This window comes from Etheostoma spectabile, chromosome 12 (assembly GCF_008692095.1).
Source record: "Etheostoma spectabile isolate EspeVRDwgs_2016 chromosome 12, UIUC_Espe_1.0, whole genome shotgun sequence".
NCBI lineage: Eukaryota > Metazoa > Chordata > Actinopteri > Perciformes > Percidae > Etheostoma > Etheostoma spectabile.
The window spans coordinates 27,517,856-27,589,293 of NC_045744.1; the positions used below are offsets into that span (position 1 = coordinate 27,517,856).

Consider the following 71,438-nt stretch of genomic DNA (forward strand, 5'->3'; position numbering starts at 1 on the left):
TGTTGACATTTTCAGCGCTTATTTTGAAGACCCATTTTTTGTGATAAAAAAAACTGAAAACAAGTCAAATTTGGTTGGGACACAGAAGACACTAATACAGATATACAGAATTTTGATTCATAATCATAATGGCAGTTGGTATGATGAAGAGTGGCAATGATAATAAAGATAATGGGGCTATGACTAGAAATAATAGCAGTGCAGGGCGTCGAGCGGGACCAGCAGCTGCAAACATGATTCAGGTGCCCCCCCAATCCAAGGAAATCTGATGTCTGTAAATCCGATATAATTTGATTATATACATTATATGTATAAGTGTGTTTTTGCACAATTGCTTATCAGCAGCAGCCCTGCCGAGCCAGTCCACTCATTGTCCATTTAGTGGACAGTGGAAGAGCTGACAGTCCCAGCGTGTGTCCTGAGCGTGGTGCTCACACAGCAGGCCACAAGCAGAGCGTGACCAGAGGTCACAGGTGCCCCTCATTCACACTGCAAAGACAACGCAGCTCCAACCGCATGTTGCCCCAAATCTGGCAACTCATCAATAGATCTGGCAGCCCATCACTAGAAGACATGGCCGCCCTCTGACAGCATCAAACAGTAATACCTACAGAGGCAAACGCACTCACACAATCCATGACTTTAGCTTGTTCTTGGTTTAACATTTGTGGAATTTAAGGGATTGTAACCCATTGTACCTCAGTCAATCTTGTTTCTCAAAGTACTGAGAAACAGCTGGACAATATTCTGCACCCATGAGTGAATAATGTTTGTATGTGGGAACCTATTAAGTAGCAAATACTAAAGATTGTTTTTAATTCTGCATTTCAACACAGGAATCCATGTGAATGTGAGTCAAATCAACTCTCGGTCACTCTAAAAGTTGTTAAAACTCCTCTCTTTGTGCAAATGATACAGTCAATTAAGTTTACATCTCTGTTTTGGCACAGCCGAGAGAAGACTGGCAGTAAGGAGGACTAAAAGACAAAAATAAGAGCTCCCCCTCCTATCAGAGTATCCTTTGAGAAGACCCCGAACACAAAAACATAGACGGGCCCCTCAGTGGCTCAATGGCTCCTCTCTTTGTGACCCTCTCCATCTTCATAAAGGGTCTTCCCCTTGTTTATCCAGGAAGAGCTTTAATGGCTGGGAGGGGGTAGAGGACCATGCTGTCACTTTCACCGTCCTAAGAAGGCTTATTGTTTCCCACTCCCAAAGGTCCTGCTCTTAAAGGCTTTTTGAGAACTCCTCAGGCCAGGCTGTTCAGATAAGAAGGGCAAGTGCTGACAGGTTGCTCCCACACCTACAGGGGATGGAGAACCTGGAGTGGTTTTGATGGAGGAGCGTCAGTAGATTCCACTCTTGTGGAAGTGTGCAGTGTTTACCGGTGTTGGTCTCCTCTTTCCATCTGTTGTCTAATAGTTTTTTATTCCTCCCCCCGTCCCTCCAGTATCAAAACCCCAGTTTGATGCAGTATTTTCTCAACCATAAAGCAGAGCATAGTAAACATGAAGCAGGGTAGGGCCTGCCCCTCCGCTGTGCTCCATGATTCATGGCCTCCCCTCACAAACACAGTGACAGGTTCCCCGCTTGTAGAGAACGTCACCCCCCCCCCGACACTCACCGGAAACCTTCACCGCCTCCGCCTCTGAGTGAATTGGCGTAGTATTATTCTTAGGGTTGTTATGGTGCTTGATGGGGGTTGAAGTAGTCAGCGGTGGTTCACATCAATGCTAATGAATGGATTATGCACTTGATATCTATGGTGATAGAACAACACTCTTTGTCTCTTCGGTCTGATTCATCCTTTTTTGATTTAGCTGGTTGTTTTTGAAAAACTCAACAACATGGGGGGGGGGGGGGGGGGATTTAGTATCAGCTTGACACATTAACACCAGAAGTGAAAAATTTATTACTTTGAAGCCACACAAAGTGATGATTGTGTGACTATTAAAACCGAGTAACTCTGGTTCTACATCACAAGTCAGCACATCTTCAGAGGAGACGTTGAACGTCGGGGGGGGGGGGGGGGGGGGGGGGGGGATGGTGGTGGAGGTCCTTTTTTAACTTTTACTTTTTTGGCTTGGCTATCTGACAAACCATGTGTGAGGCATGACTGAGCCAACATGACAGGGTTTAAAAGATTTAGAGCATGCTGAAAGGATAATTCTAGTTTATTACAACTTGGGTCTCACTTTTATGGGTGTGACATAAATGTGTTTTACCCACGTGCTTCAAGAAGTCCACAATCCTTCCTGTGCCCAAGATAACAAGACCAGCCTGTCAAGGATAACATCTGCTCCTCACTACCCAGCACAGTGGACCCATTACAGTCTGCCAACCGTTCCAACCAATTAACAGAACACACCACAGCACACATCCTCCAAACCACGCTATCTCACCCAGAAGAAAAAGGAAGCTATATATGTGAGATTGCTGTTCGCTGACTACAGTTCAGCATTTAACACCATAGTTCCTCCCAAGCTCGTCACAAAGCTCAAGGACCTGGGATTAACCCTTTACTGGGCATGTGGATCCTTGACTTCTTGACAGGTAGACCACTAGTGGTGAGGGTGGGCAGACACAGCTCTTCCAACCTGATCCTTAACCCTGGAGCAACCCAGGGCTGTGTTCTGAGTCCCCTGCTGTACTCCCTATACACACAGACACACACACACACACACATAAACACACAAACCCACACAACAAGACCCTCAACCATAGCTCAATTTATGTTAATTTGTAGGCTATAATTAGGTCAATAATATGAAATGTGTTCATGCAATTGGATGTATTTTGCTATATGTGTTAAATATTGTTACATTAAATTCTCTTCCCTTGTGTGACATAGGTGCTCACTAGTGTAAAGGGAGAAGAAGGATGTGGTGAGACCTCTCCTGGACCCCCTCCAGTCGCCTACCAGTAAGGTGAGGGTCATGTTTTTTGACTTCTCCAGTGCTTTCAACACTATCCGGTCGGCCCTGCTGGGTGAGAAGCTGACAGCGATGCAGGTGGATCCCCCCCTCGTGTCCTGGATTGTTGACACTCGACTCTGTTGCCCCTTCTAAAAAAGAAGATAATAAAACAAAGACGGTTAGCTCCATGGTTTAACACTGAAACTCACAAATTAAAACAAATATCACGGAAACTTGAGAAGATTTGGCGTTCCACCAAATTGGAAAATTCTCGTTTAATCTGGCAAGATAGTCTTAAAACGAATAGGAAGGCCCTCCGAAATGCCAGAGCAGCGTACTACTCGTCATTAATAGAGGAAAATAGGAACAACCCCAGGTTTCTTTTCAGCACTGTAGCCAGGCTGACGGAAGGTCACAGCTCTACTGAGCCAAGTATTCCCATAGCTCTTAGTAGTAACGACTTCATGAGATTCTTCAATGATAAAATTAGAACTATTAGAAGCAAAATTCACCAAGACCTGCCTTTAACTGGCACTGACTTATCTCTAAACTCAGGAACTTCAGAAACAGCTGTAAAACCAGATATACTGTATGTTTAGACTGCTTTGCTTCACTTGATCTTTATCAATTTAATTCAATTATATCTTCAGCTAAACCATCAACCTGCCTCTTAGACCCCATCCCGACTAGGCTACTTAAAGAAGTTTTACCATTGGTCAGCACTTCTCTACTAGATATAACCAATCTATCTTTATTAACAGGCTATGTACCACAGCACTTTAAGGTAGCTGTAATTAAACCTCTTCTAAAAAAGCCCAACCTTGATCCAGATGTTTTAGCCAACTATAGACCTATATCCAGCCTTCCATTTCTCTCTAAGATTCTTGAGAAAGCAGTCGCCAAACAGCTGTGTGACTTTCTGAATAGCAACAGCTTATTTGAGGACTTTCAGTTAGGATTTAGAGTTCATCATAGCACAGAGACAGCACTTGTGAAAATTACTAATGACCTCCTAATTGCATCAGACAAAGGACTTATCTCTGTACTTGTGTTATTAGATCTTAGCGCTGCATTTGATACCATTGACCATCATATCTTATTACAGAGATTGGAACATTTAATTGGCATTAAAGGGACTGCTCTAAGCTGGTTTAAGTCTTATTTATCAGATTGATCTCAGTTTGTTCATGTTAACGATGAATCCTCTGTGCACGCCAAAGTTAGTCATGGAGTCCCACAAGGATCCGTGCTCGGTCCAATCTTGTTCACTTTATATATGCTTCCTTTAGGCAATATTATCAGGATGCACTCCATAAACTTTCATTGTTATGCAGATGATACTCAATTATATCTATCAATCAAGCCGGAGGAAACTAATCAGTTAGCTAAACTTCAAATGTGCCTTCAGGATATTGAAACCTGGATGACCTGTAATTTTCTAATGTTAAACTCAGATAAAACTGAAGTTATTGCTCTGGGACCCAAGCACCTCCGTGACGCATTATCCAAAGAGATGGTTACTCTGGATGTCATTACCCTGGCCTCCAGCACCACTGTGAGGAATCTTGGAGTTATCTTTGATCATGACATGTCCTTTAATTCCCACATAAAGCAAATTTCAAGGATCACCTTTTTTCACCTATGTAATATTGCAAAAATCAGGAATACCTTGTCTAAAAATGATGCAGAAAAACTAGTCCATAGATTTGTTACTTCTAGGTTGGATTACTGCAATTCTTTGTTATCAGGCTGCTCGAAAAAATCCATAAAGACTCTTCAGCTGATCCAGAATGCTGCAGCACGTGTTCTGACAGGAACCAGGAAAAAAGATCACATCTCCTCTGTTTTAGCTTCTCTGCATTGGCTTCCTGTAAAATCTAGAATAGAATTTAAAATTCTTCTTCTCACCTACAAAGCTCTTCATGGTCAGGCACCATCTTATCTTAAAGAGCTCAAAGTACCTTACAACCCTACAAGAGCACTACGCTCCCAGAGTGCAGGGTTACTTGTGGTTCCTAGAGTCTCTAAAGTAGAACGGGAGCCAGAGCGTTCAGTTATCAGGCTCGTCTCCTGTGGAACCAGGTTCCAGTTTGGGTTCGGGAGGCAGACACCGTCTCCACATTTAAGAGTAGGCTTAAGACTTTCCTCTTTGATAAAGCTTATAGTTAGGGCCTAGAATTGAATATTGTTAGGGAGTGAGGAGTCGTAGCGTCCGCCTAACCCGGCCCACCTGCTTCTCGTCATAGTTGTCTGATTTATCTATCATATAATCAAGCATATAATAAAACTAAAGGGAGACTTGGCATACAGCCCGATCCGGTTGGGGAGAGTTCTAGCCCGACCAGGCTCCTCTCTTTACCCTGTCTCTCTTGGTTTTGCTGTAGTAATAGTTTTAGACAGCTGGGGACTTCCTTTGATACACCGAGCTCCTCTCTCCTCTATCTTCCTATCTTTTCATTTATGTGCATCCATGTCCCAGAAATGCGTGTTACTAACCTAGCTCTGGGGAGTCATTCCCCGGAGTCCTTATGTTCTTTTTTCCCCAGCATGTTCCCTCGGATCAGGGATGCTCCAAAATCATGGTAGCAGCTGTTGCCATGGTCCCGCTACACGTTCTACAATGCCATGTTCATCTGCTACACTCTGCGGTGCCCAGCTACATCTTGCTGTGTCTTGTAATGCTGCACAGTGCCCTGCTATGCCATGAACTACAAAGAACTGCTACAAACTACTATTTTTTCTATTTTTGTTATTTCCACTAACCCCAACCGGCCCGTCAGACACCGCCTACCAAGAACCTGGGTCTGTCCGAGGTTTCTGCCTAAAAGGAAGTTTATCCTCGCCACTGTCACACTGTTGCTTGCTCTGGAGGAAACTACTAGAACTGTTGGGTCCTTGTAAATTCTGGAGTGTGGTCTAGACCTACTCTATCTGTAAAGTGTCTTGAGATAACTCTTGTTATGAATTGATACTATAAATAAAATTGAATTGAATTGAATTGAATTGAATTGACTACCTGACTGGCAGACCACAGTATGTGCGCCTGCAACACTGTATCAGACAGCGTGGTCAGCAACACCGGGGCCCCGCAGGGGACTGTCCTCTCTCCCTTCCTCTTCACCATCTACACCACAGACTTCAACTACCACACAGAGTCCTGCCATCTTCAGAAGTTTTCTGATGACTCTGCTGTGGTTGGATGTATCAGCGAGGGGGACGAGGCTGAGTACAGAGCTGAGGTGGGGGACTTTGTCACATGGAGTGAGCAGAACCATCTACAGCTCAACGTGACAAAGACCAAGGAGCTGGTGGTGGATCTAAGGAGAGCCAAGGCAGCAGTAAGCCCTGTTTCCATCCAGGGGGTCAGTGTGGACAGTGTGGAGGACTACAAATACCTGGGGGTGCACTTGGACAATAAACTGGACTGGGCCAAGAACACTCAAGCCCTCTACAGGAAGGGCCAAAGCCGTCTCTACTTTCTGAGGAGGCTGAGGTCCTTCAACATCTGTAGGATGATGCTCAGGATGTTTTGAGTCTGTGGTGGCCAGTGCTATCCTGTTTGCAGTTGCATGCTGGGGCAGCAGGCTGAGGGTAGCGGACGCCAACAATCTCAACAAACTGATTTGCAAGGCCAGTGACGTCGTGGGGGTGGATCTGGACTCTCTGTCGGGTGTGTCAGAGAGGAGGACGCTGTCCAAACTACATGCCATCTTGGACAATGTCTCGCACCCACTCCATGGCTTGCTGCTCAATCACAGGAGCACTTTCAGTGATAGACTCATTCTCCCAAAATGCACCACAGAGTGCCACAGAAAGTCATTCTTGCCTGTGGCCATCAAACTTTTTAACTTCTCCCTCTGAGTATCTGACACACACACACACACTTAGATAGGTTCAGACTGGACAATATTATCTGTTTTTGTGCAATAACACTGGCTTGTAATGTGTGCAATACTCAACTGCTACTCAACACATGCTCATTCATCAATGTAGGTGTGCGTGGTTCTGAAATTATATAAAAATCAGAGTAAATACATGCTGTATATAACTAGATTAAAAATAACCCATCACATACTATATTAAATTAAAAGTATTCAATACATCTGTTTCAACAACTTGGCTAATTGTTGGCACATGAGCTAACAGTTATGAAAGACACAGTCCTATCCAGAGTGGTGACGAAGGCCAGCTCTATTCTGGGCTGCCCTTCTCGACCTGGTAGAGGTGGTGGGGGACAGGAGGAGGATGGCCAGCTATCACCCCGATGGAGACATGTCCAACCCCTGCAGGACACTCTGCCAGGACTGAGCAGCTCCTTCAGTGTGAAGGAGAGAGACACAGGTCCTTCCTCTGTCAGACTTTACATTCACTCCAGTGCTATATTAATATTTTCTTAAACTGTGCAATATCAATATTTCCTCTGTGCAATACTGCATGTTCAACCTTTTAGTCTGTTAACTACAAACTACGTGTATTATTTATTATCTTGTTGTTGTTTTTTTAACAGATGACTCTTATTGAACAACTCACCCCTTGCTGATATTACTAATTCTCTCACTGTGGGACTTATACAGGATTATTTTACTTTATAAAGGATCATTCAACTCCAGTGTACATTTAAATACATGCATGCTGCCATCTACTGGTGACAAGGTGAACCCTAAATATCAGTTTACGTTATGTAGTATGCACACACAATCATTACTTAGGTTAAACTACATTACGAACTGTTTTGTTCAAAGCAAACTTGGCTGCTGTGTACATGGATAAATGCACAATATTAAACCATAGGCCTATGTAGCCTTATCAACTACTGTTGCTGAAACATAATCTATCTATCTATCTATCTATCTATCTATCTATCTATCTATCTATCTATCTATTTATTTATTTATTTATTTATTTATTTATTTATTTATCTATCTATCTAGCTATCTATCTATCTATCTATCTAAAACTGGTGAATTCACAGAAAAACTTATAATTAATCACAGCTGCAAATGTGACTCGTATGCAGCTGGTGTTGGTAATTAGTTGTTCGGGGTGTTCGCTATTTTAAAAAAAGGTCGGATCACTTTTTCACAAAAACGGAAACGTGTGTTACATATTTTTTTGTACCAGGCTGCAGACTTGTTTCTGTATCTTTAGTCACACCAAGAACACTACGTATCCCGGTGTGGCCTGGTATATAAAACGTGCTCACCTTTTTGTCTTTTAAAATCAGTCCGCTCCCAACCAAGTATTTTCGCTTTTATTTATCTTTAAATTAGCTTTTAAATGTGATTGTTTTTCAAACTTCATGATAACTGTACGGAGGGTGCATTTTTATATAACTCACCCGACACAAGATAAGGTATTTTGGTATAAAAACATGCATTTTTTTTTTTTTTTTTTTTACTTGATCAAGTGCCCTGCATCATAAATACGTCTCTGGATGTCATTGACAAACCAACCCGTTTTAAAATCGCTTAAGAAATAATTATTTGAATTGTGGATAGACATTCTGCTTCGATCGACATACAGGACATAAGGAGAATAAACTAAAAATAGGTTTTACAGACTAGCAGGTACGGCTACTCCGTCTAAATATGGCGGCCGCGTACACGTATCGCTCCAACGAACAGCAGCGGCCAATGCGGTATCCACATCCGACCCCGCTCCCTCGGACTGCTCTGTGATACAAAACCAGCATCCCCGTCCAGTACTGCGCCATCGCCAGTGACGTTAGCCCGGTGGTTAGAAGCTAGCCCTCTGCTCAGGGCATTAGTACCCCTGAATCGCTTGTGCTCAAAAAAGGACGATCTAAAGTAACATATTTGACCGATTTTACCGAAAGCAAGACATTTTACTCGTAAAGGTCGCGGTGAGTATTTTGTTCCCAGACATTTTTCATTTTTCCTTCCTTTTTCTTTTCTTTTTTTTTGGGATATTTTTTTTTCGACGAGGCTTTTTCTATTTTGCGAGTGGACAGAACAAAATGTGCTAAGCTAGCTAGCTAACTCTCGGAGATGCTCATCTGCCCTCAGAAACACGAACCGTGCTGTTCGTGGCTTCTAGAAACACGACGCTTCGGATGCATCTTAGCTGCAGCTTTTTTTTGTTGTTGCAAGTTTGTGTATAGCTTTGTTTTTGTAGCGTTTTATTGTGAAGACTCTTCCTTGATGGGACTGATTTTGTTTTTTTTGGCATGCATCTCTGCCAGCCCCTCGGCTAAGTTAGCGCTAGCTAACCACGTCAGACGCTCCCTTGCTTTTATAGTTGCAGCTTCACCCTGAGCCATGGTCGATTACAGATTACCGACTTCAGATTTATCAGAATTTTCCAGGTTTTGTTTTTTGCAAGCAGAGGAACGGAGCTGATTGCTGTGTATTTTTTGTGCTTTTCGATTGGTGGTTGGCTAACGTTAGCCATGCTAGCCTTTGAGCCCCCCCCGAGGCTAGCGCAGGGCCTGTGGTTCACATTAAAACCTGGTGAGGGCGCTGTCCGTCCAGGCGGGTGTGTTGTGGATGGTTTTGGTCATTTTTGATAATCCCCAGATTTTTCTTCTCTGGCTCAGTTTGTTTTTTTGTCTAGTAGACTTTCCCCCGTTTTTGTTTTTGCCTCCCTTTTGATGAAGAAGTGTTTTTTTTTCTGATTTTTGAAGTTTTGGACCGCCCGTGGGCTTAGTTTAACGCTACAAGTACACATTTTATTAATTAAACGTTTATTGATCTGAATGTGTATTATGGCTGTTTGTGTATCAGAATCAACGCACGCCTTCACATTCACTCCTAGGCCACAGCGCAAGTACACCCATAAGCCTCATGTATATTCATTAGAGACAGGCCAATGAATAAAACATAGTTTGGTCTACATTAAAGGTCCCATGACATGGTGCTCTCTGGATGCAAGTTTTATATAGACCTTAGTGGTCCCTAATACTGTATCTGAAGTCTCTTTTATATAGACCTTAGTGGTCCTCTAATACCGTATCTGAAGTCTCTTTTATATAGATCTTAGTGGTCCCTAATACTGTATCTGAAGTCTCTTTCATATAAACCTTAGTGGTCCCTAATACTGTATTGAAGTGTCTTTTATATAGACCTTAGTGGTCCCCTAATACTATATCTGAAGTCTCTTTTATATAGACCTTAGTGGTCCCCTAATACTGTATCTGAAGTCTCTTTTATATAGACCTTAGTGGTCCCCTAATAGCATATCTGAAGTCTCTTTTATATAGACCTTAGTGGTCCCCTAATACTGTATCTGAAGTCTCTTTTATATAGACCTTAGTGGTCCCCTAATACTGTATCTGAAGTCTCTTTTATATAGACCTTAGTGGTCCCCTAATAGCATATCTGAAGTCTCTTTTATATAGACCTTAGTGGTCCCCTAATAGCATATCTGAAGTCTCTTTTATATAGACCTTAGTGGTCCCCTAATACCATATCTAAAGTCTCTTTTCCAAAATTCACCCTAGGTGCAGAATTACAGCCACAATGAGCTTTCCTTAGTATGTGCTGTTGCTGAGTCTGTAGCCTTTGAGGGGGGGGGGCTTGACCAACTGCCACTTTGCTTGTTTGAAAGCCATGATGTCTCTCTTTTTCTCATGGGTGGGTCAAAATTCTCTGGGCGGGCAAAGTAGACCTCATAGGGGGCGAGATTTCAGATCGGCCCATCTGAGCTTTCATTTTCTCTAAGGCAGAGCAGGATACCCAGGGCTCGGTTTACACCTATCACCATTTCTAGCCACTGTAGGAACACAGGCAGGCTGGGGGAACGCATATTAATGTTTAAAAAAAAAAAAAAAAACTCAAATTGAAATTTTCATGCCATGGGACCTTTTTAAGTGGAAAATACTAATTCAAAAAACATGGTGGTCCTTTAGGATCTTGCATAAAGTTATTCTACAACCCATCATCTATCACATTACTCTCTGCTAATGCTGAAATCTCTATCATCCCTGAAAGTCTGTCTAAATATATTCTACTTTGTTGACTCAAGTATTTTTTATTGTGATAATAGTAACTTATGCTACTTCGTGCATTAGAAGTTTATTATAATTAAACTGATATTACTTTTCATTTGAGTGACATAAATGGGGAAGACTGATGTTTAGACTATAAATTGTCAAAACTACCATATATATAAATGTTATTAGGTTGTTAGTCTTCAAATCTGTCAAGCCAGCAGTTAATTATTGTCATTTGCCATGAGTTTCGGTTTAAAATTTAATAGACAACATTAAGGTTTTTAAGGTATATTTATGGCTAGTTGATCTTCTTCTGACATCACTCTGTAAAATGGCTTCACCTCCACTGCTTATATCTTACAAACTCCTTCTACAACTGGTTAAATAAGGGCTGAACAATCCGCATATGTGGAGCAACTGGGGCCTACCCAATCCACTCTTCTGTACAGTCATTATGAATGTCATGGGTTTTGTCAGGTTTAGATTTGTTTCTGTAAAACTTGGATGTGTAATGTGTGTGATGTGTACTTCTGTGTGTGTGTTTTATTAGCATTAGATATTGCACTCAAACATGCCTTTGGTCCGGGTTGTAGTCCTGAAGTGGCTGGTTGTAATGGGATTTTCTAGGGACACTTGGTTTGATTTATTTAGGTTTTTTTAGAGGTCTATTACTGTGTTTTCCTCATCACTAAACTACTGTACACGCTCCAACCAGGTAAGACTTGGTGCAAGATAACACTGCTGAGCTTGACTGAGGTGTGTTTTCTGTCACCTCAGTATAATTCGCGAAGGGCGAAGGTCGAGACACCAGCCCAAACCGAGCCCAGCCCACAGTGTCAAACATCAGACAGACGACAGCCCTGCACACAGACGCTATGGAGTGAGTGATGAATGTCCAACCCCCTGTCAGCCAGGGGCGGAGGGTTTCTGTTGATGCCACTGCTGTTTTCATGTTTGCTGTATCAGGGCTCGCTCCCCGTCTCCAAATTCACACAAGGCTCTGGGCTTCACCGAGTACTCACACTCTCTCTTGTCTGTTAGAATGATGAGTACAGGAAGAGAACACATTGTAGAGCCTGGGTGACCACGGTGATTATCAATACATCTGGTTTTGTTGGTACTGTTCACACTGGGATACACACATCCTTTGGTTCTGTGTAAAACACAGTTTATTGATAAAAACAGAGCATGATATCAGATTATCAAAATATCTTGGTGTAGCCTAAATGGTGTCCTCTACTGGTGTTACACGGTGCTTACAGCTAATTGATAGTTTTGTGAACATATGTAACTTCCTGTTGAGTGAAACCAACAGTATTTATTTCTACCTGCTTCACCATCATATTCACCCAACAAATCTCCAGAAACAAAATCCCTCACCCGCAACTTAATACTTCCTCTATAAAAGCTAGAGATGGTCTGATACCATGTTTTGCTTCCTGATATTGATTCTGAGACCTGAACCTGCGTATCGACCAATACAGAGTACTGATCCAATACTAGTGTGTCATATATTTTAACAACTGTAAACTACTATTCCTGTATGGATGTGGTAGGATTTCTATCTTTTGTTGTCGGTCTGGCTCAGGTTAAACTCTCAATCAATGAATGCCACAGAACTTTCTTTTATCATCCAGTTTGGTAGTCAGTTATAAATGGAAAAGGAAGACCAAAAACTACTTTAACGTAGATTTTCTTTAAGGCTTTATTACGTGGTATCGGATCAGTGAATGTACTCCAGTACTTCTGATACCAGTGTTTCAGGCAGTACAGAGGCGATACTAATACTGTACCGGAACATCTCTAATGAAAGCACCAGCAGACTTACCCAACATTTCAGTAAATTAATACTGCATCACCCACCTAAACTAGGAAAGAGTAGACCTACCTCGCAGCTTTGGAAAATTAGACTTCCCAGCAAGTCATTGGAAATATAATTTTGGCAAGCCCCAAGTCTTGTTAGAAGCTCTGTAATATACCTGTCCAACAGTAGGATTGAGAATTACCAGAGGCGCCGCAACACAATATTATCACCATACTTATGTCATGATGCGACGTCATTGCAATTTTAATGGTAATGTGATATTCTGCGATGTATTGCGGTTTATTAGCTTTTGTTCAACTTCAAATTATGTCCCCCAAAAGAAAACATCAGTTTTATCTAAAAAGATTGATTTCTCACTAAAAAAAGAAAAAATTTAAATTCTCACAACCAATTTATATAATCAAAGACTGATACTTGGCATCTGCGTATCAATACAGTATTGTCCAAGAAAATATCGCCACACTATGCCACATTGACCCCCACACCCCTGTCACTTAGGCAGAGGTTAAGGATGGTTACATCTTAGTTGAACTAAGCGTCTTACTGTCATTGCTTAGATAAATGTTCATTACATGCACACTTGGGAATTTTATAGCTCTCTTGGCTGGGGAATGTCCTTATTTAAGTTTCTCCATCCTCGTACACGTAAACATCCTGCGGAAAATACTGGTCGGAGTTATTTGTGTTAAAGTTGTAATATAGGGGATTTAGTAATTAGGTCATCTCTTCAGAGCACAATGCTAACTATGGCTCTGTGACGCCTGTATTATTGAGTCTTTGAAATGAACCGTACGCCACATCAAAGTTTAAAAGTCCTTAAATATGATATCAAGTCGCTCGAGTTATTCAATGCATTTGAATCAGGCTAATGTTTAACCACCTGAATAATTATACAGCTGAATAAGCATAGCCATAGGGAAACTACTAATTTTACAGGTTTAAATATAACACTGTGTGGTATGAAAAAACAGTATTGTAGTCACTTAATGACAGCAGAACTGCTGATACAGGAAATGTGCTGTTGTTAAAAAATAAAATAAAAACTATCTAGCTTAAAGGGTAGGAATTACTTTAGTTTTTGGTAAATGCAACAATGCGGATTTCCTTAACAGGGCTAAAATAATTCATAATTCAGTGAGAAAGTGCCATTTTGGTGCCTGTCCCATGAACCCACAAACTGTCTGCCCAGCATGTGTTGCAGTGAGTTTGTTTCAGGCCTTAAATGCGGATGCTTATTACGCTGGTTTGTTTGTGTATGTGGTGCCAACTGAGAAATTAATTTCCCATGATTCTGCTTATTTTTAGACGGTGAGGTAACTGGTGGCCATTGAATTAGAAAGGAATGAGCAAGTAGTAATTTCAAAGCCTTACATTTAGGACAGGTTTGGACACGTCTCCTGTTGATACTAAAGGCTCAATTTATAATGTCCGGCGGTTTCCTCCTTTTGCCGTTAGCACTTGTCTGTTTGGATGTAAATGTTTTTAATTTCCCAGGAAGACCTGCTAAAAGTGTTACATGTTGTAGGCACCACAGCTGGGGAGGGGCTCTCCCGTGTTTGACCCAGCGACAGCATATAGTAATAGTATAGTTCAGAGGGCTGACAGTTCCTCATCCTGCCACTAACTGTGGGACTTGTGTGTCTATGTGTATCTTCCTGCTCAGTCGTTCACCCACCACAGCCAGCCTGATGGCCGCCAGCAACGTCACCAACAAGACGGACCCGCGCTCCCTCAACTCCCGGGTCTTCATCGGCAACCTCAATACCCTGCTGGTCACCAAGGGCGACGTCGAGGCCATCTTCTCCAAATACGGCAAGATCGTGGGCTGCTCCATCCACAAAGGCTACGCCTTTGTCCAGTTCGCCAATGAGAGGAACGCCCGATCTGCCGTCGACGGAGAGGACGGGAGGATGATTGTTGGACAAGTGCTTGGTAAGGAGTTAGGGACACTTTAAGATTTATTTTTCCATGACTGTACTTAGTTGTATCAACAACGTTTCATTTCTGGTATTGCTCAGGTGCTGCTGGAAATTCCGCCGTATGTCCCTCATTTTCGGCCAGATTGTCCGTCCCCTTCCTTTGTTTTGGCTTTCTAAACTCCGGTGGATTTCTGAGGACTATGGTTAACTGCTCCTCAGATCTCTGCAGGGTAAATCCAGACAGCTAGCTAGACTATCTGTCCAATCAGAGTTTTCTCTCGCACAACTAACCCCCAAATTCCACAGGATGCGGATGGGCTCCGCTGCGTGACGACTCCACGCTCCGCTGTCCGTCAACACCCACCAGGTCCAACAACAGCTTGTTTCCATCCAGAGGAATAGAGAGGAAACAACCCTGTGCTGTGTTTTCAAGCTGTAGTGCAGGGAAATATGATCCGCCGTGAGCATGGTCTATTTTATTTTGAAAATGAACCGGATGTTTTATTTGTTTCTGTGCTCGACTTTCGGTCCCGCACTATCTGCCGTGTGCTGAATTGCTGGGGAGCTCTCCGGCGTCCGGGACGCAGCCGTTCCGCAGTCTGTGGGAGTACACACATTGACTTTAATGGAAACCTAATTACTCCGATGCCGTTCCGCATCCTGTGGAATGTGGGGGTAAAACAACTTTTTAAACGTACACATGTTCCACCGAAACAAGTTCCTTCCTGAGGTTATGTTGCACCGGCCCCGTTGCTTAGCACCGCCCAAGACAATTGTGATTGGTTTAAAGAAATGCCAGTAAACCAGAGCACGTTTGTCTCCCGGAATGCTGAGTGGACTCACCAGACCCTCCTCTGCAGCTCTGTGTCACACAATGCTCTTTCATTACTAGTTAATCTTTCAAGGCTGCAGCTATGTAATGTTGGCAGGATTTCTGGTGCACATTAACCCAACTTTTGTTTTTGTTACAACCTTCTGCGAGGTTAAAAATACAGACGGGTTGTAAGAGAAAACAGTTCTGTTTTGAATCATGCGTCTGATCAGATTTTTACCACACATCAAAAACTTCAGCAACCCCATGGATTAAAATGACATCTACTCCATCTCACAAGATGTCTCCTACCGTACTTGACAAAAAAATGTTTATTTAGTGCGTTGGAGGTTTCAGGCCGTTTCCGTATCCCACGTGTGGAAATTGAATACTGGATTATGACTGGCATCCAAACTAGTTGTAATGTCACAAAATCTACACTTGTGCTGCTCAGGTTTAAGACTTTTAGTGTAAACCGCAGCGCAGTGAAGCTCAAAATAATAAGCAAACCACATTATAGAGTCGAGGCAGGCTTTTGAGTGTACAAATATTCTACGCTTGGGTTGGTCAAACATCTGGCAAAGAGTCAAATGAGATGCCAGCGCTTCTGAGAACAAGATGTTGCAGTGCTGGTGAAACTCCAAACGCGTTGTTAATCCTTCCAACAGGTTGGCCTTGGGTCAAAGTTAGTTTCTTTCAATAATCATTTTCAAAATCCAATCCAAAGGTAAATGATGTTCAGATTTTGTAAACGGGGACTGGATCGTCCGTCCTCAGCATCACTCTGTCATTGAGCTGGGATCTGTTTTTTTTTTGTTTTTCTTCTCCTTTAGACATCAACCTGGCCGGAGAACCCAAACCACACAGGTCAAAAACAGGCAAACGCTCGGCTGGAGACATGTACAGGTCAGTCCCTTCTACCTAGCTACAGCTGGTACACTGGCCACAGATGACAGTGGCATGAGAAAAAGCCAAAGTGTCTCAAAGAAGACTCTAAAAGCTCAGCTGACTTGAATTAATGCTATTTCTTTCTCCATATTTCCTCACGTGGCCTCTTCTTTTTCGTCCTGAACAGCAGTTCCTCATTTGAACTCGACTATGACTTTCAGAGAGATTATTATGACCGGTGAGTAAAAGGCTTTCCTTTTGTCTCTCAGTTGGAAAGAAACAAATACGCATACAAATATTTTTGAACGCTGAAAGTAACCTGTAATGCTACTTGCTCCTACTTAGTCTGTTATAGGTGTCACGTTTATCAGATACAGGTTTGGCCTTTTAGTTTGAATGAATCTGTTAACTCCCACCACAGACTACCAAAGTCTAGACCAGACTCTGATCATTTAAATGAAAAATATCTTTTAGATATCAATCTGTGTTTTGATTTAATATTTTCTTTGAACTTCACTTTATTCAAGTAAGCACATAACAGGTTATACATGAAATATAGGACACACAGGCACATAGGAATATAAAAACAAGTAACTGGTTGTGTGTTTGATACCAGAATGTACTCGTACCCGTCCCGTGTGCCGGCTCCCCCTCCCCCCCCCTTGTCCCGGGCCGTGATCCCGTCCAAGCGGCCGCGTGTCAGCCTGAGCGGAGGAAGCAGCCGGCGAACCAAGAGCAGCTTCACCTCTTCCTCCAAGAGGACTTCCTCCTCCAGAACCAGTAAGATCATCCAGAGCTTTTCCAATCCCTTTAGGGTAATTAGGGAGGGGAGTAGCTTTTTTTTCTCCATAAAGTATTTTTGTTATATTGTTAGGAAAAATTACACATTTTCATCTCCCGAGCAATTTGACTTTGACAGGATACAAGCTAGTATTAAGCCATTTAGAAGTTACGCCCCCCACCACACACACACACCACACACACACACACACACACACACACACACAATAAAGTTTTGATAATCAATGGTTATTTGTGATCAATATTCAAACCTCCGTTAGCTGGTTTCAGTTCCTAGAATGGGGAAGTATTTCCTCCTCCTCTGGATTTTTTTTTTTTTAATGTCTAATCAGTCAGCTCTTTTTTTTAAATATTGAGAAAAAATAAGCTCCAGTTATCAATTTGGACAATCAAAAAAATGTTTAGTTGTTTAGCAAGAAGTTCTCTGGTTCTACAGCGCCTCAGTGTGAGGACTCCTTGGTCATATTGCTGTGTTGAAGATCTTTGGTTGGATTTAATGCATTCTGAAAACTTAAGATGATGAATCACAATAGATCAGACCATAATGAAAATGAACATTAGTTGTTATCGTAGTTTGATTTATTGGTCACAGCCCTTCGCACAAGCACCATTTAAGTCGGGAATGGAGACGATTTATTTTCACTGTTTTCAAGCACTTTGTCTCCATCATACTCTACTTTGGCTGCTTGTCCGGAGGTCTTGCTAACTTGTTCTTCCTGCGTCTTTTCTGCAGTGAAAGTGGACGAGCTGCAGGCCATCAAGCGGGAGTTGACCCAAATCAAAAGCAAAGTGGACGACCTGCTGGATAGCTTGGAGCGCATGGAGAAGGACCACAGCAAGAAGTCAGGTAGGCGGGACACGGTGTCTGACTACTCCTATCGATCTATTTTTCTCTGGGTAGAAAGTCGCAAAAAATGCACTAGTTTTTGACCAGATGGGTTGCACAGAGCTTGGACTTCTCTGACTCTGAATTCTGAATTTCCGGCAGAAGCTAAGAGTGTAAAAACGGAGCCAGGCGAGGTGACTTCACCTCCGCACCCAAGCAACAAGGATGACGGGTCCAAGAGAGAGAGGGAGAGCCAGGTGATCAACGACTCGGAGGAGGACGAAGAGGACGAGGGAGACCTGCTGGAGGAGGAGGAAGAGGTGCCCATGCCATTGTTTTTTTGTTTTTTTTGCATCAAAGCTTCATTTCATCCAACACAAGTTTTCATGATTATGAAATGACAAAACAAGTCATTTAATGTGTCTCCTCTGCTCTGGGAAATGGGATAGGCATTTTTTTATATGCAATATATGTATCTATTTACCAGCTACTCAAAAAGAAGGCTTGTATACATCGGCTGCTCTTAGCTGATTGCAGATATTTAGTATCAATGTGTAGGATGGCCTAATAATAAAAACATTTAGTACTGAAAATGAAAGCTATAGTGCAGAACCTTTACATATAAATGAACATCCGTTACATTCATGCCCATCAATGCTGGTTTAAGCCCGTCACCGGGACAGCTCTCTGTATTTCTCAGTATATCAGAGTTGGGGTGTCTGGTATGTGTGGCTGGAACGGTGCTGATCCAGCTTCTTTTTACTCAGAACGTGTAGTTTATTTCCTCCACAACAACGTTGTTACATGAGCAGCACACAACCAGCCTTGCTCACTCAGTCACAGCTCTTCACGGCGTAGCTGCTATTCAGGCTCTCTGATTGGTTACACCAGGGGCGTCAAACTCATTTTAGGTCATGGGCCACATACCCCTAATTTGTTCTCAAGTGGGCCAGACTGGTGACCCACTGCAGAAAGATCGGAAACTTTTATCTGCCAGAGTGTATTTTTTTATATTCTGGGAAAATACTTTTTTTTTTTTTTTACTGTCATTTGAGAGTCATTGGTCATATTACAGGGACACAGATGTTGCCAGAGACGGTACGTCTCTGGCAACATAATAAAACAGTAATAAAACAATGTCCATCTCGCAAATGTATCTGTCTCTGTAGTCAACTCAACCATCAAATACAGCAACAGGAAATAACACTCAAGGCTTTTTTTTTGGGGGGGGGAACAAATGTTCAGCACTACAGCTTTTTATGTTAATTTAGAAACCCTGTTCCATCTTAGACTTTGTCCAGCAGAGAGCGCCGGCATTGTTTTTACACTTTCAAATGTCCTGCTCGGTATGTCTTTGTCACAATCCTTAAAAAAATGATGGTTGTTTTACTATTGGCCGATATCTTACAGGATTTTACAAAAGATATCAAAATCTGGATCCAACAGTCAGGATATATTTGGTAATTAATTGATTATGTGCCAGACACCAGTAGTATATTGTATACCACCAGTATATTTGTATAACCCTAAAAGTAACCTCTTCTCACTATTTCTTTAAAACTTTGGCCTTTGATGGAAAGCTCAGCATATTCCTGCCATGTTGTGCCCGTGATGTTGGTGCCTGACAGTTGCAGAAGTGTCCACGCGGCTACTGAATGCAGAGGCAGAACGGAGTACACTTTTAATATCTGTTACTTTATCTGAAGTAATATCGTCATCGCATGCTTCCCTCATATCGTGCAGCCCTAGTTTACTCTTACGCCCCACTGCTGCCGTTACACGGTCTTGGCGTTTCTGACACTTCACTTAATCATCTGTCGCTCTTTCCACCCGCAGATGAAGAGTCAAGAGAGGGAGGACGACATGGACGATGAGGAGGAGGAGGAAGGCGAACACGTGGAAGGTGACGACGATGGCGACAGTGTCAACGGCGAAGAGGTCTTGTAGGCATGGACCGCACCGGCCACGCATGCATTGTACGCACAGCTCCCATTAGGAACTCGGACTCCTGTTTTAACTCATGTTGTAGATACATAAACACACACACACACACACACACACACACACACACACACACACACACGCATGGTGCACACACACACACACTCTGTTGTCCCTAAAGCCCATTTGTGTTTGTTATTTTGACCTGTTGTCCAGTGTTGCTGTACCAGGAATAACTAGCTGTAGGTTTGGGTTTGTACTGCGTCGTTACTCATCTTCACGAGGACACGGAAACATGGACTGTTATTGTTCTCAGAGACAACAGCTCGGCGGACATGTCTTAACGCGAGGACGGACACCCAGCTACGAAAGACCATTTATAGGTTCATTGTGTTTGTGTTTCCTCTCATCTGTGTTTGTTTGACCTTGTGTGTCTGTATGTTAATGTCCGTTTTTTTTATACTACTCAGTTTCAGTTTAACTGTAAAGAAATAAATTGCAATAAAATATTAAAATGGAAAGTGCTTTCCTGTTTTTTTGTGCTCTAGCTCCCCCCCCCAGTTACAATAAAAAGGAATAAAGTGTAGTTAAAAAAATTATTTTTCCAACAAAAGGAGCCCTTCCTTCTGCATTAGAATTTAACAGGAAAACCAGTTTATAATATTTATTTTTTATTGTATAGCCCAGCCATCTGTTCTGTGTTATGAGAACCCTATAATCTATAGATATCAGAATGTGCTAATATCACAGTGGTCAGCTGACCAATAGTTTGCTTTGCCAGAGTCTGGCTAGTCCACCCAGCATTCTGTGGATGGGAGAAACGTGCTCAGGTTTATCGGCATTTCTTTAACCAATCACAATCATCATGGGCGGGGCTAAGTGCCTTACGGAGCCCCGGACGCTGCAAAACAGCCTCGGGAAGGAACTTGTTATGATGGTACATTCAAAAGTTGTTTTAGTTGGGCAAGAGAAAACTCTGATTGGACAGATAGTCTAGCTAGCTGTCTGGATTTACCCTGCAGAGATCTGAGAACCAGGTAACCATAGTCCTCAGAAATCCACCAGAGTTTAGATCGCCAACACAAAGAAAGCTGAAGGTGTGGGACATCTGGTGGAATTTCTGGTGGTCCCTGGAAAATCCAACATTAAACGATGATTATACATGTTACCAGGCACCCAGGGCTAGTAACATTTTATTTTGGGAGAAAAGAGGTGAACGGTAAGCTCACAACCCAAACTGTCTAACATCCATTGTTTACAGACCACAGTCCACGGTAGATATGCATGCACGGAAGGTTTTTCTCTGAAATCAGCTGATTATTGCTTGATTGTTAAAAGATCACCATCTTACATCATCCATCTGCGATGCGTTCATGCTCTAAAAATGTAGCGAAACAAACTTCCCAATGAGATCCGTCTTACGTAGGAGAAATCTGAATGTCTTTAGGTTTTGCACAATCAGTTTTGTAGGTGAGATAAAAATTAATTGTTTGCAGCCTTGGACTGTCTATAAAGCTACATTGCAGCCCTAAATTAATGGTTGGTTATGTGTATTATGACAGAAAGTGTAATTCAGCATGTGGAGAAAAAGCTGTTTGTTTCCATAAACCTATTTTTATGTACATTTTGAAGTGTCTCAGTAGAAAATGAGATAAAAACGCGAGATGGAAACAGCATTGGCAAATAAGTTGTGACGTAGCGAACATATAACTCACAAAACTATTGTGCCAGTGTCCATTGGATGGGGGAGGAATCAGGATATGGGTCCCATCCAGTGCGCCGTACACTTGTGGCACAGTAGTGGAGTTGCGCTGCGCTATAGCTTGTGCCCCTAGCCATTTTGTGTATATGGATGAATTGCTTCAACAGATTGGATCGTATGGCCGTACATCCCGTATACACAGAACGGTTGTCTTGCTGACACCAAATGTCTCTGCCACCACTCTGTGTTCTGCCCAGGTGGCCAACTTGTACAATACTACCTCTCTCCATTTAACCAAATAACTTCTAAACTCTTTGATTTGCAATCTCCAACCAAACGACGAAACTGAGCTTTGTCTCGTTTATTCGCTCTAATTTGTATTTTCTTTCTTTTTTGCGACATTTTAAAAGTTCAGTCAATATTCACTTGACAATTAGATAGAAACACGACGCTACAAACAAGGAAACCATAATTTCAACTTTATTATTTTAGAACAGCTTTTTTTTCAACAGATATTTCACAGTCAAAGTAATCATTTCAAATATCAATATTAAAACATAATAAACACACTGTTGGACTGGGTTTCCTGTGAAGGATGCTGGCTGTTTGTCCGTAAACTGCCAAGATGTTATGTACACAGCTAAAACTCATCAGACCAAAGTGAACAGTAAATATGCTTTTGCTGAAACTGCTTGTTATACCAGATATTCAGATTTCAGTTTTCTGTAGAAAAGTTTACCCAAGTGCCAAGTGGAATTACAAAGATGTTTTCTATAGTCCTAAACAGAAAAATTAAACAAATAAGCCACAAAAAAACATTTCATTTTGCAAATGCCACATGAACAGCTGGAGTTTCAGCTCAAGTACATCTCAGGTAGAAACATTGTGCAAAAGATACTTTATAAGATAAGATTTAAATAAGTTCCATTACTGCTTGATACTCGACACTTCTCGACTCCTCTGCCTTCATTGTATCGAACTGGAACTCAGTATTCCTTTCAGGCTCTCAGCAGGACGTATAGTGTGAGGACACTCAGCAGGAGCAGCATGGCTGGCAGGGGAAGAGACAAAAGAGTTTATCACAAATGTTGGGGAATCAAAGCTCTTCCTCCTCTTCTGCTTTTTCATTAATTACGTGGCGGATCAGCACTGTGACCAAATTCAGTTTCTCTCTTTGGTATCCGGCCATGCAGATTGGCCGACGTTTTGAGATATCCGTCTGTGATTTATACCTCCACCTTAACACCGCCTTCACACTGGCTCTTAAAATAAGCTCCATAATATGCAATGCGCCTCCAGTTGTACTAGACATTGTAGATGTTGTACTACACCGCTGAAAGCGTCAAAAGTGACTGGAAACAAAATGGCGGAGAGAGTGGGATACCTCATTCGGTCATTCCTCTCATCTGTGGGCTGTAGAGCTATAAACAGAAAGGCTGCTGCGTGGAGAAAAGTTGCCCATGACGGTGATATGTCATGGCCAACAGGCTTCAGACTGGTCTGGAATTTCAGAATAGCTGTGGTTTATTTGTTTGTGGTCTTATGTGTCTTTTTTGAGTTTATACATTTGAGTGCCTTTTTTAAATTTGTGTGACCACACCGGTAGCACATCATTTATTTTCTCGCATATAATAAAGAAACAAATTTAGCTAAATACATTTTTTTTTTCTCTTTGAGATTTTAATTTAAGTATTTCCATTTAAGCTTTTTCATTTCACATTTTGAGTTTCATATTTGATGTTTCTCTTTTCTTATTTCCATCGCAATTTTCAATCAATAAAAGATTTCAAAGATTTTAAGCTTGGAAGATAAGATTTTTAAATTTGACCTTTTACATTTTAACTTTGCTTTTTCAGTTTCCTTTTTTTAAATTCAATTATGGCATGATTTTTCCTAGTAGCTTAGTGAAATAATAATATTTTTAATTTGATCTCGCTTTGTTTTGTCATTGGACTTTCAATTTGAATAATGAATAAATATATCCTCCATAGGGATTGCCCTCAAATGTGTTAAATTAGCAAATCTGTAAAAGCAGTGTTTACCGTGAGGCGGGACAGCTCCACTGCTGCTGGCATTTGTTGGTTTGACCGCGGTTGTGCTGGCCATTGTTGTGTTGACCATTGTTGTGTTGACCATTGTTGTGTTGGCCATTGTTGTGTTGACAATTTTTGTGCTGGCCATTGTTGGGTTGACCATTGTTGTGTTGACCACTGTTGTGTTGACCACTGTTGGGTTGACCACTGTTGGGTTGACCATTGTTGGGTTGACCATTGTTGTGCTGGCCATTGTTGGGTTGACCATTGTTGTGCTGGCTACTGTTGTGCTGGCCACTGTTGGGTTGACCACTGTTGGGTTGACCATTGTTGGGTTGACCATTGTTGGGTTGACCATTGTTGTGGTGGCCATTGTTGTGCTGGCCACTGTTGTGCTGGCCATTGTTGTGCTGGCCACTGTTGGGTTGACCACTGTTGGGTTGACCATTGTTGGGTTGACCATTGTTGTGCTGGCCATTGTTGTGCTAGCCACTGTTGTGCTGGCCATTGTTGTGCTGGCCACTGTTGTGCTGGCCACTGTTGTGTTGACCACTGGTGGTGCTGTGGTGGGGACGTTGCTGGCTGGGTTGGCGAGGTTCAGAAGGTCGCTGTTCAGGGAGATGTTGAAGGGGCTGAGACCATCTGAATGAAGGGGACATGAGGAGGACAGAGCAGTGGGAGGTCAGACGGGTCCTTATCGATAGCTGTGTGGGTGAGTAACATCAGCTCACAATAAAAAAAACACATTTACAGTTGAAATGTAATGTCAATCAGTGCCAGTTTGAAAGAGGAAGCAGAAAATCCTCTTATATCTCTGGAGAAGAAAATTGCTAAGCTTAAAACGCTGTGACTTATTTTCTATTTTTGCCAACAGGTTGAAACAATAACTGTTGTGGCATTTATACCAGTAATTTGGTGTCACAAATGTGTATTGGTATGGAAAGATTGAATAAAGGTTATTTTTATTTATTTATGATTATCTTAACACTGTTTTTGTTTGTAAGTTGAGTAAATACTTTGTGTTATAGCATACAATATTGCAGTGGGTGTTTTTATGTGTCCTCTTACTATTAGTTACAGTCCCAGTCCCGAGGAGGATGGTGCTGGGGGTTTTTGCGTTCAGGACGTTGAACTCACACTTGATCACATTTTCGTTTACGATGCCACGGATTTCTGTTATTATCTAAAAAGTCCAACAGATAACGTGACACAAAGTAAGACATGGTAAGGTAAAAAAAGGAAGAAAATACAGCAAAGTTTAGCAAAGCAAATATAATAACAAAAAAACAGTAATTAACACTTTACATTGCCTAATTTGAGTTGGAAAATGTGTGATGTAGGTCAGATATGGTCCAGTGGTTTGTTAAATATTTGATCAATAAGTGCTATCATGAAACTGCAGTTATTTTTTGGAATATTTGGATTTCTTTTAATCACAAAAATTGTGCATTAATCATCTTAAAGTGCCCTTAAGTAAATGTATTATATTTTCTGTTCATCCATTCTTCCATACAACATAAAGAGTAATTTCCTTAATAATTATGAAATAAAAAATATAATTTTCTAATGCAAACATCCCTCTATTTGACAGTAAATTTGAGGCCTCACCCCATCAGCTGGAGTGAGAGCGCCGTTGATGTTGTTCTGATCCATCGTCTGGAAGAAGAAGCTCCCATTTTTGGAGCTGTTTTGAGCACAGATGAAAAGCATGGTGGTACCCTGATGAAAGAAATAGGGGTTAGGATGAGATGACTTTCTAGAAGTGAAGACAGTGACACATTCCAACAGTCATTCAGTGTTTTGGTTAAGACTGGAAATAAGCCAATGAAGTGATGAAATAGTCCAGAGTTCGACTCTACATTACTCTACTCTACTAGTACTTGTTTGTATTCTTACGTGTCTTTGTGAGGTTATGTCAAGGACAAATACGTGCAGGAAAGTCACTGCACAACATGTATGGGCTGAAATATGTGCCAACCGTAACTGAATTGGAATCATCAATATTTGAATTTGACTTGCTGAATCATTGCATTGAAAAACTGAATTTGAATAGCATAGTTTGAAATTGAATTTATTTGGTTGGAACAGAAATCTAATAAAATATGATCATCAATGGAAATTCAACTCCCTATATATCTTCACATTTAGTTCTCACAATTCAGGTTCAGTTCACAAAATTCAATTTCAAGTTACTGTGACGTAAATGAACTTGAAGGATGGAGGAGGAGCAATCGAGCGCAGATCAAAAGCTAGACGTTACTCAAATTCAAGGATCCTTCTTTGGTAACACTGGTCCTTTCTAAGGGGGTAAGCCTCTCCTCTCTAAGCAAAGCTTGCATGGCGCCATTTTAATGCTACGAAGCACCACTCACCTGCAGTTAGCATCCACTGACTGCAATTCATTTTGGCGCCACTTCTTTAACTGTCTATGGCAGGGGTCTTCAACAGGGGGTCCGCGACCCCTAGGGGGTTCGCGGAGGTACTGCACGGGGCTCGCGAAAGTTTTGGTTGATTAGACTTTTTTTTTATAACCCCCCCCCCCCCCCCCTGCAATTTTTTCCACTAATTGAAATGTCTTTAAATACACATTAACATGAATTCAACACACCGTAGTAAACAGATAAATGGAGGCAGAAGATGTCTTTCAGTCATCAATGCACACATGGCACTATAGGACCAGTTTGATATAACACAATTTTATACAATATACCACCCAACAGTGGCCAGCACAAAATTTTATACAATTAGGGGGTCCCCGCTCCATCTCGCCATCAGTTTGGGGGTCCTTGGCCTGGAAAACGTTGAAGACCCCTGGTCTATGGCCATTCCAGGTCAGGTCCTTCAGATGCTAGGCCAGGCTCCTCTGTTGCATTTGGAGAACACGTAAGTGGAACAGGCTAGCAAGTGCACGTCATTTGTGCACGCTGCATTTCAAAACACTGGATGAAATGGTTGTGGAACTGTGAACCGTGCTGTTCAATTTTTTTTTGTTGAGATGGAGAATGTGATTCATCGTCAGTCTGCTTGCAGGAGGAGAATCTACTGTCGTCAACTTTGCCCGCGCAACATGCGATGGTAGGTAACATTACCGACACTAATAGAATATGATGTCAGCAATAATCGTTATCTCTTGTTTATCCCTTGCCAATAAATTAAAAATGTGAGAGAGTTCGGTTTGTAGTTGTCATAACACTTACGGAGAATTGCATTAATTAATCTTAATTACATTAAGCTTACAGTAGCTAACAGTCTGTATTAGCTTGTAATTTACTGCATACATGTAAATAGTACTGTAGACACACAAGCTTCAACCAACATGTGAAAAGTCATAATACAACCATTGATAAACAGCCACTAACACAGTAAAGGTAGGTGTTAGTGTGTTAAATGGTTGTCAATTAAGACAGTGATGAAGAAACTACACCACTACAGTTACATAAAGTTCCTTCATGTTACAGTATGCTTAAATATGCTTGTGATACAATTCTAATGTTACCAGGAAAGGTTGGATAACTACTGGACTAACCTAATGTTACCAGGATAACTACTGGACTAAGCTAATGTTACCAGGACAGGTTGGATAACTACTGGACTAACCTAATGTTACCAGGATAACTACTGGACTAACCTAATGTTACCAGGACAGGTTGGATAACTACTGGACTAACCTAATGTTACCAGGATAACTACTGGACTAACCTAATGTTACCAGGACAGGTTGGATAACTACTGGACTAACCTAATGTTACCAGGATAACTACTGGACTAACCTAATGTTACCAGGACAGGTTGGATAACTACTGGACTAACCTAATGTTACCAGGATAACTACTGGACTAACCTAATGTTACCAGGACAGGTTGGATAACTACTGGACTAACTACTGGACTAACCTAAAGCTTTCTCCTTCTGTCTGCAGTCTGGAAGCAACACCATCATTGGCAGCTGTGTCTGATCGCCACTTCATGTTGACTAGACTGTGTGCAGTATGTAGTCATGTTTGAATACATGTTATAATGAAGATACACATATTGTTAATGTCTTCAGAGCTTGTCTACCTAACAAGATGTCCAGGTCATAATTTAATGGAAAAATAGACATTAAATAAACAGTTTATATTGCATACACACCTAAAAACTTAAAGACACAGACAAAGCAGTTCATTCAATGCTTTTGATTTTTTTTAATGCCAATCTCTAACATAGCAAATAATGTATCTATAACATCTCTCTTCTGCCTCTTTCTTCCTGCTCTCTTGTCTTTTGCTTTCCCCCTCCTCCCCCTCATCACTCCCTTCTGGTGATGCTAGTGCAGGGCCTGGCCCTGGTTTGTCCTCCTGGATCGATGGCTCATCCACGTTGGCCAACCAGGGCCAACTAGCTGCTGTGGCTTCCATCCTCAGTGACCGCCCCCGTTTGTTCCTTAGTCCTTGTTAAAAGACAGCAAACAAAAGAAAAAGATGTTTACCGTTATGAATGCTATAACGTAACGTTACGTTATACTATTTGCATGGGAATCTACTCATACATTTTAGCTTTCATCTAATATTGCTAGTAAAGTAAATGAGGTGTAGCTTTACCTACAATCCTCAGCTATTACTGATAAACACACAAATCTGTAAATCTCTGCTACCGTTACGCACATACAGTAACAGCATGTGTAAAGAGATGAAAATGCCACCTGACATTAAACTTTACAAACACAAATGGCACAAAAGACAGCAAAACCAGCTAACAGCCTAATGTTAAATGGTATACTTACATTTAAATGATTTTTCCGCCGTCAGCAATGCCGATCCAATTCTGCTTTGCTCCGCTTACGTCTGCCATTGTTTGTTTTTTAACAAGCCGGCTAAGCCACACACATAGGACTGTGGGTCATTTGGGAGCGCGAAAGATACACATTTGTCTGCGCTTCAATGCTCTTCCTTCATCCTTCAAGTACCTGGATGTCTGTCACAGTAACTTGAAATAGAATTTTATGAACTGAATTTGAATTGTGAGAACTGAATGTGAAGATATACTTTAGAGAGTTGTATTCCATTGATGATCATATTTTATTGGATTTCAGTTCCAAACAAATACAATTTCAAACTGTACTATTCAGTTTTTAATGCAATTATTCCAGTTTAGCAATTCAAATTAAAATATAAAGGTTTCAAATTCAGTTTCTGTTGGCATATATTTCAGCCCATACATATTGTGCAGTGACTTTCCAGCATGTATGTGTCCTTGACATAACCTCACAAAGACATGTAAGAATGCAAACAAGTAAGCAGACACAAAATAAATCAAATCCAATTCAAATGTAAATGATTCTGTTGGCACATACAGTGGTGTGAAAAAGTGTTTGCCCCTTCCTCATTTCCTGTTCCTTTGCATGTTTGTCACACTTAAGTGTTTCGGAACATCAAACCAATTTAAACAATAGTCAAGGACAACACAAGTAAACACAAAACGCAATTTGTAAATGAAGGTGTTTTTATAAAGGTGAAAAAAAAATCCAAACCATCATGCACCTGTGTGAAAAAGTGATTGCCCCCTAAACCAATAACTGGTTGGGCACCCTTAGCAGCAACAACTGCAACAAGCATGCTATAACCGTGCAATGAGGCTTTACAGCGTCCTGGAGGATTTTGGCCCACTCATCTTTGCAGAATGTCCTAATTCAGTTACATTAGGGGTTTTCGAGCATGAACGGCCTTTTTAAGGTCATACCACAAATCCCAATAGGATTCAGGTCAGGACTTTGGCTAGGCCACTCCAAAGTCTTCATTTTGTTTTTCTTCAGCATTCGGTGGGGACTTGCTGGTGTGTTTAGGATCATTGTCCTGCTGCAGAACCAAAGTCGTTCAGCTTGAGTACACAAACATGGTCGGACATTCTCCTTCAGGATCTCTTGGTAGACAGCAGAATTCATAGTTCCTTTTATCACGGCAAGTCTTCCAGGTCCTGAAGCAGCAAAACAGCCCCAGACCATCACAATACCACCACCATATTTTCTGTTGGTATATGTTCTTTTTATGAAATGCAGTGTTCCTTCTACGCCAGATATACTTGGACACACACCTTCCAAAGAGTTCCACTTTTGTCCATCGGTCCACAGAATGTTGTCCCAAAAGTCTTGGGGATCATCAAGATGTGTTGTGGAGAAATGAGACGAGCTTGAAGTTCTTTTTGCTCAGCAGTGGTTTCTCCTTGGAACTCTGCCATGCAGGCCATTTTTGCCCAGTCTTCTCCGCTGGTGGAGGGCATGAACGCTGACCTTAACTGAGGCAAGTGAGGCCTGCAGTTCTTTGGACGTTGTTGGGGTCTTTTGTGACCTCTTGGATAAGTCGCGCTGCGCTCTTGGGGTAATTTTGGGCAGCCGGCCACTCCTGGGAAGGTTCACCACTGTTCCATGTCTTCGCCATTTGTGGATAATGGCTCTCACTGTGGTTCGCTGGATTCCCAAAGCTTTGGAATGGCTTTATTAACCCTTTCCAGACTGATAGATCTCAATTACTTTCTTTCTCAATTGTTCCTGAATTTCTTTGGGTCTCGGCATGATGTGTAGCTTTAAGGATCTTCTGGTGGGACCATACTGTTCAAGCAGCTCCTATTTAAGTGATGCCTTGATCATGAACAGGTGTGGCAATAATCAGGCCTGGGTGTGGCTAGAGAATAGACCTCAGGTGGGACAACCACAGTTATAGTGTGTTTTAACAAGGGGGCAATCACTTTTTCACACAGGGCCATGATGGTTTGGATTTTTTTCACCTTTAATAAAACACCTTCATTTACAAATTGCATTTTGTGTTACTTGTGTTTGTCTTGACTATTGTTTAAATTGGGTTGATGTTCCGAAACATTAAGTGTGACAAACATGCAAAGGAACAGGAAATGAGGAAGGGGGCAAAACACTTTTCACACCACTGTATTTCAGCCCATAAAAATGCTTCAATTTTTTTCCTAGTGTGAATTTTGTCAGAAACACTACACATTTCACATTCATTGAGCATCAGAAGCTGGATAGCTGCTAGGCTATATCTTGCTAAGCCTAGCATTACTATGCTACCTGCTAGCATGATAATTAGTGGCCAACTGGGTCAGTGCCAAAGCTATACACAAACATCTAAAGGTCATTATAAAGTTTAGCATTGTAGGGTAAGTGCTTTTTTAAATGGTTAAACTTTTAACTTTATTAAAAAGAAATCATCAGATATCATTTATTTTGTGGGGGCTAATGCTAGCTTCTTAGCGTTGCTTATTATTTAGACAGTTACAGAAATATTGTTGAATGTTGGTAGTTGGTTAGTTAGTTTTTTGTCATGTCTTATCATAGACAGGCTATGGTCCTTATCAACTAAATTAATCTTGTATCAAAGTCAACCAATGCCACAATGTCATATTTTGATCTATGAAGGTACGTATAAAAAAAAAAAGCAAGTCAGTTTGCTTTTGCTGGGAGTTTAGACATGATTTACATAAACACGGAAGCTGTATTATGATATTTGCCTTATATCTACCATCACACTCAAAACTCAGGTTTTGTATCAAAGAACCTGATACACTGTGTTGGCTGTTAAAAAAACCTTCCTGTTGAAGGGTTTTTACATTTACATGTGTTTCTGTATAAGTACACTCAACTGTTTGTACGAAGTCACAGATATTAAAGAATATCCTGCTTTTAAAGGGACATGAGATATAGGTAGACTATGTGTTCAACTTAGCAAAAAAGACTTTTTGATACATTACCTGTGCAGCATTCACAGTGAGTCCCAGTGCGATGTATCCACGGAGTCTCCCTGAGTTGGAAGGACATTGCAGAGCCGTTGGGTGTACTGAGGTGCTGGAGATCACAGACGCAAAACAGACAGCTGGTGTTTCCTGTTGGATCACAGTTTGCTGGTGTTTGCACACACAGTTGGTGACTCACAACCATTTTGAGAGATGTTCACCTGGTAGAACACACACACACACACACACACACACACACACACACACACACACACACAACACACACACACACCACCACACACACACACACACACACACACACACATAAACACAAATTAGGGCCTAAATTGTTCTTACAATGGACTGATTTGCCTTTAAAGCTGATATTTGAGATATATTTCCTACACTGTTTGACCTTTAGGCAGTGAGAGGTCATTGAAATCATTCAGGACTTGTAGCTGATTTCTTCATTTTATTTGTTTTGGTCTGTATAAATCCAGGGCATTGTGTAAATGGTAAACATTGGCTGCTCCAATTGGCAGGATGACTGAGTCATATGACAACTGTGCTGAGTTAAACGGTCCACTTCTAGTTAATATTATTGTAAATATTATTAACAGAATTGACCCCAACGTTAACCTTTGTATAGGTTCACTATTACATTTTTTTCCCCGAAATGTTTAACTTATACAGTATATTAAATAGAAGGAATATAAAATAGCTAGTGAGGGGTTCTTGCTATAAGCTTCATAAGCAAACTTTCAATTTATTTTGTTAATTCTACAACTCAAATTTGGAATGGTGTCCTTGAACAAATGTCATAGATATCTGCGTACTGCGAAGTAAAGGTCAAAAGGTATGGGAGTGGTTTACAGGAGACTGAGAGGATTAAAGTGAAAGAAATCCAACCTGTGTATTATTGGAAAATGACAAGTAAGAGATTCCTTGGACACCCGATGCCACGTAAACCCCCACTGCAGCAACCAACAGGATCAATCCTCGTTCCATTCCTTACAGAAAGACAGTAAATTAACAAGACATAGAGAGTTAATATTATGGGTTGGATTTGAGAGTGTTTCTCAACTGTAGACTTGCAGTTTAGTAATTTGGAATTCATTTGGAATTTGAATAATATGGAAATCTTAATGACTTCTAGAGATAATAAAACGGTCATACCTGATAACAGTTGTTAGACTTTATATGAACTAATTATTAATTCAAGCACAATTATAAAAAAGTATTGTAATTCTGAGAAAACAGAGGAGTGGAAATATATAAAAACAGGATCCGTATTAATCAATTACAATATATATTATGAATAAACAAATAAAGAAAAAAAGGAAATGAAACCAGCTCTATCACAAATTTGATATAACACCAAATAGATCAGCTTTGAAAGTGAACTCTCTTGAATCATCACATTACAAAAGTCTCAAAAAATCACAATAGATTTCCATCTTTCAGCAATTATGCAAACTTTTACTTAAAATTCTTGCAATTGACCTAGGTTAAACTTATTAAACTATAAAATAATGAAAATAAATAATCACAAATCCAAATGAAATTTTCTTTAGAAACTTACTTGAACTGTAAAAGTCAAATGTTGAGTTGCAGAAAAGTTCCTTTGTTCAGTGGGTTGTGGTCCGGTGTGTGTTTATGATCCCTGCGGGAATCCTTTAAATCAGCAAACAGCGGGCGTGGCCTTCACCTGGCAGAATACCTGCATGGGAGTTGAATAACCCAGGAAGCAACCCAGCCATTTTGTTATGCTGAGCATGATTTGACCTAACAAAGCACCTGTGTTAAAGCCTACTTGATTCTTAAGTTTATTAGGGCCTGAAGGCCCTGTTGAAACTGAAGGAATTCTTCCTTCTTTCTTTTTTGTGGCAAATTAATCGCCTTTTTTGGGGGCTTAATATAATCAAAAAATCACCAAAATTGGGGGTCGCATCAAGTCTGGTACAATTACACCAGACAATTTTTAATTGGTCATGGTTTGGTCTGCCCCCCATGATTTAGACACGCCCCCTTTCACGATTAAAGAACTGTATGATGTATGATGAGTCTTGTGTGAGATATCATTGGACTCAATGGAGAGTTCCCTTTTCATTGGTGTCCATTCGCAGCAAAAAGTCTACGCAAATGCACGGCATCCGCCAGTAACCCCGGGGCGTAACGAGGTTCGAGGGCCCGTCCAACGCTGCTTGCAGCTTTAATTGTAGGTGGGTTGTAGCTACTTAAATATAATCTGGGATCTTTTGGTGTACCCAAATGTTTAATCTACTTTTATATAAAATCACAAAACATTTTTTACAAATAAAGTCAAATAAAGACTTAAAAAGATATTCTATTCCAAGAATAGTAAAATCACCAAAAAACATATTTTCACTCACTTTTGAGATGTAAAAAAATAGGTTTATTTGTATAGACACAGAAACAGAGGCAGGCATGCTTTACATAAGGTGGATAAATGCATTAGAATAACAAAAAGGTTGATCAAAAAAATCAGAATACAAAGAGACAAAAGAAATAGACCATAAACACAGTTATAGTGCAGCTACAATCGGAAGTTGCCCCAAGTTCAATAAAAGAAACTGAAAATGCTTCGAGAGCAGACTTTAAAATGAAGCAGAGAATGCAGAATTATGGTTTGAAGCATATTACAGTAGTTCTCTTCAACTAGTAAAGGGTTAAACTGGTTGTAGGTTTGAGCGCAGTCTATCAACGCTCTCTGCTTTTTGAAAGTACGATTCCAGAAGAAAAAGAAAAGGGCAGGATTTAGTAAACTAAAAGAAATATGGAGGCCTAGTCTAAGTTGTCATGAGTTTAATCCAACGCTGATATTGTGGCGGAGTGTTTAGGCATTTATTTATTTTTCAATAACCTTTCCCATGGGCCTATGGTTCTGTCTTTTTGCAGTGCACAGTTTTACATTTCTGTGGGTCGTCTTCTTTCATTAAGTGGAACTTGTATGTGTTTAAAATAGAAAAATGCCGACTCTGCCCTAATAAAGAAATATTTTGGACATCTTTGAGTGATTATTCCCATTTTCAGCTGCATACAAATCTCAACACCCACAGAATGGATTTTTAGGAATCATTCCATGGTTTATTTTAGCACATTGCATGGGTTTGGATGATGGAGTTCTGTAAAATATTGGTTTTATACGGGTTGCCTAGATTTTTCGAAGATAAGTCCCAGATGTTCCACATGGCATTTCATAATCAGCGCTGCAGCAGATATCACATTGATCACACAGCAGAATTGATCGCCAAAACTTTGTTGATGATGGACATAAACTGTGTTCTTTCGCCCAAATAATAATACAAATAATATGAAAAAAATGTCAGTTTGGAATTTGGGAACGCATATTTGAATGATATCGATACATTACTTGGGCTAAATAAATAAATGAATAAATAAAAACTATTAGCTATTTCCGGGTCGTCTTTTCCCGGGATCTGATTCGTCTAATTTTCAGGAACCATATTCAACCCTAATTGTAACCCATGAGTCATGTCAGCAATGGTATTCCGTCAAGATGTTCCATACACAGCTAAAACCGGTCAGACCATAAGAAACTAAATAAGTAAATAATTAACCATAAGCTGCCAAGTACATAGTGAAAACATCAAAACATCAGCATTGTTTTGGCTTTTTTTAAACTCAACACTCCGTGTGAAATCACTGTGTCACTGAAAATAGTCATCACATAAACATAACAATATTTAAAAAATGTAAACATTAGCAAACAAAAATTGTAAAAAACAAATGATGAGAGTCCAGGGGTGTAATATGTGTGTTTGTGTTTAGAATATTGTCCAATCTGGATCTGTGATACTTCAGTATTTTCCTCCTTTTTCTGAAACAGGACGGCATTCACAATGCTTCCTGTTTCTGAAACATCATGATAGACTGGCTGGGTTTGTTCTAGCGCTAGTAAGAAAATCCTTAGCTCTTTTCTAGTGTGTGGTCGTTTCAGGGTCAGGGGATTCTGGTCCTTTGGTTTTATGTGGTCATTTATAGCGGTCATCAAGAAGGCCCAGCAGCGACTACACTTCCTGAGGGTCCTCAGGAAGTACGACCTGGACTCCAACTTGCTGCTGACCTTCTACCGCTCGTCCATCGAGAGCCTGCTGACCTACTGCATCACAGTCTGGTACGGCAGCTGCACCGTGGCAGACAGGGAGAGGCTGCAGAGGGTTGTAAGGTCAGCACAGAAGATCACCGGCTGCCCTCTCCCCTCCCTGACGGACATCTACACCTCCCGCTGCCTCAGCAGAGCAGAGAACATCATAAAGGACAGCTCCCACCCCGGCTCTGATCTGTTTGACCTGTTGCCCTCAGGAAGGCGCTACAGGTGCATCAGAGCACGGACCAACAGACTCAAGAACAGGTTCTTCCCGAAGGCCATAACCACCCTGAACTCACCCCTGAACTCACATATGCACTGACTCCACTCCACAGCCCCCCTCGGCCCCCGGACTGTCTTCTTCATTCTGTCCGACTGTGCAATATTATTGTTATACTGTTACTGTTATATAATACCTCATAGGACACTGGAATCTGTGCAATTTCATTTCATACAGTGCAATATTTAATACATTAACCTTTCCATTACTGTGCAATATTTATTTACTTAACATTAGTACTTAATCATTTCATTCCATCACTGTGCAATATTATTTATTGAGTGTTAACACTTACCTATGCTTATTCAAGCTGATTTATATATGTATATTTGACAGTCACTACACTTTATATCTTTGACTTTATATTTTTTATATTTTATACTGTTATATTCTTATATTTTTTGTCACTACACTAGACAGTCACTACACTTTATATCTTTGACTTTATATTTTTGATATTTTATACTGTTATATTTTATACTGTTATATTCTTATATTTTTTTGTGTCAACACTGCAAAGGGATTGCTTTAATCTCGTTGCACAAGTACCGTGTACTTGTGTATAATGACAATAAAGGCATTCTATTCTATTCTATTCTATGTTGGCAGTCTCAAGAAACCACCGCAGCAATAATCTGATCACAGAAGTCAGCAGCAGCGATGTTGGTGTTCTCTGTTGGCGTCACATGGTCACATGAGCCTGGGTTCCTTTTGGCACTCTGGGCTGTTGATCTTATGCAGTGTGAACATGGATCCACGTCCTTAACACTCCACTGCAGTGTTTGTGGTCAGCAGTACTTGGAATGAACCTGTCCAACCTGGACCTGGATTCCTTGGACCGACAAAGTCATCAGGCTGAAGGTCACCGTCAGCAGGAGGAGTCTGGGCTGCGATCACCTACGAATGAGAGCTCTGACAAACTGACATATTGCTTTGCAAAAGTCATCTTAGTGTGGGGGAAAGGGGGGAGATAGGAGTTTTCCATTTCTCATGAGGGAGAAATCTTTCTTCCATTACCTGTTTTCTCCAAAGTCATTAAGACAATGGGCAAAGGCATCAGTTCAAAATGAAATAAATGATCCCAAAAATCATCAGTCCATTGACTATATATATTATATATATATATATATATATATATATATATATATATGTATACTAATGTCACCAATTTAACAAAAGCATATATTAAAAAACCACTGGACTGTTGCACTGTATAGAGTTATCAATTTCAATTTAATTTTATTTATAGTATCAATTCATAACAAGAGTTATCTCAAGACACTTTACAGATAGAGTAGGTCTAGACCACACTCCAGAATTTACAAGGACCCAACAGTTCTAGTAGTTTCCTCCAGAGCAAGCAACAGTGGCGAGGAAAAACTTCCTTTTAGGCAGAAACCTCGGTCAGACCCAGGCTCTTGGTAGGCGGCGTCTGACGGGCCGGTTGGGGTTAGAATGAAGAGTGGAAATAACAAAAATAGAAGAAGAAAAAAAGTATTTTCCAAAGGCTCTCAAGGGGGAAGGAAGGGATGCGTGATTAATCTTTACTGGGTTGATACTCCAAACATCTTTGACAAATTTGGTTAACAAATTGCAATTTTTTGGAGCAAATCCATCGGCCACCATCCTATGTGTTCACACTTTACACACTGAGAAGGTTTTGTGCTGCGTGGCCAGCACAGTAGCGTCACAAATCCTCAAATCCTCTTTTTTTAAAAAATAGATTATGGAAAAAATATTTACAAACTAGAGAAGAAAAGCAATAAAAACCAACAACCCAAAAATAATAGAAGAAAGAAAAGGTAACAGGTGGATCTAAATACAATGCATTAGGGTGCCCGGATAGCTCAGATGGTAGAGCGAGCACCCATGTATAGAGGTTCACTCCTCGATGCAGCGGGCCAGGGTTCCACTCCGACCTGTGGCCCTTTGCTGCATGTCATTCCCCCTCTTTCATGTCTTCAACTGTCCTGTCAAAATAAAAGCCTTAAAATACCCCCCAAAAATTATAATAAAAAATCTAGAAGAAAAATAAACTCAACAACCTAACCCATAATAATACATGTATACATTAATGGTGACCTACTTCAAATAAAATGATGAATCACTTATTTCAATTACAAATATTGAATGGTGGTGCCCATGAGGAAAGAATGCCAAACCATTTAGAGAAAAGATTACAGTGATCAAAAAGCGCTGACTCACAAAACTGTCTGTGTAGATTTATAGAGACTCAGTCCTGCATCTCTTGTGTTAAATGAGGTGTGAACACCTTGTGCCTCCTGGACAGTCCTTCATTTGAATGAACGCTAGAAAAACATGCAGACTTCATTAACATACATTAACACAGGAGACACTAAAAGTTTGTTTGTTATGAGAATAACAGAAACTTACTGAAGGAACAGGGAAGTGGATTGAAGTTGAACAAGACCAAGACTCTAAGGTATTCCCAATGTTGTCCTATAGAGTTTTTGACTCCCTCTCTCTGCGGTCAGCAACAGCTGAGTCCAGATCATCTGGCTGCTATCCTTCCTAGGAAAAGAAAGGCAAACTAGCATGCCAAGATGGAGCCAGCTTTAAGAGGGGGGGCACTGCAGGTGTTCAGAAAAAAACACAAGATGTGTACAAAAATGCCCACTACATCCACTGCTATGCACATCAGCTAAATCTAATAATGCAGTAGGCCGCCTCTCACTTCTCCAAAGTGAGAATTGTTTTTCTGACCTAGGATTTGCCATTTGCGAACCAGTGACCTTGATGAAGTAGTGACTGTCATAGACTGCCAACATCCAGCAACGTGAGATGGAACTTTCACAGTCGTGCTGTCAATACTGTGTTTGAGCACAGAATAGACTTCATTCACGGTTTTGAAAGCATACGGGAATCCAGTGAATTTGACCCCAAACAGTCCGAGAAGCAGGAGGCTATGCCAAGCTACTGGAAGATCCAGATTTGAACTTCTTCCTGCAATGTTTCCACCACATCATACCACATGGGGACCTCCTCTGTGCTAAGTCCAGCAGAGGAAGATAGATTCAGTCAATACAAAAGGACGCATCCAGCAGTTCCAACAGGACATTCAAAATATTAGGTAATAACTGTCTATTATTATTATTGAAATATAATAATTATGATTAATTAAAAAGTAATCTATATCCTTTACAGAGATTCTCTCCATGCAATGGCTGTGGCACTGAGCAACTGGGGAAATGTCGGGCTTTCAGTCAGCAGGACCCTGAAAGGCTTGATGCAGAGGGTTATCTTGTAGAAATTATGTAACAAAAAGTGTCAACAAAGCAAAATTATTTGTTGCTGAAAATGCTGCTGGGTGCTTGACTAGTACAATCATTCTGTGATATTTTCATTTTTTAATTTGTAAGTGGGTTAATAATTACTTTAAAATAAATTAAAGTATACTTAAGTACAGTAATCAAGTACATTTATCAGTTACTGTGCGTGTACTGTGTGTTCAGGACTGTTGGAAAACGGTTCTCAGTGTCTTTTCATCTCTCTGTCTGCAGGTCTGTGACACCATACTGGGCCACTGCAGGGGACACTTCTCCTTCACAAACCACCTTGTCGGTGCCACCTTGCTGGAGGGCGACCGGTTTGTAGAGTACTGCTCTGAATTCCCTGAAGAAGCACTGAACACCACGTTGAAGGCCTATCCAATGCTCAATGGAACCAAGCTGAAGACTGAGTTTACTCTCATCTGCAGCAAGGAAGAATTCAAATCCTACTGTGGTGCTCTGGATCTCTTCCAGTTTTACATGGACAATAATCTGTCAGAGGTGTTTTCAGAGACTGTAATCCTTCTAAAAATCATCATCACCACACCCATGACCACTGCCGAGGCTGAGACGTGCTTCTCAACTTTGAAAAGGGTTAAACCATTTTTGAGGAACACTATGACCCAAGAGAGACTGAATACCTTTGACACCCTCTCAATGGAGAAAGGCCTGGTGACTTGAACCAGAGAGTCATTGAGAAATTTGTCAATTTAAAAGAAAGAAGTTTGCGAAATTTCTATACAAGAAGTTGCCAATGTTTAGTCAAACAATATGCAAATGACTTGGTTAATGTTGTGCTAAAGCGTGTGTGTGTTGCCAGTTTACGCAACATTTGTGTTTTGGTTTTTTAGATTTGTGTGTGTTGTCCTTGACATGATGTGCCTCAGAATGTTTGACTCGATCATGCAAAATTGCGCCCTCGTCAATTTGTTTATCACCACTATTGCACGTCAGTGATCTTCTGTTTTACTGGTAAAACTTTGGTTCAAATCAAATGAGATAAATGTGAGAACAATTCTAAAAGGGTTCTTGAATGGTTGAGTTTCCTAAACTACCAGAATCATTATTTTCTAATCATAGATTCATCATTATGCCAATCAAAACCTTACTTTATTTCTAAAGCACATTTAAAAAACAACAGTCAGGTTGACCAAAGTGCTGTTCATTGACATGAAACAATTAATAGACAGAATACAACACCAGACAAATACAACATACAGTTCTCGTTCTGGATTAAAAGCCAGGGAATAAAAATGTGTTTTTTAACTTGGCCGAATCAGTTCTAACCTCCTCCATTGGTTTGGGTGGGGGCCTGAGTGGGTGTACAATGAGCAAGGTGGTGCCAATTAGTTCCTGCTTGACCTCTAACGTACAGGGTGTGGGTGGAGCGCTCAATCGTTTCCACCATCCTGTCCATCTAGGTTCAGCCCATTTTCATCCTCACCCGAGCCTGTTTTGTTCTGTGGTGCTTTGGTGGCAGCTAGGACCTCTAAAGAAAGAACTTGAGTAAAATTAGTGAGAGTCCTCATTATCTTCTGCTCTTATCTGCCACAAATCCAACACTGGGCCCAGACCGCTATCTCTGGCCAGCCCTGGCATTTGTAGGGTCTCCCACCACTGTGAGCATTGCACTTTTCACAGTTGTTTTACAAATGACAGAGTTTTGCAGGTACCAAACTACTATCACCACCTGTCATCTTTGTGCCTTAGCCACTGGTTTTGTTCATAGGGACCTGCCTGTTCCTGCATTCTCTGTATGTGTTCTTCGGTTAATTCTTGTCTGTCTGCAGATATATCAATTGTCTGTTGTAACCTTCTCCATTTTTAGCTGCTTGCCCTAGCGTTTGTTTTGTACCGGTGCCTCTTCCTCTTGGTGAACATCTGTGCTCAGGGACCCCGGGTAGGACAATCTTTGGCCCAGTGTGTAAGCTGTCCACAAGTGCCAACAACAGCCAGTCAATCCTCTTGGTCTAGCCCTATACTGTCTTCTTCTGTGTGGTCTCTGGTACTGCATGAGGTATGGTTGGCAGGACTGGCTTTGTGTCATCTATCCCTGACTTCTACAGATCGGTAGATGTTTTTTTGTTTTGTTTCTATAGAATGAAAATGAAAACAAATAATCTATGTAAGTTGTAATTTACAGTATGTAAATTCTAAAAACTGAAAAAGTGAAAACAAAGCTATGTAAATCCCTGTGTGGTGTTTGAGGACACTTACCTCTGAGTATTTTTTACCAGGTCTGCTTAACAAATGCTCACAACGGTGGGGAAATGCACAAATCAATTGAGAAAATCAATCAAGATTTTTATCTTAATTATCTAGCTTAGTGATTTTACTTAAAACTGAAATTCTTGTCTTTTTTAGTTACATTCAGAGATGTTATTTGTTATGCAATTTTCATTAAAAAGATTTTTTTTGTAATTTTCTAACAGTACTTTTTCTGACCACCAGCTGTTTTTTAAGTAGAATATTTCTTTTTTGATTGTAGAACTTCTCTTTGTTGGCCTAAATGGAGTAAATACAAATTATTGCAATCTGCTCAAGAACGCTTAAGTTGTTTTACTTGTAATGATTTACTTTGTCCACCAGGTGGAGCCACCGTTCTCGTCTGCCAACCACAGGCACTAGCTGTACCTTTATGCAATGCCCATGGTTTTTAATAGTCCCAGCCCCTTGCTAAAGAGCACAATGTAAGGTACTGATTGCTTTCAACTTAAAGGAAAATACCGGCCAATTTTTATGTTAAAGTTGATCGCTATGACTATGCAAGTACTTTCGATTGAACCCCCCCGACCTGAATTAGCGCAGGCAACACTGAGTAGCTGCAGCTACGTGTACAAGCTTCCCCTGAGCTAAAGCGACAGTTAACGGGGCAAGTTTTAGAGCCTTTGTGCCTCTTAACAGACACACAATGCAATTAATATGTCTGTACAACATGAGCAGGGCCCTGAAAAGATGCGTTTTCAAGTCAGACATTGTTTTAATTCACCTACCCTGTCTTGTTCTTGCCGCTGGGTAGCTTGCTTGCCTGGTTAGCTGCTAGAGCTAGCTGTTAGCTGCTAGCTGTTAGCTTCTGTTGATAGGTGTATTGCTGCACCTTTTTATTGCTGTTTGGAGTTGCCCAATCGGCCACAGCACTGATCTTAACCGAGTCCATGTGCACCTGGTTAGCTGAGATGACGTAGCCCAGGAACAAGATAGCAGCTGCATGATAGTGACACTTTTCAGCTTTGACATAAGGTTTATTCTCCAACAGCTTCTGAAGAACTTTGCGTACATGAACCTCACGAGTCACAGTATCTGGTGAGAAAATTAAAATATCGTCTCGTACTTACGCTCAATATTCATTTCCTTTCAGTTCTACGTCTGGGTTTATAGTGTTGTGTTTTCACCAGAAAAATCTTTGGCGGTCCAATCAGCGAACAGAGGGAGTGGCTGAGAACGATGACATTGAGGCCTTTTGCTAGAGTTGTAGTTCCGTCATGGCGGTGGAGAAAGATGCGAGCGAAGCCATTTGGTCCGTTGTGTCACAGAGCCAAATATCCAGAAGGTAAAGCTTGAGTAAGAACAATCTTTACTGAGTTTTGTTGGAGGCCATGATGGAAAAGGAAAAGTTAGATTTTCCAGCTCTCTCCGTTAGTGGTGACAGAGTTGGCTTAGGCTAACGCTAGTGATGCTAAGTAGGCGTCACGACCAAACGTTAGCGATTGATTAGGGCAGATCCAGAGTGGGTTTGGGGAGATCCAATAGATTTAAACTTCAACAAAGTACCCGCCTTCAAGGAAGTTAACACTTGTCAGTGGAGAGTCTGTACAAATGAAATGGACGAGAGTCTGGTAGGACCAGGCTAGGAATAAACCTTCTTTTGTTCTAATCTAGTCAGCACGCCAGCAGGGGTTGGCTCAAAGACTGACAGACTAAAGGTTTCTTCCTGCCGCTGTAATAAAGAGCTTCCTCCTCTTTGATTTAGCAAGACGGTTTGCAATCTACAACCATGCGTAACGTCAACTTGTGACGAAACTACACTTTGCTTAGTCTAGTTTATTCGCTCTTAACCAGTTAATGGAAATCCTTGTAATTCATATTTTCTTTCTTTTTTGCGACATTTTAAAAGTTCCCTTAAAATTTGCTTGACAATTAGAGGGAAACATGACGCCACAAACAAGGTAACCATAGTATCAACTTTATTATTTTAGAACAGGTGGAGCTTTTTTTTGCTGTCCATTCAACAGATATTTCACAGTCAAAGATAATTTCAAATGTCAATGTTAAAACATAACAACCACACTCTTGGGTTGGGTTTCAGGTGAAGGATGCTGGCTGTTTACCTATTGAGGTTTATTGCCAAGATTGAGGTATACTGCCTCATCAGACCAAAGTGTACATTAAATATGCATATGCTGAAAAAGCCTGTTGTACCAGTTTTCTGTAGAAAAGTTTACCCAAGTGCCAACTGGAATTACAAAGATGTTTTTTTTACAGTCCTAAGCAGAAGTATTAAGTAAATAAGCCACTAAAACCATCGAGGACGTTTTTGCAAATGCCACATGAACAGCTGGAGTTTCAGCCCAAGTACATCTCAGGTAGAAACATTGCGCAAAAGATACTTCTAACGCTTTTAAATAAGTTCCATTACTGCTTGATACTCGACACTTCTCGACTCCTCTGCCTTCATTGTATCGAACTGGAACTCAGTATTCCTTTCAGGCTCTCAGCAGGACGTATAGTGTGAGGACACTCAGCAGGAGCAGCATGGCTGGCAGGGGAAGAGACAAAAGAGTTTATCACAAATGTTGGGGAATCAAAGCTCTTCCTCCTCTTCTGCTTTTTCATTAATTACGTGGCGGATCAGCACCGTGACCAAATTCAGTTTTGCTCTTTGGTATCCGGCCATGCAGATTGGCCGACGTTTTGAGACATCCGTCTGTGATTTATAACTCCACCCTAATGGATGAAGGGTTTGTGGTGCATATATCATATCTTTCCACAAACAATGACCCTGGTACTCTGAATAATCCTCCAAACACGTTTTCATTTAAACTATTTCTTCAGTGAACAGTAGTTAGAATGAAAACTGTCTTTGGGTCTTTAGGTTATCAAGAGTAACCAGATGTTGTAACACTGTTTCTGGATGGACATGTTGCTTTTTAAACGTTTGATCAGACCCTTTAGTCAGTTTAGTTTTAACCACTGTGAGACAGTTTGCCTCATGTGGCTAGACTGCCCCAAAAATCAATTATTCTGGACAATTTAATGTAATGTAACTTTCATTGAATACTATAAAAAATATTTAATTAATCACATTAATTCTAGGGTGAAAGCTAATAAACAGGTTTTAGTTTCCTATTCTTTTACAGGTCTGTAAAATTTCTTTAAGTTTATTTTGAAAGTTTCTGGAAAAAAACAGTATTTTGGTAATTACCGAGAAGAGAAAGGGACAGAGGGTCAAGTGGAAGCTTCAAAGAGGTAATTTAAGTGCTATCAATGTACAGAGTGCTTTTCAGGAGACTCGCTGTGCGTTGACTTTTGATTTGTAGCCGTGCTAATGTCTTGCTGCCTTCTGTCGCTCTGCATGGCTTCTTGAGAAAGCTTTATTTGTTGCTCTGGCTGTCTGTATGGTGTCTTTTTGACTTATCTCTGTAAATTTATCCTGTACTAATGTCTTGCAGTTTCCTGTTTTTTGTGGTTTTTGTGGTCTCAATACTTTTTGCTACAGTTGAAAATTAGCCGGCTGTCTAACACTGGCACATTTACAGAAATGTTAATTAATGTGCATTGTCTTTTGTAAAAAAAAAAAAATGAAATGAAATGAATTGTCTAAATTCCCATAATAAGTACCAAATTAAATAGTTTTTACCAGGAAAATTATTTTGTTATGAAGTTGTGGATTGCCCTCAAATGTGTTAAATTAGCAAATTTGTAACAGCAGTGTTTACCGTGAGGCTGGACAGCTCCACTGCTGCTGGGCGTTGTTGTGTTGACCACTGGTGGTGCTGTGGTGGGGACGTTGCTGGCTGGGTTGGCGAGGTTCAGAAGGCCGCTGTTCAGGGAGATGTTGAAGGGGCTGAGACCATCTGAATGAAGGGGACAGAGCAGTGGGAGGTCAGACATGTCCATATTGACAGCTGTGTGGGTCAATCAGTGCCAGCTTGAAAGAGGAAGCAGCAAATCCTCTCATATCTCTGGAGAAGAAAGTTGCTAAGCTTAAAAACTCTGTGACTTATTTTCTATTTTTGCCAACAGGTTGAAAACAATAACTGTTCTGGTGTTACATACAGTATGTGTATTGGCATTAAAAGACAGAATAAAGGTTATTCTTATTTATTTATGGTCAACTTGTCAAACAAAAACAATCTTAAGAGAAATCCTAACATTGCATTTGTTTGTACATTAAGTGTTTAGGTTGTGTTTTAGCATACAATGTTGCAGTGTGTGTTACTGTGTGTCCACTTACTTCCAGTTATAGTCCCAGTCCCGAGGAGGAGGGAGAAGGTGGTGGGGCTGCTGATTTGGGTTTTGGAGGCGTTCACGTTCGGGACGTTGAACTCACACTTGATCACATTGCTGTTTACGATGCCACGGATTTCTGTTGTTATCTAAAAGGTAGGACACACAAAGTAAGATATGGTAAGGTAAAAAAAGGAAGAAAATACAGCAAAGTTTAGCAAAGCAAATGTATTAAAAAGCAACACTTTTTGTTGCCTAACTTGAGTTGGAAAATGTGTTGTGTAGGTCAGATATGGTCCAGTGGTTTGTTAAATATTTGATCAATAGGTACAATCATGAAACTGCAGTTATGTTTTGGAATATTTGGATTTCTTTTAATCACAAGTAATACAAAATTTGTGCATTAATCATCTTAAAGTGAATGTATTATATGTATATGTCCATCTATTCTTCCATATAACATAAATAACAATTTCCTTGATAATTAAAAAATATATATATAACTTTCTTATACCAACATCTCTCTATTTGACAGTAAATGTGATGCCTCACCCTATCAGCTGGAGTGAGAGCGCCGTTGATGTTGTTCTGATCCATCGTCTGGAAGAAGAAGCTCCCATTTTTGGAGCTGTTTTGAGCACAGATGAAAAGCATGGTGGTACCCTGATGAAAGAAATAGGGGTTAGGATGAGATGACTTTCTAGAAGTGAAGACAGTGACACATTCCAACAGTCATTCAGTGTTGTGGTTAAGGCTGGAAATAAGCCAATGAAGTAATGAAATAGTCCAGAGTTAGATCCCCGCTTGTCTTGTTTTGCCTGTGTGTTCACCTGGGTCCTTTTTTATTAGGGCCCAAGCACAAAAGTGAAAAGAAATGTATTGTTTTTGTAAGGATTGTTATTATTCTGCGACGTCACTCGCATTTCTGAGGGCTCAGCATGCCGGAAAACTCACAACAATTTGCACACATGTCAGACCTGTCAAAAACTACATTCTGTAATGATTGGGCTTGAGCGTTGCCACTGGGCTCCATAGAGCGCTCTAAAGAGCTTCTGAATTCTGAAAAAAATAGCAGTTAATATACCAAATTTTGAGGGTACATAGGTTTCATATTGCATTTTTTAAAGGTGTTTTAAGACTTCAGGATGCACTAAAACTCTCAAAATTGTGCAGCCATGTGCAGAATAGTAAACTCTTTCATCTGAATTCACATTTAGGCTTGGGAGTGATATGGTTGCTCTATAGCGCCCCCTAATTGGTTTAAGAACTTGGGCACATTTTTGACGGCCTCAGTATATGCGTAAACTTACAAAAATTGGCGCCCACATAAACACCTGGGAGCTGTACAAGACTGTACAGCAATTTGGCCCATACCTGTAAGTGGGCTCAATAGGGCCCCCTAACGCGCGGAAAGCCTTAATTTGGACATAGTTGCACCGATCTTCAACAGATTTTTACACATATTGCTCTAATCATTGGGAACATATTTCCCATTTACCTTCATTAGCTCCGCCCAACCAGAAGGCGGCCATTCTTAATTTATGCATTTTGCATATGTTTTTTTTGTTGTTGTAACAAAAGGTTATCCAAAGAATTTTGATAGTTGAAAAATTGCACAAGTTACAGAAACTCCACACTAAACAGGAACTTGCGTTATCTTGGCAACAAATACTGTATTTTGATTGCCCTGAAACTTGACAAAGGTGTTTCTCATGGCCTCAAAGCATCTGTGCCAAACGTGCCAGCAATCAGCTGTTTTAATTTTTTTTACTAATCAGCAAAATATCAATATGTTGGAAACCTACTTTGTCTAACTACTCCTGGGGCGTGAGTCTGATTGGCACAAAAACGTATAGACTCGGTGGATCCTTGTGACAATCATAAGAATTTTGATAGCTAAAACAATGTGCAAGTTATAGAGGACCAACTTCCTGTAGGTGGCTGTTGAAACAGGAATGGCTGTATCTTGGCAAAAGGTATTTCAATTTATGTGAAAATTAGAATGTGATATTGAGCCGCCCCCTACACTCTAGCCACAGTCATGTACACAGACCACTTGTACCACGCCCCCTTTCAAAACTTGTGAACTGTTAAACTGGTAAACCATGTGAGAGGTATCATTGGACTCAGCAAAGAGTTCCTTTTTAATTGGTGATAGTTTGCCCTGCTCCATATGCTTAAGCCAAGCCCCCTTTAATGTAAGTTACGTAATGACCCATTTCTTGAACACTCTCTATCTATAGTCAGTCACTATACAAGCAAAATGTCCCTGACTTTAAATAATAAAAAAACTAACTAACAAACTAACAAATTACATGAGAAAGCTGTAATTAACAAGCTTGTAATTCTCTGTCTAGGTTAAACCTTTTACCAGCTATTGTTAGCCACAGGGTGCTAACACTGCACAATCTTCACAGACTGCTTGTCCCTAAAGGTTATATATGACATAGCATCATCTTTAATTTTAATATTTCACTGATAGATTGAAATCTAAAATTTCCGTTTATTTTTTGTCAGTTTCCAAAAGTTAAAAAATCCTACATCTGACATCAATTCTGTTGCTGCTGCTTTGTATGAAGCTTAGCGCCGCCCAAGACGATCGTGATCAGTTTACGGAAATGTCAATAAACCAGAGCAGAATGCTGTGTGGACTAGCCAGACTAAATTCAGTCAGACCATCCCCAAAAGTGGGGTGAGTTTAAAAACAGTTAAAGTAAGTCATCTTAGTTTTTCCTTGTGTGAATTTTGTCAGAAACACTACACATTTCACATTCATTGAGCATCAGAAGCTGGATAGCTGCTAGGCTATATCTTGCTAAGCCTAGCATTACTATGCTACCTGCTAGCATGATAATTAGTGGTTAACTGGGTCAGTGCCAAAGCCATACACAAACATCTAAAGGTCATTGTAAAGTTTAGCATTGTAAGGTAAGTGCTATTTTAAATGGTTAAACTTTTAACTTTATTAAAAGTCAGACATTGCTTGTTTTGTGGGGGCTAATGCTAACTTGTTAGCCTTGCTCGTTAGTTAGACAGTTACAGAAATATTGTTGAATGTTTGTAGTTGGTTAGTTAGTTTTTTGTCATGTCTTATCATAGACAGGCTATGGTCCTTATCAACTAAATAAATATTCAAAGTCAACCAATGCCACATTGAGTCACTGGTGAACTGTATCTGTGAAGGTACGTAAAGACAAAGAAGCAAGTCAGTTTGCTTTTGCTGGGAGTTTTGACATGATTTACATAAACACAGATGCATTATGATATTTTCCTTTTATTTACCATCACACTCGAAACTTAGGTTATGTATTAAAGAACCTGATACACTGTGTTGGCCATTAAAAAAACCTTCCTGTTGAAGGGTTTTTACATTTACATGTGTTTCTGTATAAGTACACTCTACTGTTTGTACAAAGTCACAGATATTAAAGAATATCCTGCTTTTAAAGGGACATGAGATATAGGTAGACATAGGTATGTGTTCAACTTAGCAAAAAAGACATTTTTGATACATTACTTGTGAAGCATTCACAGTGAGTCCCAGTGCGATGTATCCCACGGAGTCTCCCCTGAGTTGGAAGGACATTGCAGAGCCGTTGGGTGCTACTGAGGTGCTGGAGATCACAGACGCAAACAGACAGCTGGTGTTTCCAGTTGGATCACAGTTTGCTGGTGTTTGCACACACAGTTTGGTGACTCCACAACCAATTTGAGAGATGTTCACCTGGTAGACACACACACACACACACACACACACACACACAATAGAATGATTAGTCTTAAAAGCTGATATCTGAGATATATTGATCAATCCCTGGCCCTGCAGTCCCCTGTCAAAGTGTCCTTGGGCAAGACGCTGAACCCCAAGTTGTCCCCAATGCTGCACCAACGGAGTGTAAATGTGTGTGGGTGTTTATCTGATGAGCAGGTGGCACCTTGTATGGCAGCCTCGGCCACACTGTATGAATGTGATTGAATGGTGAATGGTTTCTGAGCTATGTAAAACCACTTTGAGCAGGGGCCCGGCTAGCTCAGTTGGTAGAGCAGGCGCCCATATATGGAGAGTTACTCCGTGACGCAGCGGGCCTGGGGTTTGACTCCAATCTTTGGTCCTCTCTCCCCCCTTTAATGTCTTCAGCTGTCCTATCAATAAAGGCGTAAAATGCCCAAAAATAATCTTAAAAAAAAAAGTGTTTAAGTAGAAAAAGACTAGAAAAGCGCTATATAAATACAGTCCATTTGCAGTCCAATCTTTAGGCATTGAGAGGTCATTAAAACCATTGTGTTTGTTTTGATCTGTATGAATGCGGGGAATTGTGTAAATGGCCAACATTGGCTGCTACAATTGGCGGGATGACTGAGTCATATGGACAACTGTGCTGAGTTACATGGTCCGCCACCAAAAGTACAATACTGCATTGCTGGAGTCGCTGATCTTGAACCATGTTTCAAGAGTTTTGTTTAGAAAGATTATGCATATAAGTTTAGGAGTTAGCTGCTTCTTGGAAGAGGACCAAGAACATGCTTAACACTACAAAGTAGTGCTGTCAGTTAAACACGTTATTAACGGCGTTAACGTAAATCCATTTTAACGGCGTCAATGTTGTTATCGCAAGATTTACGTTCTTTTTGGCCTAACAAACTTTGTAGTTTTTTTTCACATGCTGTACTAGTAACATTAGAAAAATTACAACACCACACCACATCTAGCTAGACCAGAAACAAAACAACAGGCACGCCTTACACACTCCGTTTGGGCTTGCAAGCCGGCCAAAGAGTAGTAACGCTATGTTTTAAGTGGATGGCAAGCACGAGACGCCAAAATGGATGCCAATAACATTCTGGATGGAAAGTTTACTTTTTAAAAGTTGCCAAATGGTTCCTTTGACAAGACCAAAGTGATGTGAGTGTTTTGTCGTTGTGAACTGAGCTATCATCGCAGCACGTCCAGTCTGAAATACAAAGCACACAGCTGATGCCAATTCAACTTTGAAATAGAAGCAATAGAAAATAGCTATAATATAAATTCTTGCTATACATGCAAGCTTCATAAGCAACTTTTCAGTTTATTTTCAACTCAAATTTGGAATGGTGTCCTTGAACAAATGTCATAGATATCTGCGTACTGCGAAGTAAAGGTCAAAAGGTATGGGAGTGGTTTACAGGAGACTGAGAGGATTAAAGTGAAAGAAATCCAACCTGTGTATTATTGGAAAATGACAAGTAAGAGATTCCTTGGACACCCGATGCCACGTAAACCCCCACTGCAGCAACCAACAGGATCAATCCTCGTTCCATTCCTTACAGAAAGACAGTAAATTAACAAGACATAGAGAGTTAATATTATGGGTTGGATTTGAGAGTGTTACTCAACCGCAGACTTGCAGTTATGTAATTCGGAATTCAAATAATATGGAAATCTTAATGACTTCTAGAGATAATAAAACTGTCACACCTGATAACATCTCTGAAGTTAGAATTTATATTAACTAATTTATTAATTCAAGCACAATTATAACAAAGTATTGTAATTCTGAGAAAAAACATTTGGTTCAGTGAAAGTATATAAAAACAGGATCTGTATTAATAGTTTACAATATACAACAGTCTCTTAAATCATCACATTACAAGTCTCAAAAAATCGCAATAGATTTCCATCTTTCAGTAATTATGCTAAAGTTATTATTACTTACCAACCTAAATGATTATTTATAAGATAATGAAAATGAATAAATTAACAAATTAAGTTTTCCTTTGAAACTTACTTGAACTGTAAAAGTCAAATGTTGAGTTGCAGAAAAGTTCCTTTGTTCAGTGGGTTGTGGTCCGGTGTGTGTTTATGATCCCTGCGGGAATCCTTTAAATCAGCAAACAGCGGGCGTGGCCTTCACCTGGCAGAATACCTGCATGGGAGTTGAATAACCCAGGAAGCAACCCAGCCATTTTGTTATGCTGAGCATGATTTGACCTAACAAAGCACCTGTGTTAAAGCCTACTTGATTCTTAAGTTTATTGGAGTTGTGTTGGTTCTACTTAAAATGTAATATGTGATCTTTTGGTGTACCCAAATGTTAAATCTACTTTCATATAAAATCACAAAACAAGTTTACAGATAAAGTCAAATAAAGACTTATAAAGATATTCTATTCCATAATGGTAAACCGGTAAAGTCCTTCCTATTTCTTTTCTTTTTAGATGTAAAAAGGTTAGGTTTATTTGTGTAGAAACAGAAACAGAGGCAAGCATGTTTTACAAAAAGTGGATAAAACTGAAAATGCTTTGAGAGCAGACTTTAAAATGAAGTAGAGAATACAGAATTATGATTGGAAGTATATGACAGTAGCTCTCTTCAACTAGTAAAGGGTTAAACTGGTTGCAGGTTTGTAGGTTTTATACAGTCCATGGTTTTAGTCTGTGGAAAGACTGTGTCTACTCTAACTGCCAGGTCTTTGCTAGTCAGTTGTTTATTTTAACCTATGAGTCATGTCAGCAATGCCATTGCCTAACATAAGAAATATTACACAGTTATTACAGTTAGTCACAGTCAGGGTGTCACTACGTCAAATAATCTTCTGATAAAAGACAAGATACAGAGTGATCTATATCCTATCCGATTTCTTTTTACTCCTCTGTTTCCAGGTTGATTTGTTTTCTGCAGAAGTTGTTCAGAATAAATATCAAAAAAGAGAACAAAAATTCAACAGTAACTAAACGCTTCACCTGTATTCACCCTCTGTATGTGATGCTCTGCACCTGTCTCTTTAAGCCCTCCACCCAAACAAGCCTAGTCTGCTTGGATTGGCCAGCACACTTCCCGGAAACTCTGCAACAGTGTATACAGATGAACGTTGTGTGGTAATAATTCTAAACCAAATATTACACAACCAGGCGTGTCTCAACAGTAAACCAGTAAACTACAGACCAGAATTTGGGGAGAAATGACCAGCATTGGCCGCCAAGATTACAGTTATGTTGCAGCTATCTTCAGTTCTAGTCTACTAATCAGCTCTAAACCTAAACTAAATTATAACTCATCTGAAAGTCTTGTTCTTAGTCTTTCACACCCAAGTTGGAAATCACTGCAACCAGGTCTATTTTATTATAGTGTACCGAGTACCTGGTCCATACTCTGAATTCTTATCTGAATTTGCAGAGTTTTTGTCAACTTTAGTCCTTAAAACAGACAAAGTTATCATTTTAGGGGATTTTAATCTTTAATATATTAGTATGTGGACGATGAGAATGATAGCCTTAGTACTGCGTTTATCTCTCTATTAGATTCTATTGGCTTCTCTCAAAGTGTTCATAAACCGACTTTTGACCACACCCTCAATCTTGTTCTGGTATATGGTGTCCCACAGAATCCCTTTTTATCTGACCACTGTTTAATAACTTTTGAGATTATACTGCTGAACTACACGCCATTAGGCAAAAACTTCTATACAAGATGTATATCTGATAGTGCTGTAGCTAAGTGTAAGGATGTGATTCCATCAGCTTTTAATTCATTACCAAGTCACAAAGTAACAAAGGACTCCTATGCTAATTTCAGTCCCTCCCAAATTGATCATTTTGTTGATAGTGCAGCAGGCTCGCTGCGAATGACACTCGACTCTGTTGCCCCTCTAAAAAAGAAGATAATTAAACAAAGACGGTTAGCTTCATGGTATAACACTGAAACTCGCAAATTAAGACAAATATCACGGAAACTTAAGAAGATTTGGCGTTCCACCAAACTGGCAAATTCTCGTTTAATTTGGCAAGATAGTCTTAAAACGAATAGGAAGGCCCTCCGTAATGCCAGAGCAGCGTACTACTCGTCGTTAATAGAGGAAAATAGGAACAACCCCAGGTTTCTTTTCAGCACTGCAGCCAGGCTGACGGAAGGTCACAGCTCTACTGAGCCAAGTATTCCCATAGCTCTCAGTAGTAACGACTTCATGAGATTCTTCAATGATAAAATTATAACTATTAGAAGCAAAATTCTCCAAGACCTGCATTTAACTGACACTGACTTATCTCTAAACTCAGGAACCTTAGAAACAGCTGTAAAACCAGATATACTGTATGTTTAGACTGCTTTGCTTCACTTGATCTTTATCAATTTAATTCAATTATTTCTTCATCCAAACCATCAACCTGCCTCTTAGACCCCATCCCGACTAGGCTACTTAAAGAAGTTTTACCCTTAGTCAACAATTCTCTACTAGATATAACCAATCTATCTTTATTAACAGGCTTTGTATCACAGTACTTTAAAGTAGCTGTAATTAAACCTCTTCTAAAAAAGCCCAACCTTGATCCAGATGTTTTAGCCAACTATAGACCTATATCCAGCCTTCCATTTCTCTCTAAGATTTTTTGAGAAAGCAGTCGCCAAACAGCTGTGTGACTTTCTGAATAGCAACAGCTTATTTGAGGATTTTCAGTTAGGATTTAGAGTTCATCATAGCACAGAGACAGCACTTGTGAAAATTACTAATGACCTCCTAATTGCATCAGACAAAGGACTTATCTCTGTACTTGTGTTACTAGATCTTAGTGCTGCATTTGATACCATTGACTATCATATCTTATTACAGAGACTGGAACATTTAATTGGCTTTAAAGGAACTGCTCTAAGCTGGTTTAAGTCTTATTTATCAGATCAATCTCAGTTTGTTCATGTTAACGATGAATCCTCCATGAACGGCAAAATTAGTCATGGAGTCCCACAAGGATCTGTGCTCGGTCCAATCTTGTTCACTTTTTATATGCTTCCTTTAGGCAATATTATCAGGAAACGCTCAATAAACTTTCATTGTTATGCAGATGATACTCAATTATATCTATCAATCAAGCCGGATGAAACTAATCAGTTAGCTAAACTTCAAATGTGCCTTCAGGATATTAAAACCTGGATGACCTGTCATTTTCTAATGTTAAACTCAGATAAAACTGATGTTATTGTTCTGGGGCCCAGGAATCTTCGAGTTATCTTTGATCAAGACATGTCGTTTAATTCTCACAATAAGCAAATTTCAAGAACCGCCTTTTTCACCTAATTAATAATGCAAAAATCAGGACTATCCTGTCTAAAAATAATTGCAGAAAAACTAAAAAAAGGTTTTACTTCTAGGCTGGACTACTGCAATTCTTTATTATCTGGCTGCTCAAAAAAGTCCATAAAGACTCTTCAGCTGATCCAGAATGCTGCAGCACGTTTGCTGACAGGAAACAGGAAAAGAGATCACATCTCTCCTGTTTTAGCTTCTCTGCATTGGCTTCCTGCAAAATCCAAAATCCAAAATACCTTACTACCCCACCAGAGCCCTGTGCTCCCAGAATGCAGGGTTACTTGTGGTTCCTAGAGTTTCCAAAAGTAGAATGGGAGCCAGAGCGATCAGCTATCAGGCTCCTCTCCTGTGGAACCAGGTTCCAGTTTGGGTTCAGGAGGCAGACAATGTCTCCACATTTAAGAGTAGGCTTAAGACTTCCCTCTTTGATAAAGCTAGGGCAGGAAAGTCCTGAACCATCCCTTAGTTATGCTGCTATAGGACTAGACTGCATATGAAAAGCGCTGTGAGATAACTGTTGTGATTTGGCGCTATATGAATAAAATTGAATTGAATTGAGGGAGGGAGACAAAACAAAACAGAAACAGACACACACAAACAGACACACAAACAGACACACAACCGGACAGACAAGGGACCAAACACCTGCGCAAGTCCAGCCATTATCACAAGGTTACAGCCTGGACTTCACAGGGTCAGCAATGTCCAGCCAAGTGACCAGAATCTTTCCCGGCGCGCCATGTATATGCACCGTGGAGAGTTCCATGTATACCACCGATAAATCTCATAATCTCTATCTGAACACATGCTAGATTTGGGAGCCACTTAGGCAGGGAGGACGATAGATACGGGATAGCATTAGCACCTTCTAACCCCACTTTCAGCCCGACGATGCAGATGTTGCATCTTTGGTTTCTGTCTTCCATATCTGCTAGCTTCACCTCCATCTCCTGAAAAACGTGGCCGTAGCTGTCCAGAATACTTCAGTTTTTTTCCACGGTAGTTTTTAGGTTGTTCATGTCCAATCTGAGAGAGACAAGGCTTGCATTCAGAGATGCTAGTTGAGCATGGATAGCAGTTAGCTTCTTAGCATTGTCGACGCACCTGTTTAGTCTGAGACTGGATCTGAGAAAAGCGTGGCTTGAGGTAGCTTTTCTGTTTCTCCAGTACTGCCTCTGCAATAGCATCAGTATTGCTGCATTGTGCTCTGCCTTTAACTACATCGAGCATATAGTGGTAAAATACCGGAGTAAGAACTATATAAAAAAAACTATTTGGCAAAATTGGGCTAGGAGCTACACCTTAAGCTGCCATCTCCAACCAGCCGATCACGTGACTCCCCGTCAATTTATTATCTATGTAAAGATAATAGATTAGACAATTTCTTTAGATTGCTATTTAGGGATTTTATGACATTTAATTGACAGGACAGCTTGAAGACATGAAAGGGAAGCGAGCATGACACACAACACCGCTGCCAAGGACTCAGCCTACATGGGACCCACACTCTACAGGTTGAGCTGGGGTCACCCCAATAGATCTGACCTGTAACAGACCAGAACTGACAAGGATGGGGCATTCCCCCCTATATTATTCTCTGTCAAAGCTGAGAAGCCTCTGAAAATGTACTTAAAGATTTCAATTTTTTGGGCCATTTCTGCCTGTCATTGATAGGACAGCCTAGACATGAAAGGGGAGACAGAGGGGGAAGAACGTGCCTCAGGTTGGATTTGAATCCTGGGCCTCTGCATTGAGGAATAAACGTCTATATGGGTGGGGCGCTCCACCAAACGAGCCATCCGGCCGCCCCTCTGAAACTGTAGCTAACCCATTGTGGGACTCTGAACTATCTCTGAGACCAAGATCAGATTTCTGTTGTTACCGGCTCCAAAAGCAGGACATACCCCTGCGCAACAACAGGAGGGGCATTGTTTTCGTGACATCAGGGAGAAACCACTATTATCTTGATTGGTTAAAAAAGGTCAACATTTGATTTACCAGCAACAGTTGGTCTACAAAAACTCACCCTTAACAAGTGAGGTAACATTAAGACGTAGAACCATTTGCTTCTCCTGAAACTAAATCTCAAAGGGAAATAATTCCACAGCTCCTCGATGTACAAGGGAGGTTGTTTTTTTACATTTAAAAAATATACTCTGCGCCTTTACAATACAAAGTACTTAGTATGACCTGATTATGCTGCACTGCAATAAATGTTTCAACAGCATGTGCAAATATTTCTGTGCATGTGAACAATATTAAGAATCTCTACAAGAATTTCTATAATTTTAACTATTGTAACATGAGAGTTTGATATGTGGTGGTGGATCACGCTTTACGGGAGTAAACAGCGAGATGGAGACGGATCATTTTCTCAGTACCGTACTTTTACTGAACACACGTCATAACAACCACACTTCCTTGTTCCCCCTCTTCCCCGTGACTGCACTAACTAATCAGAAGCGAGAACTTACACCGAGGTAAACGTGAGGAAATCAAAGAGGCAGATTCAACAGAATATTCTGACTGTTAAATAAATAAACATGTAAATATGTAACTAATAATTGTGTAACATAAATGTGTAAATTATTAACTGACTAAACATTGCAAATACATTTCTAGTTAATGAACTCAAATATAAATTACATTAAATTCTGAGCCTTACAAATTTCAAAATATAAATTAACTCCACTTCTAAACCTTACACTATTTTAGTATTATGGCAAAGCACTAAAAAAGAGAGTGCTTTTCACTAAGCCCAACAGTGTGTAGTTGGTTAGAAAAAAATCTGGTAACATGAATGAAGTGTGTGCCATTTGGTGCAAACGTTTGATTTTGATCATGCTGAATGTAGTTTTGGTTGCAGTGCTTTATTTCACAGGATTAGGTATTTTGTAGAGTGTGTGGTTTTGTGAATTATGTTAAGTATTTTGATAAAGCCAGAGTAGTTTGCAAAATTGGGTTTTAGCAATTGGAAAAAAAAACTGTAATACAATGAAAAGAGTGTAGCAACACGGAGGACAAGATGAAGTACTAAAGTTCCAGATTTCACTTCAGACTCAAGTAAATGACAAAAGAAGCTTTTTTTAGGACTGTTATGAGTAACAGCAACCTACAATAGTATAAACAGTAAGTAGCCAAACGAGTAGAAACTAGAAATCTTAAAAGGAACTACTCTAAGTGGAAACACATAGAAAAGTTGCTAACATTATGCTTTGTTATTGTTCCCCATATTAGTCCATGTGTGATAGTTACACGTTCATAAGTAAATTCATAAATACGTGTTCTAAAACAAGTCGGCTGCATTGATTGGAAGCCCATCTGGAGGCTTTTTGTGCTGCTGGGACACTGCTTCTGCGTTTTACAGACTTGCCTTTTCGCCTGACCATTTGTTTACAGGATACACCTCTGTTGTGTAACCAACCACAACCGAGTCTATTTCAACACTTGTGCACTTGAATGTCATGAAGGCTAATTATATACAAAGCTTCATTGCAGACACAGGTCCATATTACACATCATACAGTACAAGAAGTAGGAAAAGGAGATCCAAACACACAAAACAATTCCATATTGTTGGAATATTGGGGCGGCTGTGGCTCAGTGGTAGAGCGGTTGCCTGCCAATCAGACGGTTGGTGGGTCGATCCCTGGCCCTGCAGTCATTGTCGAAGTGTCCTTGGGCAAGTCACTGAACCCCGAGTTGCCCCCGGTGTTGCGCATCGGAGTGTGAATGTGTATGAATGTTTATCTGATGAGGTGGTACAGGTGGAACCTTGTACGGCAGCCCCGGCCACAGTGTATGAATGTGTGTGAATGGTGAATGTTTCCTGTAGATGTAAAAGCGCTTTGAGCAGTTGTTTAGACTGGGAAAGCACTATATAAATACAGCACATTTACATATTTGCCTAAAGGATATACAGGCTATTGCACCGATGTCGTCTTAATCTAGAAGTGTATCTATTACAACTTTTCAGAGGACTGACTGGGGCTTCAATTATCTGGTTCTCTGACTTGTCCAAATGACACACAAAACTAAACATCAGTTTCTTTTTTGTTTTGCCAACAATGAATTAGCTTTAATAAAGGTTAGTCCATGACTCACAACCCACCTTCCTCCCTTCATAATTATAAAAATGTGTTGATGTCAAACTACCTCCATCCACAGTATGTTTCCGTGGTCATGTGTTAGGCAACACGGGCATGAAACAACTGTAATCCCCTACACACCGTCATTCACACCCATCTCATGTGTTTGTGCTGTCAGTAATTTGTAGTTATGTTATTTATTTGTACTGTGTGTTTGCCCTTTCTGTTCATTTGTTTGTCATAGAAAATGGAAAAATGAAAAAAAGATAAAAAAATAAATATTCTATTCCAGTCTTAGTGTTGCTAGAGGATTTATTTTTAAATTTAATTTAGAAATTTGAAATTTCATTTATTTAATTTCATGGTATTTAAACTGTGTGCTTGTATTTTTGCTGTTCTTGAGTTAATATGTGTGACTGTTTTAAAAAAATGTTTTCTATGGCAAACATTTTGTGCTCCCAGCTTTAAAAGTGTTATACAAATAAAATGACTATGATATTATTATTACTATTTATTTTTATTTTATTCATGGCACCTATAAATGAAATACCAACACTCTGGTTTCAAGTACAATTCATATCTTCCAACAAACCTGTGAGTCACCGTGGAAATCAAAGACACACTCCCCAATGGTAGAGCAAAATCTTAATAAGCTGCAGCTAAAGGCAAAGCCCCGGTCCCACCAACACAGGCCAAAGCCCTCAGAAAATGTTGATCATTTCAGTTATTCAATTGAATGTTCAATCAAATTTTCTGTAAAATGTATTTCCTCACATGAAGGTCCAAATTCAGTTGAACAATCGTCTTCACACCAATAGGAATCCTAGTTTGGTGGGGAAACACTAAACCTTTTCTTATGTTTCATTTGTTGTCAACTGACAAATGCTCACACAAGTCCTTAGGGTTAGGGTCCTCAAAAGAACAGAGGGCATGAGCTCTCAAATGGCCACAAGACAACAGCTCAGTGAAAACTTTCCTTCAAATGTTTTCCTGAATGGGGATTTTATCAAAACATCAAGGATTGATCACAGAAGACAAGTGAATCTTAGCCTAGACGTCAATTATTGTTTGTATTAATGTGGTAGTATGAATTTTACTGAGATGACAAACCTATTTGGTGTTATAAGACTCAAGGGATAGAACTTAAAAAGCTAAAGGTTAAAGGTGTGATGGGAGTGAACCAGTAAGAGACAGATGATCTGTGTGTAATACTGAGCATTGTGTCATTTGAATGGAGTTTGAACTGAATAGATGGGCAGTGCTACAGTGGGACTCGAAAGTTTTGGTCATTTGATGCCTTTTGGAGAGTTTTCCATCTTTTCTTGGCTTCTTTATGCACATTAATACAATTTTTTCACCTGGGCCCAAACCTTTGAGCCCCACTGTATAAATACAATGGGAATCAATGGGCCGCCATAGATTTTAACTTATCAAAAAACTCAAAATGATTAAAGCCATTGACATTCTACTTGTTTGTGTTAAGCGCTTCTTAGGAAAAGTTAGCATGCTAGCACGCTATGCTATTATAATCAGTGGTGGAAGAAGTACTCAGATCTTTTACTCACTTACGTAAAAGTACAAATGTATTGATGTCAAAACATACTTAAAGCACCAAAAGTAAAATTAGTCATCATGCAGAATGGCCCATGTTATAATAATATATAATTCTTGATGCATTTGTGTGTAAGCATCCCCCATGTTGCAGCAGGTAAAGCTGGGACTTGTTAATTGATCAACTGCCAGAATGTATTAGATGATTTATATTTTGTATTTACATCTCAATCTGTAAAGTAACTAGTGTTGCATGGGAATCAAATGTAGATGAATGAAAAGTACAATATTGGCTTACAAAATGAGTACAGTATATATATATCAAATGATATATATATATATATATATATATATATATATATATATATATATATATATATATACACAGTATATATATGGAAATGCTCAAATGAATATATAAATAATTTATGCAATGGAGCATATAGGCAGTTTTAGAGCAGATGGCACAAAATGAGCTGCTGCACAGTAATCACACAAACAATATGCACCCTCCTTTCCATTTGAGTCACATCTTCCTCGTTCTATACTGAAACTACCGCTACCTACGTATGTCTAACAAACAGACAGCAAATATTTCAAAAGATGCTCCCTCCCTTGATTCTTTTCATTTTCCTGAGATATTACATAATCTGATAATCCTATGAATAAAGTTTAAACTTTCCATTAAATATTCCCTGGAAAGAACCACTGTAAGAGCTATGTACACACTGTTCTATATTTAGATTCTGTGTGTCGTAAAACCTTGTAGCGGTGAGTCCATTGTCCATGTGGTTTGTAGTACTAATGTCCCTTTACAGAAGAAGTAGATAACATTATATTAGCACCACCTTTGTTAAACAGAGCCACAACTTGAACACAGTAATTGTTGATCCTGTTCTATTTTTATACTTCTGTTCTTTTCTTTTTTTTTTTTTAGGGGGGGGGGGGTGAATTTATTTTATTTATATGAACATGTAATAGTTTTAAAACAAAAAACAAACAAGATCAACAACTTAACTTCTCTGACCTTCAGAATTATTTTATTTAAATTTTGATTTCGTAGTTTAGTTATTTTTTAACATTAGTGTTGAGAATCTGGGACTTTTTTGTTGGAAATGAAACTTAATGACGTCTTCTTAGAGAGTATTCAGACCCTTTGCTGTAGTAAGCAGCAATATGTTCGGTTTAAATTTGCCATCCATTCCAGAGGCAAATAACATCTTTGTACGGCCGAGTGAAGAGCAGAAAAGAAAAAAAAGTGTCATTCAAGACTAAAACGCAAAACAGCATCACACTTTAATAACTCTTATAAATTATTTGTTCAATAAGTAACCAGTGCCATGGAAAATAACCATCAGTGATGAAGTTAAACAAAGTGAATTGTTGAACAATATTCCAGAAACATCAAGAAACCAAATACATCAAACCTGACACAAAGAGAAAAATGTCTGTATGGGTGATGTGAAGAAAAACAAAAATGAGATGATTTAATTACAGATAGGGTAATTCATATTCTATCATCCAGGTACATTTCCAACACAACTGATGGTCCCAACTCCATTAATAAGCAAGATATTCCACTAATTAACCCTGACAAGGCCCACCTGTGAAGTGAAAACCATGTCAGGTGATTACATCATGAAGCTCATTGAGAGAACACCAAGTGGCTACTTTGAAGAAATTAGATTATAAGACATGTTTTCAGTTATTTCACACTTTTTGTTAAGTACATAATTCCACATGTGTTCATTCTTCAGTGATAATCTACAATTAAATAAAGAAAATGCATTGACTGAGAAGGTGTGTCCAAACCTTTGGCCTGTATATATATATATATATATATATATATATATATATATACACACACACACACCACACACACACACACACACACACACACACACTGCATATATATTTCTACACAGCTTTATGCTCTTTGGTAAAACTAAAACTCCAAACCTACTGTATGATAACAAGGATTTTCAACGAGGAGCAGTAAACCTGAAACAGTTAACACTGTTACCAGGTATCATTTATGATTAAACAATAGGTTCAGACTTTTTCAAGTCCACCATAATACATGCATTAGCATTAGTTCACATTGACCAGCCCAAATGAATTAGTCAACCTTTTTCTGTCATGTACTCTCCTTAGGAAGTCAAAAACATTTCAATGTGTAACTTGATTACATTTTAATTTAATTCTCTATGTTTATTATAGGTTTCTGTGAAGAATACGGCCTAAACTTTGATTTTTTCTCTCCTGCTATTTTCACAGTGAACTGGAGAGAAAGAAATCCAAAGTATGAAGACAGGCTTCCTCATATCAGACTTGACGACCAGTACCAGTCTTTCCTTTTCGCTACTGAAGAAAATGTATTCACCTTCTATTTTACATTTGTTTCTGCGGAGATCTTAAAAACCCGACTCTTGATAGCCAGCATGACTGAATCGTATTAATGTTTAAAAGTGCCTCAAAGTGCGCCAGGTTATCTCACCTGCTGGAGTGTGTGCCCATATAAAAAGGTTCAGTCCTCAGTGCAGTGGGCGCGGGTTTGGTTCCGACCTGCAGCCCTTTGCTGCATGTCATTCCCGTCTCTCTCCCCTTTCATGTCTAAGCTGTCCTGTCAAATAAAGGCCTAGTCTCGCATTCCCAGACCTTCCTCCACAGCGCTGTGGAGGAGGGTCTGGCTAGTCATTCCGGGATGAGAGAAGAACATACTCTGGTTGATTGTTATTTCTTTAAACCAATCACAATCGTCCTCTGCAAAATTTCCTCGGGAAGGAACTTGTTTGGGTTGAACATGTTTATGTGATTTGGGAACTCACATGGGACACATAATCTAGCTAGCTGTCTGGATTTACCCTGCAGCGAGCTGATGAGCAATGAAAGACATCAGGCGGAATTTCCGGCATCATTGAACAATCTCGGAAGTGGAACGTCGTGGATATGGACTAATAAAGGCCTAAAATGCCCCCAAAAATAAAAGTGCTGCAAATATTTTAAAAAAATTAAATATACAGACCATCTTCGAGCAGCACCTTGGAGCCCCGTACAGATCCTTGGTGGCCGAGTTCCTTCTCTCTGCCTCTGTCACTTCCTCTCCTCTCTCCATCCTCTTTCTTCTTCCCCCTCTCCACCTCCTTCTCACCCCCTGCTCTCCTAAACTTCCTCCTCTCGCTCCTGCTCCCCTGTTTCTCCCCGTCCCTCTCCATGTGGTTATCATGCCAAGCTATTCCTCTCCTGCGGTGACTCCTCTTTAAGTCCTCCCTGCTGCTCTCCTGCTCTCTTTCCCAATCCTCTTTCCCCATCGCCATTTCCTGCCATCGATGCCGCTCCTTCCTCACACCGCTTTTCCCCTGAACTTCCCCTTCCGTCCCTCTCTCCGTCTCTCTTTCTTCTCTCTGCGTCTCTCTACCTTCTGCCACATCAGCTCTCCAATCCCTCACTCCTCTCTCCTCCTCTGTCCTCCAGCTCTCCGTTACATCACTTTGTTTTCTGTCCTTGTTTCCACCTCTTTCCTTACCTCTTTCTTTAATTTCCTGTTTGCTCCCTCTTTTAGTCCTGTAGGGTGGATCTTTGTCACTCCTATGCCTGCTTCTCCCTGTACTCCCACTTTCCACCTCTGTCTCTTTATTCACTGATCTCCTTTCAGGCTCTATCTCTATATATGATCTCCTCTTTATTTCCTTGTGCTCGTTTCCATTTTTCTGTTTCTCTTCCTCCTTGTGGTTCTCAGTTTCTTTGTCCATCTTTCCTATCTGAGATTGTTCTTTTAAAACATCCTCTTTGGCTGCTTTGACAGTCTCATTTTTCTTCTCTTTTCCCTCTTCAGAAATCATCTCTAATTTTGACTCAATCTTGCTTTCTGCCTCACCTTTTGCCTTCTTACTTTTCTTCTTCCCCCCTGTCTTGGCATCCTTATCTGCCGTCTCCTTTTGGTCCTTCTTTTCCTCTTGCTCTTCTTTTTCCTTCACGCTCTTCTCCTTCTTATTCTTCTTACTGTTCATATGTTCCTTCCCCATCTCTTTACTCTTCTGCTCCTCCTCAACCTTCCTGTCCAGTTGCTCCTCCAGTAGGTCCAGTTCCTGCTCCAGCTCAGCCAACTTCCTGGGATCGTCATCAACTTCCTCCTCTACTTCCTCCACCTCCTCATACTCCTCAACCTCGATGCCGTCCATGGTCTTCTGCAGCTGCGTCTTCACCTTGTTCAGCTCCAGGAGGCCGTCCTGGAGTTCTTTGCACACCTCCCTAATCTTGGTGGCGAACTTGGTCTTGGCGCCCTTGCGGAGTTGGTGGGAGTCTTTGGCGAGGAAGAAAATATCCAGAGCCAGGAAGAGCGCTGACATCACGCCTGTGGTAATGCTGATGGCCTTGGCGGCTTTGGCAACACCGCCTGCAGCGCCTAAAATCTGCACAGTGCTGACCAGTTTGTTTGTGTTTATCAACAGGGCTTTTCCGGCCATGCCACCCTCCTTCATCACATGCCGGACGTTGTGGTTCAGAGCCTTTTTTGTGGCGCTCTTTGAGTATTTCTCAAAGTCCCACTCTTGCAGGGTGTCCATTCCTGCCTACAAGAGCCACAGAGACAAAAAAGTAGGGTAGTACGGTAAATCTACACGGGAGGTACGTGCACAGCTTCACGTAGATACAGACCCTACGCCGTAGCTTTACTTGCACTGCAATTCATTACATTTTAACATTTTATTACATAACGCATTGTTTGCATAATATAATGTGTTGATACACATCGGTTGCACGTTTTCCAGTAATTTTAAAACTTTTATAACTTGCCGCTATTATATTAGTTTTTTTCCATCACTTAGGTTTTAAAATTTTAAGAACAAACTGAGGATGAAACAATCTACATTTTTATATGCTGATCCTTTGATATTTTCTTTCAAGTATACTTTTGTACTACTGATTGATTTGAAGGCCTGTTGCTCTGTTGTTTACAATAAATAGGTCTAAAAATGATGTTTATTGTGTTTGAATGTTCATTATTACATTTCAAAAGCAGACATAAAAGTAATTTAAAAGTTACTTTCCCTATTAACTAAATACTTTTGATATACAGTAATTGGTAAAGGAAATAAATTACCTTTAAAAGAAGTAACTGTAACTAATTACTAATTTTCAGTAACTTGCCTAACACTGGTTGTAAGGTGGAAAAAACAATGCCAACTATTCAGAATAATTTTGACATAGAATAAACCCCTGCAGGTGCAAAGCTGGTTATATTCCTTAACATAATGGTGCCAAAAAAATGTCACAAGTATTTTCTATTAAAAACTTCTAATCAATTAGTGTGAATTAAGAGCCCGGATATCCAAGCCATGACACTGCAACACAACATGCTGTGTCAGTGTATCTCTATTCCCGTATAGGCAGCGGCTTTGGTTAATTAGTTGTTGACCTAATCCATCATCACATGCATCATCATACCCGACACATCCTTACCATTTTGAAAATCAATCAAATTCCATTCCTGTGATGTCAAATAAAAATTAATTTACGAGCTAACTTAACCATCTTCATGTAAAGTTAACCAAGCTCTACTAAGTACTAAGAAAGTGCTGGGGCCAAGTGAAACTACACTACAGGGTCACTGAGACACTGAAGGTGGCATGGAGAGGCAGCAATAGAGTCAGAATCCTCCTTTTCTCATTCCCTACGGCATGAATGAGACAGTTCATTTGCTTGTTTGTTATGAAGTGAATACAATTAGAGCTGTAACAATTCCACATTTTGCAGCACTATTAATTATCTCAGAAATAGTTGTGACTAACAATATAATTTTCTCTTTCAGTCAAGTTAAAAAATATTTATCTATTATATTTATTTACGTATTTAAGTTTTGAATCAATTCCAGGATACACCTTTTGGTTATTTATCACTGTCATGTGACCCAGATAATGTAATAACACAAATACACACCCTATGAAGTAAACCACAGCTCTTAATAATCATAAAACATATTTTATCACTGCCCCCCCCCCTTGTAATTTGTGTTGCTATGAATGTGTATAGGGTCAACAACTAACACTAACCTAAATTAATGACATCAATTAATGTGGGTAAACAAAGAAACCGTGATTATATAAAACTAATTGTCAATTAGACAATTATGTAATAATTGTTACAGGCCTAAATCCAGTGTTTTAGTTTAATATCCTACATGAGAGACTCTGACTGTGCTTGCGAAGGCTGTGGCTCCCTCTGTTGGGATGTATTTGTTGGGATGTATTTGTTGTGCTGGTTGCTGGTTGTTACGCCGGTTAATTGGGAGTTGGGCACGTTGTGTCTTATAATATAAGTATAAACTCAAACATTTTCTCACCTGCACAAATTCCAAACACTCCCTGATGTCGCTGATCTCCTCCTGGTAGCCCTGAATCATCTTCTCCAGCTTCTTACGGTCCATGTTAGAGTGAACTGTATCTGTGATGTTGGCTGTTGCTGAGGTGATGCTGCCCGCCGTCGCCACACTGATCCCCACTGCTGTGACAATAACAGAGGCACCAAAGGTGAATGGAGCCAGAATGAGCCCCGTGATTGTTGCCACGCTGCCAGCAACACTGGCTACCCCTCCACCCACAGCAGCTTTCACCGTTTTTTTGTGGAAGTCATCGGCAGCGTCGGCCAGAGCCAAAAGCTCCAGGATGCGATGCTGTAAGGACGCCCCCCGCTTGTTGAAAAGACGCACAAAGAGACGGGCTGCCATGTAGACACGGTCAGCTGCCTGCTCCATCGACCTGCAGAGACACATGAGAGCTGTGAAGGCTTGAAACTCACCTGATGGTGTATCTGGTGAGTTTAAAGTTAGGTGCTTGTAGGTCTAAGAAATAACAATTTCCTACATGCATGTGTCCCAAGTGAAATTAGCAGGTGGACATGGAAAAACATGGACATTTTAAAATATTTAGATTTTTTACAATTTAATACCTGGCTATTTCACAATCATATCGGCTTAATGTAGGATGGAAAACCAGTTGGGACGATGGAGCCTAGAATTATTTATTATCAAATCACAATTATTTTCAGTGCTTCCTCGCAGTTTATAACAATTATTACAAATAATATAATTAATGATATTACCAAAAGCTGGGCATGGATAAGCAGCAGACAATCATTGGATGGACTAACTTAAAATCAGGTAATTTAGGTCAGTTTAGTAAAAGTAAGTTTTTACTAAGATTGACTCTTGCCTATTATGAGTCGAGCTTCCTGGTTTAAGAGAGAGGTCTTGCTACAGATCTGATAGACATCCTGGATAAGGAAATAGAAAGACAGTAAAACAAAGGCTACCCTAACATATCTTTAGAGTGCCAAAATAACGTCATGTCGCTAAATTTGAATGAAAAAATATTCAAATTTAGAAACTACGCTTACATTTGCTCATCATCTTCGTAGAAATGAGATGTCTCGTTCCACTCTGCCCATCCTGGAAACCAGCAACAGAATTAATACAATAATTCTATATATAATAAAATTGTGTTTCGTTTGTGGTTGGTAGTGTTTATTTCTTTTACATTAAAAGTATGTGTGTGTGTGTGTGTATGTGCGTGTGTGTGTGTGTATGGATGGACAATCATACTGACCTTTGACTGTGATCCACCACTCCATCAAATCATCATTTTCCTGAAAACAGAGACAATTATCAATGTATATATATATATATATATATATATATATATATATATATATATATTTCAATATATATACATGTATATATATACATATATATATACTGAAAGTGTTTGCAATGGAAACATGTATGCGTCTCAGCATGTGAGCACAGGGTTTTTCAGAAGCATTTAAAACTGAGATACATTGAACTTTAATTTTCTTTCCTTGTGTACTACCAAGAGAACAAATGAACCAAACCAAAGTGTTTGTGTGTGTTTGTGTGTGTGTGTGTGTGTGTGTGTGTGTGTGTGTGTTGTGTGTGTGTGTGTGTGTGTGTGTGAAAGTGCCCCAAACACACTGACCTCCTCAGATTCCAGAGGGTTGTCTTCCGTAGGGTAAGCTGCCATCTCCAAAGTCTGGATCTCTACTGTGCTCTCCTGGAAAACAAACAGAACACCACAACTCTTTGACACATATTCACTTTAAAGGGTTGGTCTCTGAAACTAAGGTCACTATCATTCTCTCTGTAGGTCCTTCTCTTTCCCTCTGTCTTTAGTTGGAAAGGTTTCTGAATCTTCAGACACTTGTGTTCCAGTTTTATTTAGAGTAAATTAATTTCTTTTATAAACCAGATTTAATCTTGTCAACCAAAGACTGACTTTCCTTTTTCAGTTGATTTCCAAGCAGCATAATGGACTATCTAAACCGTTCACAAAAAGAGACGTTTTAGTTAAATAGTTAACATTTAGGCTTGGTTGGATTCTTTGGATTGGACATAAAGGCCGTTATGTTGAACAGAGACTTTCACGCTAGCGATGCTGTCAAGACTTAGGTGAAATGACTTAATAAGGCTAGTACACGTTCAACTTGACTTGATTTGTGAACCCTACTAAATCTACTTTTTTTTTCTGTTCCCTGTATCTGTCTTTTATTGTCTGTAAAGCGTCCTTGAGTGTTAGAAAGGCGCTGTTAAATAAAATGTATTATTATTATTATTATTACTTTATCTTATCATCATGCTAACTTGGGCTCGGTTCAGCTCCTGCAGCTCTACAGCCTCCTCAATAAGAGGCATCTTGTCTGAACTCAGTGGAGGAAGAAAACAACAATTTCTGTCATTAAGAAGAACTTTAACACATTAATAATGAAAACTAATTAATATTAATTTTTTATACTAATTAATAATTATTTTATTAATAAATAAAACCAGCAAACAATTAAAGGAAATATGAATTCAAAGAGAGGACAAAGAAAGTTAAGAGATAGAACAACAACAACTTCTAATCACCTTTTGTACTGATCCTTAAGACTTTGAAAGCAAAAAAACAAAACAGTCTTTATTTAATTTCTCAGTGTTAACATCCATATCTGTACTAAGTTTTATATTTCTCTGTGGTAATATAATTATAACACAGGCAGGGTGAAAAACAGCAAAGAGAGTGGAGACTGTGGAACGTTAGATGAGTACATACAGTACCTTTGAAGGTACATCCAGTTTTGGTATTTTGGGAAGAGTTTTCTTGATTCGGAATGACACAACCTGAGAAACAAAACAAGAAAAGACGAGGTTGTCAAAGAGAAAAGCACTTTAACATCAAAGTAAAGAGCTCTAACTGGAGAAGCAAGAGAAGAATGGTCACAAAGTTGAAGTGTTATAATTCAACTCAATTCATAACAAAAGTTATCTCAAGTCACTTCACAGAGTAGGTCTAGACCACACTCTATAATTTACAAAGCCCCAACAATTCTAGTAAGTTCCCTAAGAGCAAGCAACTAGTGCGACTAGTTATAAACTTGTTGAGATAAACCACCGAGTGGTATAGCTGTTGAGATACACTTTGGTTCTTGCTCCTGCGACTCTCCGTCACGTCTCTGGATGTTTCGTTAAAGCGAACAACAGCTCACTCGTCTTTTCTTCCTGTCGGTCCTCCTGTGTCCCAGCCTGCCTCCTTCCGGTGCCTCCATGTCCTCATTTTCCTGCAAAAGAAGACAGAGATAAATGCTGAACAGCTGCATAGACACATCATCCAGGCTGCAATACAGTAAAGTGATGTAGTTTTCTGAACATACCAAACTGTTCTAGTTGTTTTATTATTTGCCTTTACCCACATAGTCATTGTATCCACATTATTGGTGATTATTTATCAAAACTATTATTGTGTAAATATAATAGTCAAACATACAATATCCATTGATGTATTTGGTCAAAAATATTGTGATATTTTAGTTTTTTGCCCAGGTCTAGTTTTTTGTTTTGTATTTCTTCATTTACTTCATTTCAGTTACATTTTATTTTAATAGCACATTTAAAAACAACCATAGTTGAACCAAGTGCGTAACAAGCCAAAAAATAAATTAAAAAAGTGATAATATATACTCAATACAAAATAACCGACAATATAAAAAAAAAAAAAAAAAAGGTCAAGGTGTCAAAGCTCAACTTGAATTGAAAGCACACGGTGGTCACGCTTTTTGGGGAACCCTCTCTTAAACAGGAAAGATGAACTTAGATACAGTCCTATTTACTCAGATGTAAATAATGGCATTTAAAATCAATATGTTGGTGTGCACAGCCTCTCTTTCTCTAGATTTGATGTTTTGTAGTTCTTGTGGCATTGTGTTTCTGAGTGGGATCATTATCTCAAAAGTATTTGGATTTTTGATGACCAAAATATCTTCATGAAAGTACTCTTAGCGTTGCACAGCAAGTTGCCAAGTGCATCCACAGATGTGGAGTAGCTCTCACCTCGGCAGTTTCTGCGAGGCTGTCGCAGCTGGCAGACAGCTCCAATGTGTCACTGAGAGGATCCTGGAAAACACAAAGCAGTCTGGTTGGTTTAAACTTGCTGAAGGTAATTTGACCACAAAACTGATCTTAAAAATGCAAATAAGAGCTTTCCCAGACTACTAAACAGCGGAATCACCCCCGGAAAAAGATAAAAAGAGTGGTCACCTCATTTGCGATTGAGCGCGGAGCTGGTTTGAAAGACCTCTTGAAAATCCCTGCCAGTCCTCCAGTCTTCTCCTGTAACATATGAAACATTCACACGTTAATATTAAAATAATTACTGTACCAACAGAAGAACAAAGAGCAACAGACAGAGATTGTAATTGTCGGACAACATTTGTACCTTTGATGTGTTTGCTTCTAACAGATTTTCCCAGCTGGCAGATAACTTCTTATCCTCGTTTGATTCCTAAACAAAGAAAATAGAAAATAAAACTCCTAAAAAAAGAAATGGTGTGATATAATGCAAACTGCATGTGAAAGGGCCATTGATGTACCTCATCTGCTGGTTTATGAGTCTTATTAAACATACCACTGAAAATACTTTTCTTCTGAAAACATTTAACACACAGTCTGTGAAAGTGAAAACTACATCAGGCATATCTCCGATGTGTCGTGGTAAACATTAGAGTCAGAGGTAGAATGTACCTAAGTACATTTACTCAAGTACAAATGTGAGGTACTTGTATTTTACTTGAGTCTTTTCTTTTCATGCCACTTTCTACTTCTACTCTGCTACATTCCAGAGAGAGATAATATTTTTCCCACACTTATTGTGAAAATATTTTTCAATCATTATTCTTATTTTTAGTATTGTTTATGGGGGAGTAAGATATTGTTGGAGTGC

General features: G+C 39.9%; 3 protein-coding genes and 2 long non-coding RNA genes across 17 annotated transcripts in view; 2 read left to right on the plus strand and 3 right to left on the minus strand.

The window, feature by feature from the left end:
- Nucleotides 1–8,544: 8,544 nt before the first annotated feature.
- On the plus strand, nt 8,545–19,974 carry LOC116699325 (heterogeneous nuclear ribonucleoprotein C). 4 transcript variants are annotated; one of them, XM_032531852.1, is made up of 9 exons: nt 8,545–8,778; nt 11,644–11,746; nt 14,355–14,623; nt 16,255–16,327; nt 16,497–16,547; nt 16,926–17,089; nt 17,844–17,957; nt 18,099–18,256; nt 19,773–19,974. In XM_032531852.1, the coding sequence occupies exons 2-9, from the start codon at nt 11,742–11,744 to the stop codon at nt 19,881–19,883; spliced, it is 945 nt and encodes a 314-aa protein (XP_032387743.1). In that variant the 5' UTR covers nt 8,545–8,778; nt 11,644–11,741; the 3' UTR covers nt 19,884–19,974. The 4 variants fall into 4 exon arrangements, with proteins under 4 accessions (XP_032387743.1, XP_032387744.1, XP_032387745.1 ...); XM_032531853.1 differs by having other exon boundaries at nt 18,102–18,256; XM_032531854.1 differs by having other exon boundaries at nt 16,500–16,547.
- Nucleotides 19,975–22,379: 2,405 nt separating this feature from the next.
- LOC116699471 (putative ferric-chelate reductase 1) lies at nt 22,380–51,377 on the minus strand. 9 transcript variants are annotated; one of them, XM_032532075.1, is made up of 9 exons: nt 51,245–51,376; nt 50,679–50,779; nt 48,997–49,203; nt 46,032–46,142; nt 45,487–45,628; nt 45,015–45,106; nt 23,713–23,772; nt 23,622–23,652; nt 22,380–22,630 (listed from the first exon to the last, which is right to left on the minus strand). In XM_032532075.1, the coding sequence occupies exons 2-9, from the start codon at nt 50,775–50,777 to the stop codon at nt 22,578–22,580; spliced, it is 795 nt and encodes a 264-aa protein (XP_032387966.1). In that variant the 5' UTR covers nt 50,778–50,779; nt 51,245–51,376; the 3' UTR covers nt 22,380–22,577. The 9 variants fall into 9 exon arrangements, with proteins under 9 accessions (XP_032387966.1, XP_032387964.1, XP_032387963.1 ...); XM_032532073.1 differs by having other exon boundaries at nt 23,698–23,772; XM_032532078.1 differs by lacking the exon at nt 23,713–23,772 and adding an exon at nt 23,848–23,877 and having other exon boundaries at nt 22,387–22,630.
- LOC116699473 (uncharacterized) lies at nt 27,365–36,565 on the minus strand. Of its 2 annotated transcripts, none has more exons than XR_004334436.1 (3): nt 36,552–36,565; nt 27,506–28,520; nt 27,365–27,422 (listed from the first exon to the last, which is right to left on the minus strand). It is a non-coding gene; the product is annotated as an uncharacterized LOC116699473 (long non-coding RNA). The 2 variants fall into 2 exon arrangements; XR_004334437.1 differs by lacking the exon at nt 36,552–36,565 and having other exon boundaries at nt 27,506–28,040; nt 28,374–29,119.
- On the plus strand, nt 28,273–31,065 carry LOC116699472 (uncharacterized). The gene is made up of 3 exons (XR_004334435.1): nt 28,273–28,363; nt 28,641–28,646; nt 31,041–31,065. It is a non-coding gene; the product is annotated as an uncharacterized LOC116699472 (long non-coding RNA).
- Nucleotides 51,378–60,707: 9,330 nt separating the features above from the next.
- Nucleotides 60,708–71,438, minus strand: part of LOC116699370 (uncharacterized) — a 23,091-nt gene continuing 12,360 nt past the window's right edge. Inside the window, exons 11-21 of the mRNA XM_032531904.1 lie at nt 70,935–71,000; nt 70,757–70,828; nt 70,550–70,612; nt 69,709–69,780; nt 69,286–69,343; nt 68,828–68,895; nt 68,166–68,240; nt 67,776–67,815; nt 67,567–67,618; nt 66,515–66,929; nt 60,708–64,745 (exon numbers count right to left, since the gene is read on the minus strand). Of these exons, the coding sequence (XP_032387795.1) occupies nt 63,186–64,745; nt 66,515–66,929; nt 67,567–67,618; nt 67,776–67,815; nt 68,166–68,240; nt 68,828–68,895; nt 69,286–69,343; nt 69,709–69,780; nt 70,550–70,612; nt 70,757–70,828; nt 70,935–71,000 (2,541 nt within the window). The 3' untranslated portion in view covers nt 60,708–63,185. The remainder of the gene's footprint in view (nt 64,746–66,514; nt 66,930–67,566; nt 67,619–67,775; nt 67,816–68,165; nt 68,241–68,827; nt 68,896–69,285; nt 69,344–69,708; nt 69,781–70,549; nt 70,613–70,756; nt 70,829–70,934; nt 71,001–71,438) is intronic.

Excerpts from the sequence above, each read along its gene's own strand:
- LOC116699325 (XM_032531852.1), top strand. Across the intron at positions 16,548-16,925 it reads CAGAGAGATTATTATGACCG|AATGTACTCGTACCCGTCCC; the intron begins GTGAGTAAAAGG and ends GTTTGATACCAG. Across the intron at positions 17,090-17,843 it reads GACTTCCTCCTCCAGAACCA|TGAAAGTGGACGAGCTGCAG; the intron begins GTAAGATCATCC and ends TCTTTTCTGCAG.
- LOC116699471 (XM_032532071.1), bottom strand. The coding sequence starts at position 50,777 with ATGGAACGAGGATTGATCCTGTTGGTTGCTGCAGTGGGGGTTTACGTG. Across the intron at positions 46,143-48,996 it reads TCACTGTGAATGCTTCACAA|GGTACCACCATGCTTTTCAT; the intron begins GTAATGTATCAA and ends TTCTTTCATCAG. Across the intron at positions 24,255-24,680 it reads GACTGGGACTGTAACTAATA|ATGGTCTCAGCCCCTTCAAC; the intron begins GTAAGAGGACAC and ends CCCTTCATTCAG.